We start from the raw sequence: 72,089 nt of genomic DNA on the forward strand, positions 1-72,089 counted from the left end.
TGTATGGGCTCAACTTTCATTAAATTTCTCATATGCATATACTTTTACACATAATTTATTCACATAACTTATAACAATCATATCTATGTATTTTAAATACACTTTCATAACAATTTGTCTTGTTTTTAGACTATCTCACATTAGAGCTTTACTCATCAAATCATTTGAAATATTTTCTTTATACAAATAGTACACTTGAGTTGCACAATTCTATAATTATGAACGAACACATTTATAAAATATATTCCATGTTCATATATCATAGTCTCATGTCTCCATATATCAAATATATAACCATCATTTTCTTGTGTTTCAGATAAATACATATAACCATACATAAGCATGCCACTCACTATTTCTTTCTGTCTATCACAATTTCAAATAACTGATTCATGCGAATGAGCTCAACAATAACCATGAAAATACTTACAACATTCTTTCATACATATTCCACTTATAACTTTTTTTTTATATATTTGGCTTGACATTTACTAAGCAATATCGGATATTCATTTATTAGGCAATATCAAATATTCAAATTATTCTTTAACATATATAACATTTAATTCAAACATGAATTTATAACATTTTTCATTTTAACAAAGTTTAACATTTACCAAATATAATCGAGCATGTGATATATTTATGCATAAGTCACTCACATATTTTTCTCCTCCTCCTCTCCATTCCACATTCTTAATGTATATAACACACTTGTAAGTAACACTATCTATAATTTTTACTATTTACTTATATGAATATTCAAGTTGTCCATCTGTGTCATATTCACTAAATTATTTTTATCTTCAGCTACAGAACTCCGAATTACAATCCACTAATTTTTCCTGAGACTAAACTCACGTATCTTCTTACCATAAAATTTTTAGAGTTTTTGGTTTAACCAATAAGTACAGTTTATTCTTTAAAGTCATCCCTATTCTGCTGTCTGACAGTTCTGACCCTTCTTCACTAAAAATTAATTAACTCCTCTTACGAGATTCGAATAATGATATCGTTTGTTTCTCTTGAAAATAAACTCATTTAGGATTATAAACATATAAATTTAAGCCCTTAAATTTTATTTAATTTTTTATAATTTTCCAAAGTCAGAACAGGGGAACCCAAAATCATTCTAACCTTGTCCCATAAAATTTATTATATCTCATGATTTACAATTTCATTGCTTACATCGTTTCTTCTATAAGAAACTAGACTCAATAAGCTTTAATTTCACATTTTATTCATCCTATAATTCGATTTCTACAATTTTTTGTGATTTTTCAAAGTTAGACTACTGCTGCTGTCCAAAACAATTTTAATGCAAAATGTTGATTTCCATTTTACCCCAAATTTCACAGTTCATACAATTCAGTCCTTGCTCAATTAATCCCTCGATTGAGCTAATTTTTCTCAATTAATATTTTAGTATATCATTTTAAACTACTTCATAACCCCTGAAAATCAGAACTTTAGCACTAGACCTTAATTCCAAACTCTTTCATAATTAGGTCCTAAAATTAATTTCCATCAATTTTACTTGATAAAATCATCATACATCAAAATTAAAGCTTTAATTCTATATTTATTCATCATATTCTTCCAGAACTCACCATAGAAACTTTAAAAATTAGCCATGGAATCAAAAACTAATGACATAGTAAGTTGGACCCAATTGTAAAAGTCCAAAATCTTAGAAATTTCAAGGAGAAACAAGAATTAAACTTACATGAAGTTAGAGTATGAAAACCAGCTTGAACCCTTTTCCATGGCTGTTTTTCAACTGATGAAACTGAAGAGAAATGAAGAGAATTCTAGATATTCCATTCTAGTCCCCTTTTATTTAGTAAATTTTGTTATTTTCCTATTTTGCCCTTATTTCCTCAATTTTCCTGATTTTTCTCTACTTGTGTTGCCCAAAGTATCTCCTTTAGGCTTATTTTCACTTTAGGTCCTTCCTCATTTGACAATTGAGCTATTTAATCCTTCTAGCAACTTTTACACCTTTTTCAATTTAGTCCTTTTTTATTTAATTAATCACTCAAATGTCAAAATTTTCTAACGAAATTTTAATACTACCTTATTGACACTCTATAAATATTTATAAAAATATTTATGGCTCGGTTTATGACACCGAGATCTCGATACTTTTTTTGTTAATTTTTTGACCAAATAAATCTTTATAAAACACAATTTACTATTTCAAAAATATTTTAAAAGCTACATTTGGCTCATAAATATTAAATAATATAATTTACGAGTTCATTTTTTAGATTTGGTGGTCTCGAACCACTATTTTCGACATCGCTAAAATTTGGGCTATTACATGTCTAATGCCATGTGAGGCACACGGCCCGTTCACACGAGCGTGTGACCTTTGTAACTTTGAAAAATGTTTAAGTTTCAAAAAAATTTGTATGAGCTCGATTTAGTCCCACCTCTTTCTCGTTAACCTACGTAAGGGACTCTATAATGATGTGTGACATTAATGATGTGATGATTGTAAAATGATTATGAATTGTTCTGATATGTCCGGTAGTGCCTTTAACCCTAGTCTGACGATGGATACGGGTTAGGGGTGTTTAGGGGTGTTACAACGCAAGCCACGAATAAAGAGAGGCAGTTGTAGACACCCATTTTTTATCCGAGCTCGATTTGGGGCCTATTTAAATTTTTTTCTCTCTTGGGCCGTTCGAAGCCCACCCGATTTTGGTCTATTTGAGACCTTTATTTTTCTTTATTTTTCTTCTTTCCTTTTTGGGCCTGTCAAAGGCCCAAATTATTATCACTATCATCACTACTATTACTATTATTAACTACTATTATTATAATTTTTTTACAAATAAGCAAGATTAAAAAACAATATATAAACATGAAATGAAATGAAAAAGAGGAGGCTTTTCATTATTTTTTTTCTTAAAAAAAGGTAAAAAAAAATACAACAACTACAAGCATTCTATTTCTTCTTTTTTTTTTCTTTACTTCTATCTTTATTTTTGGCCATAGGCATGTCATGAGGGATCGGATTTTGGGTTCCGATGAAGGGGACATCACCGGACCGACAGTCCTCCGCCCCTAGGAGCCCCTAAAAATCTCGTTTTTTCCCTCCCATTGCTAAAATAAAGGTTTCTTTTAAAAAAACAGCTTGATTTTGGAAAAAAATAGAGTTCTTTTTTAAATAAAATGAGAAAGCTTAGATTCCGAAAAAATAAAAATATGTTTTTTTAAGTCATTTTAAAGGAAATTTTAAAATTTTAAAACAAAGTTTAAAAATAAAAATCTGTTTTTTTAAGTTATTTTAAAGGAAAGTTTAAAATTTTAAAACAAAATTTTAAATTTTTTAACTATTTCAAAATAAGGTTTTGATTTTTAAAAAAGTAATGATTTTTTTTCTAAAGAAAATTTTGATTTTGCAAAAAAAAAAGAAAAAAGGATCACCATACGCGACGACCCACCACCGGAGGCTGAAGTGCCGTTGGATTTAATTCATTAAGTGAACTTGTTATTGGCTATGCCCCCTCTGTTCCTAGACTACATATTGTCATGCAATTTGACACACCTTAAGGGCAATTTTGGTTCCCAAAGGTTTAATTGTTGGATTGAGTTTGAAGAACTTGACCGATACTCTCATGCTTCAAAGGAACTGAACTAGGGTGAAGCATTTAGAATTGTTGCACCTCTCAAGCCTTCTTAGGACTGGAAAATGACTGCAAATTATAGAAAATTTCACTTGAGACTAAGGATCAATTTTGTATGTTCCATCTAGTTTCAAGTATTAATTCATTTCTCTCTTGAGTGATGCTGGAAACAAATACTAGATGTGGTTTTGGCAAAGTAGAACTACAGAATCAATAAAGGTTCTGGGCATATAGATTTTGAATAGGAAAAATTATTCCAAGTCATTATCTGGTAACTTCCATAGGCCTATTCTTACTCTCTCTCTTCGGTATAACTCGTACACCTACAGCAAATCATTACTCACATATCTTTGGGACTTAAAACTTACAACATGACCTGTGATATATGAGATGAACACCTATGAGCAATAGGCTAAATGTTGTGATTCCTCTTTAATTTTTTTTTAGTTGCGTTAAATCATTTTTTGAGTCTTGAACTTGGTAATTTTTTCATATTGGGGCTTGAATTTGACAATTATTTTAAATTGGAGTAAATTTTTTTTTATCCAAGTTAGCCCTTGAAATTGGTAATTGTTTTCATATTAGGGATTGAATTTATTTTTGTCCATGTTAGTTTTTGAAAGTCCTAGAGATAAACCTAAATGTGGAAACAATTGTGAAGTTGAGGCTCTAACTTGAAAAAAAATATTCAGGGCCTAGAGAAAGATGTCAAGTTCAGAACCCTTTACAATTTCATAGGGTTTTAGGGGTGTAAAGTGGTGGGTTTATGAAACCATGAATGAAATCATGCTGTGGAATGCTCTGATTTTGGGTCATTAGTGACTCATGGGTTTTTTGGAGGAGGGGTTTTCACTTTTCATACGAGGCCCCTTTGGCAGGCCTCTCTCTTTTGGGCATTCTTTTGCTACACTTCATCAAATTAAGTTAAAATTTTAATTAAACATGTATTTTCATTAACGTATGATATAGGGGCGAAACTAGGGGTATGCAGGGGTCCGGCACCTCTAAAATAAACAAATTTTTATTTATATTTTTTAAACGTTTTAAAATTTTAAATTAATAAAAGTAAAATTACACTTTGGCCCCCTAAAAATGATAAAATTTTGATTTAATTCTATAAAAATCTATTACATTTTTACTATTGTAAAAACTACAATTTAATTCAACCCTCCACCCCTAGTATGATATTAATTGGTGTAGTAATTCAATTAATAAATAAATTTAGGGTTAAATTAAATCATTATGACTATACAAATTATGATATAAAAATCGAAAATAATTAAAATATGTCATTTGAGGAATTATAAAATGAATACAACAAAATACCTAAATGTGTTAAAAATTATGTATATCGAAGTATTAAATCGTTAAAACTATATATATTTGCAATATTTGAAACTAAAATGATAACCAAAACATGATACGGAAGAATAAATTTTCACTAAATATACATTTGATATGCACAAAGTGTTATAAACTAAGATACAACATGATTATGGCATTAACAAACAAATTATACTTTAAATTAAATAACTTTCTTCAATTGAGTCTTAGTTTGATTGGTATTTGAATTGTTGTTATGCATGAGTATGTGGGTTTGAGTGCGCTGATGTGCATTATCCTCTTATTTAAGTGTTGAGGAGGGGCTATAGATAGTTCTAAACATTGTATCAAAAATAATAGATATGATAAGAACCTATAATGAGATTAATGTTAAAAATTAAATATTTTTAATATAGATTAAATGAACTTAATATACTTAAATTAAATAAATTTAAACATTTTAATATTTGATTCAAGTAGAAGTTTATTAATTAAATCATGGTTTAACAAATCAAATAAAACAACTAAGAAATTTGTGGTTTTAATTTTTTAAAAGTTAAATTAATTTAAAATCACTAAATTATTAGTAAGTTTATATTTTGATCAGTGGATTTTAAAAAATTACAAAATGATAATTGAACTGTTCGAAAATTTTTATTTAAGTCATTGGACTGTTAAGTTTTTTTTATTAAAAAAATCCGATTAACAAGCTCCAAGACGATTCGATGATCGGTACAGTAAATCGATACGATGGATCAATAATCACATATTCATCTTTTTAAACTTTTATTTTTATTATTAATAAAATAGGCTACTCAGGATCAAATAGGCTAGCAAGGGTGGAACCTTGATTGTCCCTTAACAAAATACACAAAATGCAAAAAGCTAGGTTCTTCACAATCAACATTCCTAGCCGATGATAAACTAGCAAGAACAATATCTTGAGAAGAATAATGATCATTACAAAAACAAGTACAAGTTTCTGCTCTTCCCAATCCTCCAACATTCAATATGCATCACATGATTCTCACATAACAAAGGTTTAGAAGCAAGCAAGAAAAACCTTTATTGGGCAGGCTGAGGTACCAAGCTTCTCCATGTGGCTTGAACAACACGGTAGTCTCTTAGAGCATGAAGGTTCCCACATAACTTCTAAGAACCGTTCCCTCCATAAAGATGACTGATTTCCCATCGCTCAAGACCACCTTCGTTGAATTTGCTTCATATGGTAGTGTTCTTATCCACCAATACTATATAAGGTTATGAGGTTTAACCTCACCAACGTAAAAATTGTTAAAATGTTTTCTTAGTGGACTATGCGCTCTCGTCAAATTCTATGAACCCGTTTGGGCTCTTTCAGAATAAGAAGACAAAAACCTGAGACTAAAACTAAGCATAAGCACTTCGAGTACAATACCTCCGTTTGAAGGCCTCATTGGCTGCTCACGAACGACACTTTAAAGACTTCTCCAAAAAGAGAGCCAATCCCCCTCAACAAAAATGGTGAGTAAGAACACTACCACAACCAAGTAAGGGTGAACATTCGATCGAATCGAATCGAATGAAAAATTTCAAGTTAATCGAGTTGACTAATCATATTTTATCATCCTAACTCGATTTGAAAATTTCTCAAATTGAGTCGAATGAGATGAAATTTGAATCGAATCGAATCGAATATATTTGTTCAAGTTAAATTAAAAAAAAATAACTTCGGGTCCTTGTAGTCAGTGCCATCCACCGTAATCAAACTTGTTATTAAGTTTCATCCCCTCATAATTTATTTATTAATCTTTTATATATGAGTTGGCTACTTTGTTTGTTTAGTTGCTTCAATTATCTTCTGATTCTTGTCACCATGTATTTTAAAATTAAAAAAAAATTAAATGTAAAAAATGTGACTTTTTAATAAAAGTTATTTTAAAGATAAATTGTGAAATTGAAAACAACAGAAAATTTTATGGCATCATCAATAATTCAATTTTAATAAAAATTGATAAAGATTTAGCAAGATTAAATAATTCAATAATATAAATAATATCAAATGTGAAATTTAATTCAATAATATAATAATAGACATAAATTTGAAAAAAAAATTGGGATTTAGCGGAAGTAAAAGTTTTAGGGGAAAATAAAAGAATAATTTTTATAGGGGGTTTTGGTGAAGTAAAAGTTTTTGGTAGAAAGTAAAAGGAAAAATATTTAGGAGGTTTTGGGGAAAGTAAATTTTTTGAGGGGAAGTAAAAGTTTTGAGAATAAAGTAAAAAGGAAAAAAGTTTTGGGGGGTTTGGGGAAATTAAAATTTGGAGGGGAAAGAAAAAGGTTTTGGAGTGGTCGGGAGAAAGGAAAGTAAAATGGTTTGATATTTAATTTATTTGAATTATTTGTGTTATTTGAATTCAAAATTTTAACATGATTCGAACTCGAAATTTGAAATAGAAGTTCAAGTTTATTTGATTAACTCGATTCGAATAATTTCAAATTTGAATTTTTTTTATTGTTTCGAATCGAATTGAATTTTGCTCACCCCTACAATCAAGTGGTACTGTTCTTACCCTATAATGCCATTTAAAGGCATGAATTAGAACCCCACCAAGGCCAAATGCTAAACATTTCCTTGATGGTGAGGCGGCCCTCAAACTCTATGAGTTTCTTTGGACCTCCTCAGAGTTGGGAGATAAAACCCAAGGCTAAAATCAAGTATAGACATCTCAGGAACAATGCTCTCATTTGAAGTCTTGTCAATTGCTTGACAGACAACATTTTAAAGTTTTCTCCTAAAAGAGAGTCGACTCCCCTCAATAATAACCTATTCATATTTCATGGTTCTAATCTCTCAATTGCGTCTTATAATCATAATGAAAAAGGTTCATACTTCAAAGCATGGATAGACAACTCTTGGGTTTTCTATTTTGCTAAATACACATTAACTCTCCATCCGGATAGGAAAAACAAATACCTAAAAGAAAAGGCGTAAAGCCGCACTCGTGCACTCGTTCGATAGAATTCGAGGAAAGGGAAAGAAAGTTTTGCCGCACACTAATGAGTGTAGACACCTGTTTTTTATCCGAGCTCGATTGGGGGCCTATTTAAATTTTATTCTCTCTTGGGCTGTTCAAAGCCCACCCGATTTTGGTCTATTTGAGACCATTATTTTTCTTTTCTTTTTTTTTTTCTTTTTTTTTCTTTCCTTTTTGGGCCTATTTAAATTTTTTTTCTCTTGGGCCATTCGAAGCCCATCCGATTTTGGTCTATTTGAGACCTTTACTTTTCTTTTCTTTTTTTTTCTTCTTTCCTTTTTCGGCCTGTAAAAGGCCCAAATTATTATTACTATCATCACTACTATTACTATTATTAAATATTATTATTATCATTTTTTACAAATAAGCAAAATTAAAAAAATAATATATAAACATGAAATGAAATGAAAAAGATGAGGCTTTTCATTATTTTTATTCTTAAAAAAAAGGTAAAAAAAACACAACTACAAGCATTCTATTTCTTTTTTTTTTCTTTTCTTCTATCTTTATTTTGGCCATAGGCATGTCATAAGGGATTGGATTTTAGGTTCCGGTGAAGGGGACGTCACCGAACTGTCGGTCCTTCGCCCCTGGGAGCCCCCAAAAATCTCATTTTTTTCCCTTCCCTTGCTAAAATAAAGGTTTCTTTTAATAAAAAAAGCTTGATTTTGGGAAAAATAGTTTAAAAATGAGAAAGTTTAGATTTTGGAAAAATAAAAATATGTTTTTTAATTATTTTAAAGGAAAGTTTAAAATTTTAAAACAAAGTTTTGATTTTTTAACTACTTCAAAGTAAAAGCTTTAATCTTTAAGAAAAATAGTATTTTTTTCAAATGAGAAAGTTTAAATTTTGAAAAAAAAATCTTTTTTTTTAGTTATTTAAAAGGAAAGTTTAAATTTTTAAAACAAAGTTTTGATTTTTTTAACTACTTCAAAGTAAAATATTTAATCTTTAATAAAAATAGTGTTTTTGTAACACCCCAAACCAGACCTGGATGTTATGGTCGAACCTGGTGATGTCACATGGTAGTGTGTTTGAAAACCATAGCTTGTGTTGGAAAACTGTAACTCTGCTTAAAACATTTTCCGTTTAAAATCTCTTCATTATTACTTATTAATTCTAATGTTAATTAATCATTCGAAGCTTTCAAAACGTTTATATTATGCAGAAGCTTTTAAAACAACTTGCGTGTTCGTGAGTATTTTGTTAAAAGTTTGGTTCTTTTGAAAACTAGAGTTTTCTTAAAACTAGTAATTATAATCCTTAACTAATAAAAATCCCAAATTTAAGAAAAATCCATAGAGGCCATATTTACAATAAAATTCCCAAATAAAATTTAAAATCATAATTAAGTACGAATCAGAGTCAAATAGGGTTGTGTGGCTACCGCTGAGTCCTCCGTCGCACCGATCCGCCTAGGCCTAAGAATTATCTATACAGATAAATCAAAAAAGTGAGTTTACGAAAACTCAGTGTGTAACCCGTATATAAACAAGCAGTCAGCATGCAATCATAGTCTAGCCTAAGCCCATTTCAGTAACAGTTTCAGTTTCAGTTAGGGCCTTAGCCCAATACAATACAGAAGCAGTCATGCATTTAGGCCTTGGCCCATTACAGTATTAATATTTAGTATAGTAATAGATATACAGTATCAAATCCTACCCAACTAGCCTCTACACTCCAACTCCGTCCAACCCTACACTCCATGTGGTGATATAATCAACCCACCCATCCCTACACTCCAAAAAGTATCGAATGCGGCACTAGACAATAGTTTGCAGTTGAGCTGCCAGTAATTTAGGCTCGAGGCCTTTCAGTACACTTCCTCTAAACAATATAACCCTACCTCAATGCAATGTAATGTACATATATGGCATTCTAAACATAATATCAAGCATAAAATCAAGGCATAATCGTATCAGTCACACAGTCATTTTAGTTAATTAGGGGTCTAAATAAGCTTACCAACCCTCCAGTGGGTCTATAGTCGACTGAGGCGACCCATGCAACCTTAACAAACAAGCAGTGAAAAATGGGCCCACAAGCCCATAATGTTTGCCCGTATGGGCCCACACGATCCATTACGGTCCTACCCGTGTATCGCACACGGCCAGTCTCGTCAATCACACGTCTGTGTTTGGTCACACGGCATACCACACAGGCGGCCACACACCTGTGTGGCGTCTGCAGTTCCATTATTCAACTTTTCACCGATTACCGATTATCAGTGCTGTAATTACACACCTGATCTGTTTTTAACGCAAAAGCGCACCCGAGATTATCCGCACCTATAGTCGATAAACAATTCCACAATCAATCCTAAATCGCAGTTAACTTGAAACCAAAACGTTGACAATAATTCGTTCAATCCATTCGCTACTTACCTTCAAACCGAGCAATCCCCAACTACAGGTTCAACGAGATAGATTACTACTCCTACAATTCGCTGCTGTCAAAAACTGAAAGACCCAATATTAACAACAATTCAGATCTGAACAACCACCAGAATAGAAAAGCTTCCCCTAATTCACAAGAAATAACCACCTTACCTACTAGATGAGTAACAGCAGAACCACACCGCTCCAACGCTCACTGAATCACTTCAGCCTTTAACCTTCACCAATGAAACAATCGACCAAATTACCAAAAATCCATAAACTAACTTACGACACAGTTATGAAAGCTTACCTACAACTCACGAAAGCAGAATGGAGATAACAAGTTACGGCTACGTAAAAGAGATTAAAGCAGGAATGGATTAATGAAGAAAATAAAGCAAAGAAAAAAGGAAATTTTCCGCAAGCAATCGGTAGCAAACAAAATAAAAAGAAAAGAAGAACTAAGGGAACAATTCAGCAGAGAACATGGATTCAAAAACGTCAAAAGAGTAGGAAAGCCAAAATTTGGGAAAATAAAATCAAAATGCCTAAAATCTGGTAACTCCTCCCCTTAATTCTCCTCAGATTTCTCTACTAACTCTCCACTTCTTACTTTTCTCCCCAAATCCCTCCTAAAATCGTCCAATCACTCCCATAAATCCTCTAGCAATTTAACACACCACTTATCCACCTGATGAGCAGGCCCATTCTAACATATTTTACCAACATTTATTTATAAGCCTACTGATTAGAGATAGGGGTTTATTTATTTAAAACAAAAATTTTACCCAAGCTAAGGCTTGAACTTGAGACCTCTCAAACACTCCCAGAACATTTAACTACTGAAACAGATACACCCTTGTGTCAAAACATGCGAAAATAAATACATAAGAGACTTTTGGGGCGTTACAATTTTTTTTTAAAAAAAAGAGAAAGTTTAGATTTTGAAAAATAAAAATCTGTTTTTTTAAGTCATTTTAAAGGAAAATTTAAATTTTTAAAACAAATTTTTTTATTTTTTTAACTATTTTGAAATAAGATTTTGATTTTTAAGAAAAATAATGATTTTTTAAATAAAATTTTAATTTTTTAAAAAAAATTAAAAAAATTTCGACTACTATATGCGGCGGCCCACCATCGGAGAACAGAGAGCCGTTCGGCTCTTCGGTGGTGGAGTCATGGCCAACATAAAAGTTGGAAGAGGAAGAGGAAGATTTTTTTTTTTTTGAAAAACAATGAGGTTAAAATGAAAAAATGAAAAGTTTTTTTTTTTCATTTATAGGTGCCAAAAATGTGCAGTTTATTCTCACCCCCTTACTTTTTAAATTTACAAAAAATACCCTATTTTTTGCAACACTGCTCTCGCTCTCTGACCTATTTACACCCGTAACCCTTTCATTTATTTAAACATTAGATTTAATCCAGAATTTAAATAATATAATAGTAGACATAAATTTGAAAAAAAAATTGGGAATTAGAGGAAGTAAAATTTTTGGGGAAAAACAAAAGAATTTTTTTTTAGTGGGTCTTAAGGAAGTAAAAGTTTTTGGGAGAAAGTAAAAGGAAAAAATTTTGGGGGGTTTGGGGGAAAGTAAATTTTTTGAGGGGAAGTAAAAGTTTTGAGAATAAAGTAAAAAGGAAAAAAGTTTTAGGGGGTTTGGGGAAATTAAATTTTGGAGGGGAAAGTAAAAAGGTTTGGGGTGGTTGGGGGGAAGGGTGGTAAAATGGTTTGATATATGGTTTATTCGAATTATTTGTGTTATTTGAATTCAAAAATTTAACTTTATTCGAACTCAAAATTCAAAAGAAAAATTCAAGTTGATTTGATTAACTCAATTCGTATAATTCAAAATTTGAACTTTTTTTTTATTGTTTCGAATCGAATCGAATTTTACTCACCCTTACAATCAAGTGGTACTGTTCTTACCTTATAATGTCATTTAAGGGCATAATTAAAACCCCACCAAGGCCAAATTGTAACACCCTTAACCCCGTCCTGTTACCGGAACAGAATTAGAGTATTACCAGTCATTACAGTACTTTAACACTTGAAACAGAAATATTTGAGTAATGTTACTTGATATGAATCTTATTAAATCCTTAATGGGCCCACAATGCTTACTATATACATTTAAATCCAATCAAGGTTCGATCGGAGGCTTAGAAAATTTTTCGTACAATTTCTTTATGAACAGTACCACATGCCCGTGTGACTAAATTAACATGCCCATGTGGCTTGGGACACGCCCGTGTCCTCAGGCCATACGCAACACTGACTTTTTAACACGGTCATAGAACACGTCCATGTGTCCTACCCGTGTACTAAACTGACTTTAAGACACGGCCGTGACAACCAAGGCACACGTCCGTGTGACAAACTATGTGAACTAAAAATGAACCTTGTATTTTAAAAATTTACCAATCCTATAAATCTCAATACACAACCAATAGAAATACCAATCCAAACGCATTTTATATATTATCCAATTTTAAACACTTATTACGTATCATTATCAATTATCAATTTACTTATTTCACTATTACAATCACGATTCAATATGACACACTTAAGACATCCTAGGTACATGCCACTATCGATAATTAACATGCTTTACCTTTTTGAGTTCGGGATCAGCTTAAGATGCTGATTTGACGATCTGTCTTTAACCTAACCTGCGCACGGAAATAAACCGTACGCTAAGTATGAACACAGTGGTATTTCTATAAACCGATACTTATGTCAATAATAAATCATATATCAATGAACTTTGAGAATTCAATCTATTACTCCTAATAGTTCAATCATTTTTTTTTATATATACAATGCTAAGATCTTGTTAATCACTTTGGTAACAACCAATTGATTTTTATCGTTCATGTAATAGCCTAATTTTCAGTGGTGTCGGAACAGTGATTCGAGATCACTAAATGAGACAAATGAGTAGGAAATATTATTAATTTAGTGAGTATAAGTTAAATGTGAAGTTAGGAAAAATTTTGAAATAGTGAAATGTACAAAAATATATATATATTAAAATAATTAGAATTGAAAACGAGGTATCGAGACCTCGGGAATTTTAAATCGAGCCATAAATATTTTTATAAATATTTATGGAGTGTTAATAAGTTAGTATTAAAGTTTCGTCAAGAAATTTTAAAGTACTGATAGCTAATTGAACAAAAAAGACTAAATTGTATCAAATGCAAAATTGTGGGAAATGATTAAATAGCTTAAATGATAAAAGAAAGAGGGTTTAAAAGACAAATAGACCCAAGGTCTATTTGGGCTGGACGGAAAGAGCATGAAATCACCAAAAAAATAAGGGCAAAATTGGAAAATTGCAAAATTTACTTAACAAAGCTAGTACTAAAGTGGAATTATCTAGATTTCTCTTTATTTCTCTGCATTCTCATCAGCAAAAACACCATGGAAGAGTTCCCTTAAGCTTTTTTTTCATATATTTACTTCAAGTAAGTTCAATTCTTGATTATTTCTTGAAATTTTTGTATTTTTGTGACTTTTACAACTAGGTCCATTTGTTGAATTCATTAGTTCTTGATTCTATGAAAGAAATTGAAAGTTTCTATGAATATGTGCTGGAAGTATATGATGATTTGATATAGAATTAGAGCTTTAAATTGTTTATATGCTGATTTTATTGAAAGAATTGAATAGAAAGTGAATGTTTGGGACCTAAATTGTAAAAGAGTTTGAAGTTAGAGTTTTATGTGGAAATTCTGAATTTCAATAGTTATGAAATAACTTATAATGTCTAGGAAAAGTATTAATTGAGAAAATTAGTTTAATTGAGTGGTTAATTAAGTAAGGACTGAATTGTATGAACTGTGAAATTTGGGGCAAAATGAAAATCAACATTTTGCACTAAAACAGTTTTGGACAGCAGCAATAGTCTAACTTTGAAAAATCTCCAAAAATTTTATAAAACTTCACTCACGCGATATTGCTGGATCGGGCTTTCGCCCATTGTCCAAATTTAATTAGAGGATGAATAAAATATGAAATTAAAGCTTATTGAGTCTAGTTTCTTATAGAAGAAACGGTGTATGCAATGGAATTATAAATCATGAGATATAATAAGTTTTGTGAGACAATGTCAGAATGATTTCGGGTTCCCCTGTTCTGACTTTGGAAAATCATAAAAAATTGGAGAAAAATAATTAAGGGATTAAATTTATATGTTTAAAATCCTTAAAGAGTCTATTTTCAATAGAAATAAGCGGGAACATCATCTGAATCTCGTACGATGAGATAACTAATTCTTAGTGAATAAGCAAGGGCAACTTTAAAGAATAAACTGTACTTATTGGCTAAACAAAAATTTCTAAAAATTTTATGGTAATAAGATAAGTAAGTCTAGTTTCAGGGAAAATTGGCGGATCTTAATTTCGAGTTCTGTAGCTTAAGATATAAATAATTTAGTGACTATGACGCAAATGGACAGTTTTGAATATACATAAGTAAATAGTGAAATTATTGATAATGTTACTTGTTGCATGTTATATAAATTAAGGATGTGGAATGGAGAGGAGGAGGAGGAAAATATGTATCAATATTCAGCTAGCATGGCTACTTTGTATGTTTTAGGCTCATGGACTAAATTGAATAAAAGTAAAATTTTATGGGCAATTTTGTAAAAAAAATGTTAGAAATGACCAATTTGCATGAAATGAATTATTTTATTATTTAAATTACAAAATTGAATGAAATTATTAATTTAGCTCAAGATCAGGGAAAAACATTTTTTAAGGATTAAATTGAAAAGTGTTGAAATTGTGGAAAATTCTGACATTTTATAGAATTCATAGGTTGTTATAATTTGTGTGAGAACAATGGCTGGAAATAAGGATTAAATTGCAATAATTTTATTTTATTTTAACCTAAGGATGAAATCGTCATTAATTAAAAGTTTAGGGGTAAAATGATAATTTTGTTTAGAGCATTAGTTGAATGTATTATAACATGAAATAAATGAAAACGACGATCAAATTTCTTTATAAAGATCCGGATGACTTGAATACGAGACTTGAACGTGGAAAAGAAAAGATACCGGATTAATGAAATATCTGATAAATGAATCGGTAACTCCAGTAATGCTCCGTAACTCTATTCCGGTGACGGATTTGGGTTAGGGGCGTTACAGTTCAGTACCAGTCAGTCAACAGTAATAATCGGTTAATCAGTAATATTTATTTATTCAGTATCAGTAGTTTATTCTGTAACAGTCAATTATTCAGTAGCAGACAGTCTTTAAAACTTTTCATTACCTCTATTAGCATGACTCGGACCTGGACGGATACACAGATCCAGTCTATACACCGGGGATAGTATACAGTGTTTCATCCGCCGAAGCCGGAATACACCGTAAGGGTAACAGTAACAGTAACTGTAGCGGTACACAAAGTACCTCATCAGAACAAATCCGGAACAGTAACAGTAATAGTCAGGTACAGAATACCTCTTCGGAACGAATCCGAAACAGTCACAGTGGTCGACACATATAGTGTCTCATCGACACACAGTCGGAATATCCCTGAACACTTCCAATCCTATGGCATGCCAACTATATCCGACTAGCCCGACATTGTTAATAGGGTATTCAGTCAACTTTCAATTTCTACTTTCCATTCTTAATTTGCTCACTTCATTTCAATACCTTTCTTTATCAATTCACATGTAATTCAATTTTAATACAACATACCTTTTAATTCATTTTCCAATAATCACACATTCAAATATTTCATACTTTAATTACTTGTCACATATCAGTCATGATACAACAATCAATAATCAAATTCAATAAATTATAAAACATTATAATTCTTACCTTAGTATTTCCTTTCTCAAGCAATTCAAATATTAACATAACAATTAACTATTAAGTTCAGTTTATAGAAATATAAACCGTAGTTTCCAAGCTAACTCCCGTTGTCTTTGTCTTGTCTTTGCTTAGCCAAGATTTCCCGAGACAACATTAACTATGGAAATTAAAATAATTATACCATTAACTTTCAGCACTCATTATAACAATTAATTGAATTTCTATTCAATTTACACCATATTTCCAATTAGGTCCTAACTAATTCATTCACTTTCACTAAATTAATTCATTCTCCTTTCTATTCAAATTCCATCCAAACTCAAATTTAACTATTAAAATTTCAGCTTATCTCATTAATTTCAAAATTTCCTCAAATTAACCCCTACAACATAAAACTTATGAATTACTTTACAATTCAATCCTTATTTCATTTCTAACTTGAATTTCTATCAATTTAGCTCTTAATTCATCATTTTATTTAACATAAACAATATCTAGAAATCTAATAACTTTTAAAATCTTAACTTAATTTCATCAAAACCTTGTTCCAAGGCTTTTAAAACATCAAAATTAAGTAAAAAGCGCTTAATTGACTTACCTATTAAAGTTTAAAGCTTCAAAACCTCAATTTTTTCTTTTCTCCCTTTCTTTCTTTCTTTCCTTTCTTTCTCCCCTGTTCTTCTCTGTTTCGTTTGCTCTTTTTTTTTTCTCTTTTTCATTTCTTTTATTTCATTTATTTCTTTGTTTTTATTATTAAACTATTATATATTTATTATTTATACATGTGTATATTTATTAATACACATGTATTCATTTATCACCTTAAACTTTTCATAACTTTTATTTATCTATTTATTTAATATAAAATAATATTAATATAATATACTTTAATTATTATTATTTTACTTATATAATAAGTAAATACACATGTATAATACATGTGTACCATTTATATTTGTACACATTTAACTTGTTTTAACCATACATTTGTCACTCCTTTTTGGCTTATTTCCGTATTTAGTCCCTTCACTTTTCTTTATTCTATAATTAAACTTTTATTCTTTATTCAATTTAATCCTTATACTTAATTATTCTTAATTAAGCCAAATTCTCTTAATTAAACTTTAATTAACTATTCACTTAACTTTGTAAATATTTTTAAATAAATATTTACGAATCCACTTTTCAAAAATAAAGACCCGAAAATGTACTTTTTCGATAACTGAAAAATTCGGGTCATTACACAAATGCTAAACATTTCCTTGGTGGTGAAGCGCTCCTCAAACTCAGTGAGTTTCTTTGGACCTCCTCAGAGTCGAGAGATAAAACCAAAGGCTAAAATCAAACATAGACATCCTAGGCACAATGCCCTCATTTGAAGGTCTTGTCAATTGCTTGACGGGCAACATTTTAAAGTTTTTTCCTAAAAGAGAGACGACTCCCCTCAACAATAACCTATTCATATTTCATGGTTCTAATCTTTCAATAGCGTCTTATGATCATACTAACTAAGGTTCATACTTCAAAACGTGAATAGACAACTCTTGGATTTTCTATTTTGTAAAATACTAATTAACTCGCCATCCAAATAGGATAAACAAAGACTTAAAAGAAAAAGCGCAAAGCAGCATTCGCGCATTCGTTCGATAGAATTCGAGAAAAGGGAAAGAAAGCTTTGCCACACACTAATGAGTAAACCTTGTTCCCTCCCATGCCAAATTCTCTCCCCTTGCTAAAATAAAAGTTTCTTTTTAAAACAGAAGCTTGATTTTGGGAAAAATAGTGTTTTTAAAAAAAATGAGAAAGTTTAGATTTTGCAAAAATAAAAATATGTTTTTTTTAGTTTTTAAAGGAAAGTTTAAATTTTTAAAATAAAATTTTAATTTTTTTTAAACTACTTCAAATTAAAAGTTTTAATCTTTAAGAAAAATAGTATTTTTTTAATTAAAAAGTTTAGTTTTTTGTAAAATAAAAATTTGTTTTTTTAGTTATTTTAATGAAAAGTTTAAATTTTTAAAACAAAATTTTGAACTTCTTTTTTAACTACTTCAAAGTAAAAACTTTAATCTTTAATAAAAATAGTTTTTTTTAAAAAAAGGAGAAAATTTAGATTTTGAAAAATAAAAATAAAGTTTAAATTTTGAAAAATAAAAATCTATTTTTTTAAATCATTTTAAAGAAAAGTTTAAATTTTTAAAACAAAATTTTGATTTTGTTAATTATTTCAAAATAAGGTTTTGATTTTTAAGAAAAGTAATGATTTTTTTCTAAAGAAAATTTTAATTTTAAAAAAAAATTAGCTACCGTACATGGCGGCCCACCACCGAAGGCCGGGGAGCCTTTGGACTCTCCAATGGTGGAATCATGACCAACATAAAAGTTGAAAGAGGAAGAGGAAGATTTTTTTTTTGAAAAACAATAAGGTTAAAATAAAAGAATAAATAGTTTTTTTTTCATTTATAGGTGCAAAAAATGTGCAATTTATTTTCACCCCCTTACTTTTTAAATTTATAAAAAAAAAATCCTATTTTTTGCAGCACCACCCTCGCTCTCTGACCTATTTACACCCGTAACCTTTTTATTTATTTAAACGTTTAATTTAATCACGATTTTAAAAATTAAAGATAAATTAATTGCTACATCAGTCCTCTATCTTCCATATTTTTTATCTTTTAGTCCTAAAATCAAAATATGTCAATTTGTTTCCATCTTTAATAAATAATTTACACTTACATCCTCCATTTCATTTGCATTTATATATTATATATTTAATGTTAATTATGCATTTTATTTTAATATTTTATATTTATTCACACTTGTACAATTTTTATTTTTATTTTTTTTGTTTTATTTATTTTCATGTCTATTTATATTATTTTTTACACATTCCCCTTACATACATTTTAATATTATTTATTTATGTTACCTTGATTCTTTTATTAGATTATGAATAAAGTGTATCATTGCTATTATTATCATTATGTTAATGTCTTATTTATTTCATTTATTTAAATTTTCTTTTTATTATTTCCGTTTTGCAAGAGTTTTGACTTTTCATTAGCTTTAGCTAATTTAATTATTTTATTACTATTGGTTTTAAAAGAGAGAACTTTTAAGTCATTTTTCCATCCTATAATTGTTGACATAGAGTTAGTTAAATATGTGTTATATTTTAATAAAACCATAAGATTTTTACATTTAGATTTAAATTAATCCTTAATATCTCACCTACCATTTACCTTAGAAAAATTATAAATAATATATTTTTTAAAATTTTAAATTAGTTTTAAATATCGTATAGAATTAGAATATTAAGTTAATATATAAATATTTTTTAAGATATTATGAAGATTAAAACAAAAAAATTTTGTAGGTGAATTATAAATAATGAATATGTCTTTCTAAGTATTTTATTTTAGTAACTTTTTTAAGAAAGCTAATAAGATTTATTATTTTAAGATTTTGACAAATTTAAATCTTATATAACTCTTGTATTTTCTATTTTACAAAATAGACATTAACTTTCCGTCCGAATAGGAAAAACAGAGACCTAAAGGTTATTTCCTATACCTACTTAATCTATTTAAATTTGTGATTTTGAACTATGGGGTTTTTTTTTTTGGGGGGGGGGTACAACTCACATACCACTAACAAAAGACAACATAGTAGACAAAACTCCTGCAATTCAAACCATGACAATTCCTGAAAAAATTGAACTTCTTATGTTCTCAACTACAAGTTATCTGTGAAACATGGGCTACCTATGGATTAGAATGCTATGAATAGGGTTCCAGGCTATATGCGGGGTGCAAGGCTTCTTGGAAGAAAGGGAAGGAACCTTGAAAAAAAGGAAAGAGGCTGCAAATGCCATGGAAAGGCTCAAAGCTTGCTTGCTAATGAGGGTTCAATTTATATTGAAAATAATGAACGCCTTAAAAGCAACATAAGATCGTTCAGTAATATAATCCATACATATAAACAGGCTGATATAACACAAAGAAAATTGCGCATTTAGGGGGAAAATGTCATTAAGCATACATTGAGAGGGCAAAAACTCAGGCCTCAACTACATCAACAGCTCTCCATCCCAACATTTGTACAGTCACGCTATGATATATAAATTACCTCACCGTTAAAAATTTTACACCCTTTGAAACTCGGGTATAATCATTTTAACTCCGCCGCAGGCGCATCGGTTCTATGTATTCAACAGCTAAACCTCAGCTTTGCTTGATTCTATGTATAAACCTTAAGCTACACAATGTACAGTTTTCCAGTACAGACAACTTTTTATTTCCATACAGCTCTTACCTGTCTAAAAAGATGGGGTCGTACCATGGCTGAAGATCAAAGATAAGGAAATGAACACATAGCTTCTGTTAGCTGTACAAAACATGTTCCTTCATATACCAGCTAAGCCGGATTCGGAGACTGAGCAGCAATCCTTCTCTCTGAAAAGAAGTTAAAATAATGTGATACTGTTACGGAGAACTTATGATGATAATAGGGACAAATTCAAACGATCCAAAAGAAATGTGACATTTGGTGCTTGAAACTCCTATGGTTTCATAATCATGATCACATTATTTGTTAAAAGGTTTTTAAAGCAACAATGAAAGATGAGGAAGAATCAGTACCCCCAGCAGCAACAAGCTTCTCTACACGTGCAACAATGTGCTTTCCGTAAGTGTACTTCTTCAATGCATTTAAGTGGACCTTAATTCGAGAAAGGATCAGCTCACGTTGCTGGTCATCACAAGTCTCTAGTACTTTCTGTACAACGTAATTTGCAAACTGATCTTTCATCATTGCCTGGGATGGACTAGCAGTTGTCAGTAAAAATGGCATGGATGACATGAAATTCTCAAGGAACTACTTCTAGAGACTATTAACCAAAGGCAACACTTAACATCATGCAGTGTATTTTAAAAAGACAGTTCCCAGTTACAGTCTCAAAGTTATGACATCCCGAGACATTGGTGTGATATGTAAATGTCTAGAGTTTCAATACTGTGCATGAAAGTTTTCCCTCCAGCAAATATAAACACTCAGATTACAAATATGAATGTATGCATAGTTCTCATAAACAAGCAAGGTCAATATATTCAGCCAAAACAGGCACAACTATGGTGGGAATGGTTCGTGGCTCTTCTCCAATGGCTTACAAACCAGGTGAAGCCATCTTACACTTTTTTCTTCAAACACAAGGACTGAAAATTAGAAAACATTTCATTTTGAAGAAAAGAATTGGGACCAGAAATAGGTAAACCTGAAGAGGCTCATTCTCATCGGTAGAACCAAGCATTTCATTCACCAACAACTGACGTTCATCTGGGCCACCAAAAGTTAAACACTTCTCAACAACGTTAGAGGCAAACTTCTGCTGACTCATCTGGACAATTTTTCCAGCTAATTCCTTAATTATAACTGAACGCTCGTCAGGCTTTCCATGCTCCAGCACATGCTGTTAAGTGAATGAAAGAGGTCAGTTCACGCGTCAAGCAGTATAAAAAATACCATAGAGATGTCTAATTATAAACAAACATATTTCAAAGATGGACTCCGCAAAAAAACAAATACCAGAAAAAAAGCATGCACAGGATAATGGACATAAAGGCAAAAGATTGAAAGTCCCTCGAGATTTTTTGGTATAATATGCAAACTTTAAGCTTCCAAAAAGAATGGCAAACCTGAACGACATAATTGCCATACTGGTCTTGAGCCAACATGCTGACAGATCCTAAAATCTCATCCATAACCTTACTTTGCGTTTTTGGGTCCTTGCAGTGCTCCAGTATCCTCTGCAAATACAAATACACATTACTCATTCTTAAATAGAACAGTTCAGAAGATGAAAATATATCCAAAAGTATATAAGTTACGAACCTGTATCACTCGGCACCCATATGGATGAGTAGAAAGTGTCACAACTTGATCAAAAAAAGTTGTGACTATAAATTGAATGTTTTCCTCAGGAACGCATTCAATGCACTTCTGGATGACATGGTTGCCATTCTGGTCACGTACGCAACGCATAACAGTACCATCAAGCTCTTGGACCATTTTAATCTTCTGATCCAGATCAACAACTTCTATTGCCTTGAATGTTAAACAAAACACATGCATAAGTGCTTATAGGAAATCTATTATAAAAAGCAAGATACAGCGATGTCAAAGGTAAGCACTATTAGTCTATAATTACAATTGAAACATAAGTAGCATATTTTTACAAGATAGCAAATGCTTGAGAAATTTTTATATACGAAATCAAAAGTACAATAAATATAACGAATTTTTTCACTTTAAACATTTACAAAATTTGCTGATCTCATTTAGAAAGAAACTGTAAGATGATCATGCAGAAGTGTTTGATGAATCAAAACAACAGAAGTTGTTTACCGTGCAACATAATGATTTATGAGCAAACCATACAGAGGAAAGCCAAGAAATAAACTAATAAGGGTTAGTGGATAGCAACCATATCCTAATACCTTCTGGATCACTCGACAACCATACATTTGAAGACTAAGTGCTAAAACATGACCAAAAAGCTTGCCAGCAAGTTCTCTTCTCTGAGCTGGAAGTCCATGCTCGAAAAACTGTGTGCAGAGACAGATTTTAAGAGGTAAAAAATAGAACAAACCATAAAACTACACAACTGAGCAGATATGCAACAGATTAAGAAGCGGATACCTTTTGAATGACATAGTTACCAAACACATCTGTCATCAAAGCAAGAGCTTGAGGCATGGTTTCCTCATAAACCATATTCTTCTCTTCAGTTGTAGCTGTTTCAAGTTTTTGCTGAATAAAGCGGCTGCCATACTGATCCGCGCTGCTCATAGAAAGCATATAAATGTGACATGACAGTATGACAACATAAAACAGGGTTTAAGATAATGGCATACCTGAACTCAACAATATGACCAGAGATATCTGAAAGCTCAAAACACTTCGTTTTATTGCTCTTAAACTCTTCAAGTAGAGAGGAGGCAAAGCTTTCATCCATGTTATATCCTGCATCCAAATGCCAGGGTCCCATGACTGCCCCAGCAAGATTCCTCATCCCAGAAGGAAAATGCATGTTTAGGTCTGTATGCCTGATAGGACTACCAGGTCCAACTGGAGGGTTCGGAATAAGAGGACTTGCTAAGGGGCTTCCCGGATATGACATGCCAGTTCCAAAGGTAGGACTACCATAAAAACCATGAAGATTAGAACTACCAGATTTAGCACCCAACGGAACACCACCATACTGAGACTTTTGAGGTGATAACAGAGCTCCAAGATAAGCCTTTTGCAGCTCAAGCAAGTTCATGTATGAATTACCAAGGAAGTTCCTATCCATGGAGGGATCACTAAGAGCTGCAAGCTGCGCAGCAGTATAATCAGAGGTCCTCAGATACTGTAGATACATAGGATCAACAAAAGGTGCCTGCAGAGCATTCCCGGCTATTTGGCTTCCAACTCTACCAAGATTATGCAACTCAGATGCAGCATTTGAAATGTTCTGTCCAGAGCCCAAACCTCCCCCTAGCACTCTTGAGTCCATTCCAAGGATTGGTACAGCTGATGAAGCAGTAACATTTCCAAATAATGGTGGCATATTACTAGTTCCAAATTGACTAGCCATCATAGAGGCCAATGCAGGATTTAAAGAGTTACCACTTAACCCATAGTTTGAAAATGATGAATTTGCACCATCACCATGCTGAAACTGAGCAGGAAAACTGCTTGCACCATTGAGAGTGGAAGTAGGTGATCCTTTCATGTAAGAAGTGTTTGAGGAGACAGCAGATTTCTGGAACTCAGCTTGCCTATCAGAAAGCAAGGATGGGTTTTTGAAGTCTGATCTGCCCCCATTACTCTTAGTTGAAGGCATATGCACAGATTCAGATTTCTTCAAGTAAAGCTTTTGTTTGATATGATTCTGACCATCATTCAGACCAAACAAATAATTCTGGCGATTTTCAGCATCTTGCTCAATCTGCGAAGGTAACTGATTACCCTCCTCTATCACACCATTTGAAGTCAGATGCATGCCTGATAAAGCTGCTACCAGATTTGCAGAATCATTGACACCAGGTGCGACACCGCCAAGTGGACTTGGGCTACTTATGCTTCTTTTATCAGGGTTACCAACTCTGCCTCCTACTGTTTGTGTCAGGCCAGGACTAGGAGCCCTAGCACAAAGTTGAGGATCTGGCGTTGTACTCCTAGACAAGGGAGCACCTACAGCAGCAGCATAAGTGTATGAAGAAGGTGATCCAATATTATGGACTGCAGATAATCCTTGAACACTTGCATTTGACCTCAGAGTATCTGAGGAGGTCAGTTCATGTTGCAAATGAGCCAGCTCTGATTCAGAAGAGCCTACATTGTCAAAGTTCTCATCAAAAGCATTACGACTAGCAGGACGAGATGGTATTCTTGCGATTGGTGCAGGGTGCCCCAAATCATCCTGCAAAGATGATAGATATTAAATCAGTTAAAAAAAACTCAACCTCCAGAAGTTCTTCATATACAAACAACAAAAACTTGGTGTAATAGCTATACAGAAAGTTAGGGGAAGAGGGAAAACAATAAAAAAAATTAAATGATTCTGAAACCTAGGATGTACTGTAAACAAGGTAACCATTAGTGAAACCAGAACACATTGATCACAAATATGCCTACTAACCTTAACACAGTACTTTCAGTACTTTGGAAATGACAAGAATGGCAAATAAATTTATTGTTCATGCATGTGATCATTTGTGAGTACATGCAAAGGACAAATTTTGAGGCAACTCAAAGATGAATGCACACTGTAGACTTTAAAAGAACTGACACAAACTATAAGAGCAACTGCATTGACCACTAAAACATAGACATCTCTAAAAAAGGCATGCTAAAGAAACAATTGTCATTATTGAAGAATACATAAAAATAAAAAATAAAACGGATGATGTTATTATGGTTTCTGTGTTCCTATTTACATGCCTTGAAGTTAATTACCTCCAACTCCCAAGTCACATTTCCAATGAAAGTAATAAGGCCCATGCAATAGCATGAATGAGCATACCATTTACAAATAAAAGATAAATGAGAAAATATTTAATAGCAATAAAAATTTAGTGAAATGAAGTAAGGCCACAAATTTTTCAGAGACACATGGCATACTGCAGATATAACTGTGCATCACATGCGTCACTAAGCAAATAGCATTAAACCTGAGGATATGAAGCATGCTACATGTCAAAACATAAACATGAAGAGATAAAAAAGGCACCACAAATAATCCATAAAGAGACAGTCCTGTGTAAGCAAATTGTTACCATTACAAAATCAAAAACCTTAACATATGACAAATGTTAAACTAGAATTGGTTATTACCTGAAAAAATTCAGCGAGACTTTTCTGTTTGCTCCCAAGTCCTATACCAGGCAAACCAATCAGTCCATCACCGCCCCAATCCCCTGAGCTATGCACTTTCTCTACCTCTACTTCGTTCTCTTGTTTCCTAGAATTAAACCCTGGTGGCATCGAAAACAACGACCTATTGCTACCATTATCAGCTCTATTCAATTTCCTCCTATCTCCAATCCCACCTACCACTGAGCTCCCTCCCTTCAACCTCTGCGCAAACTTCCAATCCTCCTTGGAAAGCAAAGGAGGTGGAAGCCTTGGATTGAGATTCACATTCGAGTAATAGTATGAATGATAAGCCGGATCAGACCTAAGCTCTTCTTCAGGTATAAAACTATTCCCACTTTTAGCTTGAGCAAAAGCAGAAAAGGCAGGGTTACCGGCAGCTGCAGTAGCAGCTCCACCCCCAAACAACCCACCAGCCGCACTCAGTGAACCCTCCACGGTAGGAGGGGCAGAGCCACTTCTATACAAGTTTAGCTCGCGTTCGAGATCATCGGCATCTTGCCTACTGCGCTGTTCACGGAGCAGTAGCCCTATTTCCTTCTCCAAATCATCCCCAAATGATCCCTCACCACTTCCTATCATTGGTCTCCTACCCAATTCAGATAACATTCTCAAAAACCCTAATTGATCATTACCCTTTTATCAGAAATATAAAAAGAAACGATCACTACCCTAAACAAAAAATCAGACCCTAAACCCTAGGAAGCCAAAACTTTTCAAAACTAATACACCAAAAACACATATTTACAAGCTTCAAGATGCTAATTTTAAGTTACCAAAACGGTCAAAAGATAAAAATTTAATCACCCTAACATCATAAGTCAAAAGCATCAAAGACCCATCTGCTAAATATTATAAAAACTAAGATGACAAAAATTCAGAAATACCCAAATTTATATACTGTTCAAGTTTTGATAGAACAAAGTTAATCAAAGGAACAGCTAAGAGCACCATGTTTTCCAAGTAAAACCATCAACATCATAAATAAATTATAAATAAAAAAAGGGGGGTTAGATACAGCTAAAACTAAAGTAGAAGAGCTAGGAAAGGAGAAAGCTTTATATTAGAAGCTGAGAGATCAATAAAGCTTTAGTGAGGCGGCGATTGGTTCTTACAAGAATCCTTCTAGGGTTTTGTTACACAAATTCAGGAAGGTTAGAATTAAATACAGTGACCGAGTAGGGGGAAAAACTGAATTCCATTTAATTTTGGTTTGGGGTTGGGGTTATTTTAATAGTGAGGGAAATAAATGAGATCATTGATTAATTTTTATTTTTGTCCTAAAAACCTGGGGCGATTGACCAAGTGATAACCGACTGATGTAGGGAAAAAAAGAACATATTTTAGCAAAAGATAATGATGTTTGGTTACATCGTGTTCCAGAAATGGGAATCTGTAACTGACACGTTAGCACTTCAGATTCGATGCTGTGCTTTAAGGCAATTCCCATTAGCACCCCTCAGTAAAACAAGGAAACTACAGCTTCCCTTTAATCTACTTAAATATCTCAACTACCCCTTTTCCTTTTATTTTCACTTAGGTTTTGTGTGTGTAAATATGGATTTCATTTTTTATTTTTAATATTCTTTAATAATTTATTCAATTCAATCTTGATCACCAAAATGATTTTAAAAAATTTTAATTTAACTATTGTGCTCTAATTTAATTTTTTTATACTTTTTTGAATTTTAATATCATAACACAGATAGTATCATTTAATTTTATTAGATTAGATTCTACTATTAATTTCACGTATAAATTATGGGTTTACTCTCTATTTCTCAATTTAATTAATTTTAGACTATATATTTTCAAGACTTTGAAATTTTAATACTAACTCAAACAATAACTATAAATTCATTAATTAACGGCTACTATTTGTGTTAGAACTAAAATTATAAATTTTAAAAATTAAAGTACATAAATTATATTCACGTATAGTACAGGGACTAATTTTAGAATTTGTCTTTTTTGACAGATTTGCTCTTCTTCCCCTTGGGTTTAGGAGATTTTTGCAGTTCAATACACTTCCAGACTTCAGCACACTACACTTCTATTAGATAGCAAAGTGATAAAAAGTTTAAAAGTTTTAAATTTTCAATTTATATAAATTTTTATTCGATTTTTGAACAATCACTTACCTGTTACACTTTAAACAAATGAATTTATGATTAATTTATTTATGGTTTTTATAAGAATAATTAATCTATTTTTAATAGGTTAATCGTAACCTTTACCAATTATTTATTTATTTTTATTTTCAAACTGTGATTTCTTGTAGTTAGAAAAAGAAAATCTAAACTCTAATCAATGTATAATCTATAATCTATATTTATAATATATATACATAAAAGTATAAATTTAGAAAAACTTTTAAATAGATGAGAATATCCTTTACTTTTCATCATATTACTAAATTCACATTTAAAAATAATTATAATATTTAATTTAAAATTATTAGTTAAAATTTTAAAATTAAATAAATTTTTTTATAATTAAAAATTTAAAAATAATTATAATTAAAATTAAAATTAAAATTACTAATTAAAAAATTTGTGCTAATTTTAAAATAGAATTAGGGGAAAAAAGGTTGTCATAATTATATTTTACTATTTTTAGTATTTATTATCACTTAATTAATATTAGAATTAATTATGTTAGTTATTACTTTGAAATTTGAATAATGTTATTTTGCATTAATTATATAAAGTAAAACTATATCATATGCTGAATACGTTAACAATGATTTAATTATTATTGAAAATTTTCAATTATATTATTTGAATTGATAAGTTAATATATTTTAATTATATGGAATGATTCCAATAAGAAATATTATTTTGCATTAATTGTTGCAATTAAAAGTACAATATTTTAAAATTAATTAAATATTAAACGTATAAAATTACATGCAACACATATGACATTAAAAGCTAGTCTATATAAAAGCACGAGTTAGGAAAAAAACTTTTGAACTAACAAGAATACCCTTTATTTTTCATCATATTATTAAATTCACATTTAAAAATAATTATAATATTTATTTTAGATTTATTAGTTAAAAAATTGAAATAAAATAGAAGTTGTGATAATTATACATTTAAAAATAACTATAATCTAATCGAAGTCATGATAATTACACATTTAAAAATAATTAGAATTTAAATTACAATTATTAATTAAATTTTTGTGTTAAGATAGAATTATTATTTGAATAGAACTATAAGCATAAAATAGAGAGGAAAAAAATTGTGATAATTATAATTTATAATTATTAGTTAAAATATTTTATCGTAAATAAAAGTTGTGCTAAATTTATTGATGTTGTTAACCAGTGAGGTGAATAAGGAAATAAGGTAAAGGTAGAATAAAGGAGAGGAAGATGAAGGTTGGGAAGATATTTTTGGTTTTGGGAAAAGAGTTTAAAGATCAAGAAGAAGGAATGTCCTACGTGAGTTGTTTGCATGACCATTTTATAGTGGGGAACAAACTTAGCTACATGCCCTAAGATCGCTGATGTGGAAGTTTAATTTGATACCCTTGGCAGTGACGGTCACGTGACGTCCTAGGATGAGACATGTTAGGGCAATTAGCAATTAATTACTTTAGTTCTCCACGTGGTCCTCACATAGTCTTAGTAGAGCTATCCCTTTCCAAAGTTCGTCGAGTTAGGGTTTGTGAACCAGCCTAGGTTCGAAATGTAGTTGGTTCCATTGGGGGCCATGTGTTTAGCTTTCTATAGATAGATGGTCAGGTTCACAAGGTACACTGTAAGGTCCGCAAAGCCCGTTACACAAGGTATAACAAATGCTCCCCAAACGAGTGGAGGTTATAAAGTGACATTCGTGAGCTTGTTAGGAAGTTCGTAAAAAGAGTGTAGGTAATGAAGGTTTGGATTGTTATTCTGAAGTCTATGTTAAAGTGTCATATATTATATAAGTGTCTTTCTCATGCATATGAGTAATTTAGTTTCAAATTTTGAATAATCAAAACGATTAAGTTCATTAAATTTATGACGGGTAATTGATTGTTATGTGCACATTCATATATATGTTTACTGATGAAATTTGTGAAATGTGCAGGTTTTCATGACATGTTTATTGTATTCCCCGTGAAATTGTTATTATTTTAATATCTGGATACACATGTTGTGTTTCAATCAGAGCAATTTTCTGCTGGTGGAATTTGCAGATTTGATCCATATCAATTCCCATTACAGACTTAGATGGCTTAGCATGAATTAGATTTAACTTACTCAAGATGTCGAAGAGTCGTTCGAGTGGAGTTGTGATTTATTCCACTCTTCTCCTTTGAAGGCTCTTTTCTTTAGTTATAGCATTAACTGTTCAATTGTGGTTTGGTACCAAATTAGTGTTAACATATTCTCGCTGAAAATTTATCTTCCTTGTCCTTATGAGATCTTGCACTTTATATTTCAATGCTAAGCAATTCTCGATGGTATGACCTAGATTGCCAAAGTGATACTCACATTGAGCATTGGCATCATACCAATTTGGAAATGGCAGTTGCATTGGTTCATTGTGTGTAGGTACAAGGAGGTGTTTCTCTACTAGAATCAAAAAAAGTTCTACATAGGGGATAAAAATTGGATTAAATAGATGCCTCTTCCGTGGAGGCCTTGGGGCTCAGGTCTGTGGGGACCGTGTTGGCATAGTTAACATAAGGGGATTTGTAACAGGCACAGGTGGATGATACATAAACGGTGAAGTATTGGAAGTATTTACAGCCAGATATTGGGGGCGTGGAGGTATTGGGGTCAGGTATGGAAAGTATTTTTTCTTCCCAATGACACCTTTCTTCGCGCTCAAAGTGTCATCTATTTTACCCAACTTCAAAGCATTCTTTATCATTTGTCTGGATAATACCATATTCATGAAAGTTTTAGAGGCATTTCCTACCATCCTGTCGTAGTATATGCCTTTTAGCATACCAACGATTAGAACAGTAGTCTCTTTTTCCGTAAGCGAGGGCTGTACTTGCGATACCAGGTCCTTCCACCATTGTGCATATTCCTTAAAACTCACGTTGGACTTTTTTTCCATGTTCTGTGGAGTTAGGTGGTCTGGGGTCATGTCTACAATATGTTTGTATTGAGCAATAAATACCCGTTCGAGCTTTCCCCAAGTTCGAATCCAGATCCTGTCCAACTTTACATACCAGCGAGCCGCAAATTCTGTCAAACTGTCTTGAAATATGTGTATTTTCAGTTTCTCATCTTTGGAGTAAACAACCATTTTCTTACAGTACATGGCGATATGAGTAATGGGGCAATTACTACCATTGAATTTTTCAAAGTCAGGAACTTTGAATTTTGGTGGAACGACCACATCGAGTACCAGACACAGGCCTTCTACTTTTGCATATCCGAAGGTGTCTAATCATTCGATGGCTTTTAGGCATTCCTCAATTAGGTTGAATTTATGAGCTTCTTCATCCATAATTGACTTTCCCTTGTCCAATTCTGTTGGCTCCTCGCTTACAAGCAACTCGTTTACTTTTAAGATCTGAATGGTCACATCTAGCACTTGAAGCGATAAATCTTCGCGATATACCCCTGTATCACTATAAAAAAGGGATTAGATTGTCCAAAGTGTTGTTTCCTTCTCCTACCTTGGCCTTGCCTTTGACCATTATAATCATCATTTCCATCATCTTTTCCCTTTTTTTCCTTTAGTTTGGCCATGCGTGCTAATTCTACTACCATCATCTTTTTGGCTTTTGAGTGGGTTTTATGCCGGTGAGCTATCCTTGGTCCTTTTTCAAATGACATTTTTTTTTCCAAAGTTAGAAAATCATTTAGATTCGTCATAAAAAATGTTCTTTTATTTTTATTTTTTTAAAATGATGTTTCTAAATAAACAAATGAATGAATGAATGAATGGATGAATGAATGAATGAAATATGGGCACATTGTCTTAAATTTACTCTAATATAAACATTTTCTCATAGAAGGTTCAAAAACTGTTTGGCTTACAAAGTTTTTTTTTTATTTTTCATTCATACTTAAAGAAAATCCTAATCGATCATATTGCCATAGGGCAAATCTCTACTCGTCGTTCTTCTTCTTCCTCCTCATGAGCTTGATGAACTTTCGGTAATGTGGTTTAGTCACCTCCAAAAGTCTCATTACAGGCTAGTCCTTAGTCACAAAAGGGGTAGATACTTTTTTGAGTTCTTCAATCTGTTCACATATGTCTTCAGCTTGCTGAGCGAAAACCTGACCCTCACTGTGCATTGTTACAAACACCTCTTGTCGGCTTACTGCCATTTGTTCCATTACGATAAAACGCTCCACAAACTCTGTATATTTTTCCATGACCTCTTTGTTTTGCTCTTCTTTTGTCTTTAATTCTTTAGTCAGACAACAAATTTCCTCCTTCAACACCTCAACTTTAGCAGTTTTCTCATTAGACACCCTCCTCTAAGTTCGCTCTTGTTCTTGCGCTTTTTGGAGTTCATTAGCCCGCAAACTTGGATCCACTTCCAACCTCTAAATCTGAGTGAACAAGTCATATTTTTCTCGTTGACGTCATTCTAATTATATTATTAGTTTCTCCTCTCTTACCTTCATGTCTAACCAGTGTTGCTACTGCTGTCTCATGATTTCTTCCTCCTTTTTCTTTACATATGCTTGATACTGCTCTCGTTGCCATCTGACCTTTTCATCTTTACCCCTTAGACGCATCTTTAAATCGCGTATCTTTTCTATTAGCTCAGCTATGTCATCTGAGACCTTCCTCTTTCCCTTGAATTGTGCTCACACAGAGATTTTGCTTCTTTTTAGGTGCAACTGGATATACATTTCCGAGGGGGAATGGTTGAAAAAGGTTCTTGATTGCAAACTCAAGGTTTGACGCCACGTAATTCGTATCTCTTCCAAAATCCCTGGTCCTGAACCTAAACTTCCACCCTATTTAAGCCAGCTGTAGCAGGTACACAATGATCATACCCGTATTAGCTCAGAACCATCAACGAAGAATAACTGATGACTCCCTATATGCCAATTATGGAAACCTACAAATGACCATTGGACCCAATGATTACTGTGCTCCGAATCATCCATGAAGCCCCCCATTCTATTTATTGGTATGTCAATGTACTAAGGTTTTGAACCCACTTCTCAATCGATTGATTTGGAGGCCACTCACTTTTCAGAAATTCCTCTATAGGCCTAGTCGAAGGAACAAACACCTGACAAAAGCGCTTATAGAGGCACCTAAAATGACTTTTCATCCATACAAACAACAACTGTGTGCATCCTACGAAACGCTCATCTTCTTTTCTTTTGATGAAATTGAGTGAAATGATGGTTTCAGCTAAGACTAATGGAGCAGGATTCACCTTTTTTTTCAATCTGAAACAGAAAATCAGCTAGTTCCTCACTTTCATATCCTAAAGCTTTTGGGCACACAATCTTTTAACAATGAAATACAATGATCGTTTTAATCTTTTAACTTTACTTTCATTAGATCTACAGGTAATCCCATCAGATTGGCTAAGGGTCTCTGAAAATCGACGTTCTGCTTCTAATATATCCTGAGCAGATCTCTAAACTCATAGTAGAGAAAGGTAAAATATTCCTCGATAGTCGGTACCATATCCACTTCATTGAATGTAAGACACCTATAAGTGGGATCCAAAAAACATACCATGGCCTTCAATAAGGCATCATCCGGATTAACGAATAGAAGCTGTGCTACATCGCCATACTTGTCCCGGAAGTGTGTTTTCTTAGCATCATTCCATGATTGCCATATTCCCTTTAACTCGTCTTCGCGATTCCTCCTACAGTCCATGCGAACTATCTGAGGCAGGCTCGAATCAAAACAAGCTATTTGGTAATCGTCTTCTCTACTCTGAGTATCCTCTAACATTCTCGCTATTATCCCTACATTTTCTACCCCATGCCGAACAACTAAATCTTCTCGAATATAGATGTAACACTGTGCCCCAAGTATCTAAATAATGCTTGAATTATGCCATGGAGAGACATAGACACAAGAAAAACAAGTCAGTAAAAAAAATAAAGTCAAATGAAAAAAATGTGAAATTAAATTATAAAGCATTGCGAAGAAAAAAATTCAAACACAAAACATACGAATAAATGCTCATGAATTCCTATAGGGTATTATTTCGAGGGGTAAGGTACGGCTCTTATGTTTAGGTTTCACATTTAAAATGGTCATTACATGTTGGCTTATGGCTAACTCTAATGCACGGGGAACCCAAGCCTTAAATATGACATCTATAGGGATGCATTCTGATAAACCGTAATTTATACATATTTTTATCCTATGCTTAGCACATTTATGGATGGTTTCTCCTTAGATTTGGTGAATTCAATACTCCTAATCCTTTAATTTCATGTTTTATACTTAGATGAGCATAAGAGAGTAAAAAGAACGAGAAACAATCCGAAAACAGAGAAAATGAACCCACATAGAAAAACAACACAGCCTGGACTTCCTCACACGGGCGTGTCCATTTGGCAAGATCGAAGCACGACTTACAAGGGTAGACTACACGCCCGTGCCTATTCAACAGCCTTGACCACGGGCTGGAGTAATCGCACATGGGCGTGTCATATTGGCGTGTCCCTGCCGAGCCCAAGTATAGTCCTATTCGGAAAAAGGCCAATTTTGAGGGCTCTTAGGCATTCTAAAGCCTATTTAAACACCTGAGGAGGCACTTAGGAAGGGGGACACAGAGTAAGAGGCAAGGAATTACTCAAGAGAAGCCAATTGGTCCATCTCAAAAGTCAGATTCATCATCAAGACTGAAGATCTCTCTTCAATTTCCATTCAGGGGTTTGGGGTGTTCTTTATATTCTGTATTCATTATTTTTCTAAGATGTTTTCTTTTATAATTATGAACTAAACCCCTTAAATACCTAAGGAGAATAAAACCTGAGACGAATCTTGTTATTATTATCTGAATTATATGATAAATATTTGACTTGTTCTTAATTATGTGTTCTTAATTTTGTTTTAATATTCCAGGATATTGATTCAAGTTAATGCTCTTATTCAAAGGAGGAAGAGACCCAGTCTAAGAGTAAATTTGTCATAATTAAGTGGATTTGATTGCACGCCTAGAGATAGGGTGATAAGATTTTATCGGATTAGGGTGAAACCTAATATGGGGATTCATAGATCGAGTTAATGCAACACTAGGGCGTTAATTAGAAAGAGATTTCAATTAATCAACCTAGGGTTAGACGTTATTAGTCTCAAGAGAGATAATAATATAACTTAGGGATTTCTACAGATCAAGTCAAATGAATAAATCGTCTGGTTCAGAGTCAAATAACAAGTGAAGTCTAGGTGGATTTTTCCTTGGGTATTGTCTTAATCAATTGAGTTTTCCCAAAAGCTTTTTCCCAATTTTCTCTCTGTGCACCCTTAGTTTAGTTAAGTAGTTTAGATAAACAAATCCCTAAATTTTTAGGCTAGATAATAAAAAGAAAGTAATTACTAGTACTTTTGGTTCCTTTGGGTTCAACAATCCGGTCTTGCTAAAGCTATACTACTGTTCGATAGGTACACTTGCCTTCATCGTGATAATAGTTAGTTTCAAGAACGATTAATTAAAAATTTTTAAAACCTGTTGCGTATATCACGTACCAAGTTTTTAGCGCTGTTCTCGGGCAACTAGGATATTGGAACATTCAATTTTATTACTTTAGCCATTTTACTTTATTTGCAATTTAAAATTTTCTTTTCTTTTCTAATTTTTCATTTATTTGTTCCTGATAGGTTTTTATAGTGTATGACTAGAAGAAACCTATCGGGACCATTATTGTTTGATAGTGAGATCGACCGCACAGTTCACAAAAACCAAAGAGAAATAAGGCGAAGCCTAAGATACACAAAGGAAGAGCAAGAAGACGATATTCACGCCACAACCGAGGAGATGACCGACAACCATGAAAATCTGCTACCTCCTGCGATTACTGCTAATCAGAATCCTGCTTCGTGCACTATGTATGATTACGCTAAACCTTCTTTAACAGAAACTGAATCGAGCATAATTAGGCCTGCTGTTGCTGCAAATACTTTTGAATTGAAACCTAACACAATTCAAATGATACAGCAATTTGTTCAGTTTGATGGTTTGCAGGACGAAGATCTCAACGCTCATTTGGCAAACTTTTTGGAACTATGTGATATATTTAAAATTAATGGCATTTCTGATGACGTCATTCGCCTTTGGTTATTCCCTTTTTCATTGAAGAATAAGGCTAAACAATGGTTGAATTCGTTACCACGAGGGTCAATCACTACTTGGGAACAAATGACCGAAAAGTTTTTACTTAAATATTTTTTACCAGCTTAAACAACTAAGTTGAGGAATGACATTTCTTCCTTTGTGCAGATGGATCTAGAAACACTCTATGATGCATGGGAGAGATACAAGGATCTTTTGAGAAGATGCCCTCATCATGGGTTACCACTTTGGCTACAGGTTCAAACGTTTTACAACGGTTTGAACCCCTCAACTAGGCAACTCATCGACACAGCCGCCGGTGGAACTTTGAATAACAAAACATCTGAGGTGGCTTACGAATTTATTGAGGCGATTTCACTGAATAACTATTAGTGGCAAGTTATGAGGACAAAGCTGATGAAAACAGCTGGTCTTTTCAACCTCGATGCGGTTATTATACTATCTAACCAAGTAGAACTCTTAAATAAAAAGATTGACAGTTTGTGTGGTTCTACTCAGGTACATCCAGTGATGAGGTGTGATTCAAATGGAGGAGGAGCATGCACAGAATATCAATCCTTCTACCCTAGCATCGAGGAGGAATAAGTCCAATATATGGGTAACAATAACTCTAGACCCTAAAATAACCCGTATAGTAACACTTATAATGCAGGTTGGAGGAACCATCCCAATTTCTCGTGGGGCGGTCAAGGAAATCAAAGGTCACAACATCCTTCGGGTTTTCAACAACCACCTTACCAGCAGGAAAAGAAGCCGAACCTTGAAGAGATGCTAACAAAATTCATCTCAGTGTTAGAAACTCGTTTCTAAAATACCGAGATAGCCTTTAAGAATCAACAAGCGTCAATCCAAGGGCTTGAAACTCAGATAGGCCAACTCGCCAAACTAATTTCTGAACGACCACAAGGTAGTCTACCGAGTAACACAGAATCTAACCCAAGGGAACAACTCAATGCGATTACTACTCAAGACAAAGAAGGGTTAGTTGAGCCTGCATCAGAACCGAGGCAAGGTATTGTGGTAAGTCAAGATAAAGGTGAGGCAGTCCATAATGATAAAAAAAACTGTAAGTAAAGAGTACAAACCACGGGTGTCATACCCCAATGCGACAAGGAAAGACCGTCCAGATGAATAATTCGGTAAATTCCTTAAACTATTAAAGAAATCACATATTAACTTACTGTTTATCGAAGCTCTCTCGTAGATGCCAAACGCAGTCAAATTTTTAAGAGAGTTTCTATAAAACAAACAAAAGTTGGATGAGGCATAGCATGTGGAGTTGAATGTAGTGCTCAGCCATTTTATAGAATAAGCTACCCAACAAATTGAAAGATCTAGGGAGTTTTACGATTCCTTGTTTAATTGGTAGTTTAGATGTTAATAATGATTTTGCTGATTTAGGGACTAGTATCAATGTCATGCCTTACAAAATGTTTAAGCAACTAGGTCTTGGGAAACCCAAACAAACTAGGATGAGTATTCAATTAGTCGATAAAACAATCAGATTTCCTAGGGGGATTACTGAAGATGTACTCGTTAAAATTAACAAATTTATTTTCCCAGTTGATTTCGTTGTTTTAGACATAGAGGAGGATAGTAACGTTCCTTTAATTTTAGGGAGCCCCTTTTTAGCAACAGCTAGAACAATAATTGATGTTGGCACAGGTGAATTCACACTTCGTGTGGGAGACGAAACAATCACCCTTCAAGCTATTAATTCGAGTAACACATCAAAATTTGAAGGTAGTTGTATAAATCATTCTATTAAAACTGACCATGTGGTGCAACTTACTTTGCAGGAAATAAGTTTAAAGAACCTACACGAGCCATGTTCAAGCAACAACAAATGACCCATTTATGAAAAACGTAGGCTACAAATCGAGGAACTAGATAAATGGCAGACACAGAAACTGAAAACACCCGATAAACCGAAACCGAGCCAGGACGAGCTCAATGTCGCACCAAATTAACTTAAGGTTGGAGACAAAGTACTACTAGATGCAGCAGATCCTCGCATTGCCACTTCTGAACCTAATAAAAAAATTCCTCTCACGGTACTCAGTATTTTCCCATATGGTACAATTGAGGTAATTTATCCCAAATTCGGTACTTTTAAGGTAAACAATACTCGTCTTAAACCTTATGTTGATAAAGTTGATAGCAAGGATGGGGAGTGTAAACTTCTCGCACCACATTGACCATGCAGAAGAGAGGTAAGTCCAGCTTAAAATTATAAATAAGAGTTTCTCGGGAGGCAACCCGAGCACTAACAGTAATGATTTATTTAAATTCTAGTTTTTCACATCTAACCTACAAACTGAGTCTTGAAACACAGGGTTTTCCCATCTACACGACCAGACATATGGGCGTTTCTTAGGCCATGCTCACACCACAGGAGGAGACACGACGGTGCGATACGGCCGTGTGAAAACAAGGTAAAAAAGTTTTCCCCAACACTAGATGCGATAAGTTATCACGGTCGTGCAACATGGCCGTGGGCAAAATTGCCAAAATAACACGGGCGTGAGACATGCCCGTGCCTTAAAACCGTGGTTGAAACTGAGAATTTAACATGAACGTGCGACACGCCCGTGCCATTCACTCGTGGTCGACACTGTCAAACTAACACGGGCATGGACCTATTTACATGGGCGTGGGAAAAACGAACGAAGTATGGCCGTGTGCACCCACGACGCCTATTTCTTATGGAGCATGGCGAACGGGCACGTCTTTAACCTTGCCTACTTCATCGCCCTCCCCATCCGCCATCAGACGGAACGACATAGGAGATGGGTCATCTCTATCGGGCCCTATGTGACTCGACTGGCTCAATACTTTAGGCTCCTCAACACAGCAGCACAATCATTCTCCCCCACTCTCATCGGCCAGATGTTCCCACCGGGCATATCGAGCATGCTAAATATGAGGATGATCGAGAAACGACGTGGCACCTACCCTCCTCAGTAACGCCTCATTCAGTCCACCAAGGAGGAGGACCTAGAGGACATTACTGATAATGTCCCTCCATGTCATGAGGACCGACCGTCTCAGCCACCACCAATCCATCGTCCAGTTCATGCGGCGGCTTCACTGTCTGATATCTCTGAGCGTCTTACATGATTTGAGCAGCAATGTTTTCAGCGCTTTGATTACATTGATGCGACTTTATATTAGATTTGTCAGCACTTTCACATCTCATCGCCACCCCCACCTCGCGAACCATCCGGCGATGACGATGTTTAAAAACTTTTTATTTATTATTTTTATTTTCACTTTTATCTTTATTTGTCTTATTTAAGTACTTTTTATTTCATTTTTCTTTAATATTATTTTAATTTTAGTTATTATAATTTTTATTGAATAATTTATAGTTTTGGCTATTTCACTACGAGTAATTATGCTTCCTTATATTCCCTAAAAAGTTCCTGATTCTATCACAGTTATAAAGAGCTCTAAAGCTCATCATCGCATAGGAACTACAAACTTCACTGGGAAAGGTTCTCCACGACTGTCATGTCTTGCTCGACTACGACCATAGCTACTACCAGATATAATATTCTTTTGGCGCAGGACTTATGGACTAATGAACTTCTACCACCACCGGAGTATCTTCCTCCACTCTCATCATTACCTTGGCCGATTAGTCTCCATAACTCCAATTCAAGGAGTTCATTCATCATTCTGGAAGTTTCACTTCTCTCCCTATCTTATGATTATATATCTATATTTTTCAATATATCTATCTTTGTACATTGAGGGCAATGTACATCTTAAGTGTGGGAGGCCTTTTATATCATTATTACAAATCCCTAAATTTTGTCTTATTTTCATGTGAATCACTTTTATCACTATTAGAATAGATTTTAATTAATTTATGATTTTTATTGATATGTCTTGAATTAAAACATTGGTATTTATGCATTGATTGTTTAAACTTTAAGACGTTAGGGAATCAAGCATGATAAGTTGATTTTCGAAGAATTAAAAACTTTTAGGTTGTTTCCCTAAGTTTAGGTATTATCTTAAGTTGAAATGCACAAGTTTAAACATCAAAAAGCCATAATTTTTGTGAGATCTTGAGCATTTAGATCATATTTTATTTCTTTCATGCTCACTTTCATTAAGAGTGCGTCAGTTTTGATTTGTTATTTTAGAACTTGCTTGATTATGCATGTCGAGACCACACCATTTGAGTTGATATGTCAAGATGATAAAGGCACTTAGGTTTAACCCCCTCACTCTACAGAAGCCTACCTTCATAATTAACCCTTAATGAACCCCTTTGAACCTAACAAGCCATTAATTGATTTACCCTCAATATTAACCCATAACCCATTATTGTTGAAATCCCCTAATTTGACCCCTATTTTTGTCGAGATTTAATTTGAAATAATTGCTTAGCTATGTTTTATTCTTCGTTGTGATAATTAAGTTCTATGTTATTTGACTTATTCTTAAATATATATAAATATATATATAATTCAATACATATTAGTAGTAATTCGTCGTTCTTGAGCTTGAGTGTTAATTCCATATTCTGAGAAGAAGCTCACTTGTATTCATTTAATGACTAGTTATTTTTCTAGCTAGGTAATTTTTCAATTCAATCTCAATTCTAACCTTTTTTCTTCAGCTTGTGACCATACCCCCTAACCAAAGCCACGTTACAACCCTCTAAAAGACCTTTTTGATTGACGTATCAGCTCAATATATAGTGGTGGAGATTTGATTTTCAAGCAAGCCTATGGTAATAACTCTTCATATTGACTAATGAGTGCTTTAATTGATGTCCTTAAACACCTCGAGTGATTTGAGTGAATCTTTAATGAAGATGTTAAACTCTTTGATATTTTGATCAAATGTAATCACTTAGATAAGGGGAGACACCTATGTTTTCGTGATAAAATGCTCAACTTGGAATGTTTGAAACTTTGATGTACTTTTAGTTAAATTTTCAATGTATGAATACTTATGGATTATTTTGAGATATTATTGATAGGGATTATAAATTGAGAAGAATTTATTTTGATTGTGAGTTGAGGATTTTGCTTGAGGACAAGCAAACGCTTAAGTGTGGGGGTATTTGATAAACCGTAATTTATACATATTTTTATCCCATACTTAGCACATTTATGGATGGTTTCTCCTTAGATTTGGTGAATTCGATGCTCTTAATCCTTTAATTTCATGTTTTATACTTAAGTGAGCATAGGAGAGTAAAAAGAGCGAGAAACGGGCCGAAAACGAAGAAAATGGACTCACATGGGAAACTAACACGGCCTGGACTTCCTCACACGGGTGTGTCACACGACCGTGTCCATTTGGCAGGATCGAAGCACGACTTACACAGGTAGACTACACACCCGTGCCTATTCAACAGCCTTGACCACGAGCTGGAGTAATCGCACACGAGCATGTCACATGGGCGTGTCCTTGCCGAGCCCAAGTATAGTCCTATTCAGAAAAGGCCATTTTTGAGGGCTCTTAGGCATTCTAAAGCCTATTTAAACACCTGAGGAGGCACTTAGGAAGGGGGACATAGAGTAGGAGGCAAGAAATTACTCAAGGGAAGCTAATTGGTCTATCTTAGAAGTCGGATTCATCATCAAGACTGAAGATCTCCCTTCAATTTCCATTCAGAAGTTTTAGGTTTTCTTTATGTTTTGTATTCATTATTCTTCTGAGATGTTTTCTTTTATAATTATGAATTAAACCCCCTAAATACCTAAAGGGAATGAACGTAAGACGGATCTTGTTATTATTATTTGAATTGTATGATAAATATTTGACTTGTTTTTAATTATGTGTTTTTAATTCTTGTTTTAATATTCCAGGATATTGATTCAAGTTAATACTCTTATTCAGAGGAGGAAGAGACCCTGTCTAAGAGTAAATTTGTCATAATTAAGCGGAGTTGATTGCACGCCTAGAGATAGGGTGATAAGATTTTGCTGGATTAGGGTGAAACCTAATAGGGGATCCATAGATCGAGTTAATGCAACACTAGGGCATTAATTAGAAAGAGATTTCAATTAATCAACCTAGGGTTAAACGTTATTAGTCTTGAGAGAGATAATAATATAACTTAGGGATTTCTACGGATCGAGTCAAATGAATAATTCGTCTGGTTCAGAGTCAAATAACAAGTGAAGTCTAGGTGGATTTTTCCTTGGGTATTGTCTTAATCAATTGAGTTTTCCCAAAAGCTTTTTCCCAATTTTCTCTCTGTGCACTCTTAGTTTAGTTAAGTAGTTTAGATAAACAAATCCCTTAATTTTTAGGCTACATAATAAAAAGAAAGTAATTACTAGTACTTTTGGTTCCTTTGGGTTTGACAATCCAGTCTTGCTAAAGCTATACTACTGTTCGATAGGTACACTTGCCTTCATCGTGATAATAGTTAGTTTCAAGAACGAATAATTATAAATTTTTAAAACCTACTGTGAATATCACGTACCACGTTCCCCTTTTAAAAAAGGTTGGCTCTTGGGTGGTAAGACTTCCATAACGTATATGGTAGCATTTACTACACGAACATCTATGTCCATCTTAACCATGGAGTAGTCCTTAAACTTATGCAGTGAAATATTGTCACACGAAAGCCTAAGGCTACTCCTCCTAAACTGGATGGGAACAAACGTAGGACCAAAAGCAAGATGCAACATGAATGACAATTATAGCCGCCCCACGACGGTAGAGTCGACATACAAATTAATCAATTTTATCAATAAAAGAATAAACAAACGCATTGGCATTCATATCAAAATAGGATAAGTAAATGAAATGAACAAATAAATCAATATTTAACATATATTCAACAAATTAAAATGACATTAGACAATTAAACAAATTAATGTACGAATAAATAAATCTAATATGCACAAATATTAAAAAACGTAGCTCTTAATCCTAAGTCGACTCACTAACGTCCCCAGTGGAGTCGCCAAGCTGTCACAACATCGCCTACATAAGAGTACGAGGGCCTAGTAAGCAAAGCTAGACACGGAGGGACTAAATTGCGTAGAGTCGCCACTAACCAATTAAGGCTATGTTGGTTAGCCACCTATTGTCTAAAAATCTAGAATTAATACTACGGAAAAATCCTAAAAATCTAGACTTGATCTCATCACCAAATTTTAGGTTCGAGAGTACAGTTACATGTGGGGAAGGTTATAGCACCCCCACAACGCCTATCTGGGGATAGTCCTACGGGGTCTTAAGAGCTAGATTTTTTCTTTAAGCATATTAATGTCTTAATTTAAGCTAAAATCTTATGGAAATCTTAAATAAAAACTCTAAAGGAAACGTCTCTGGTTTACTTGTAGCTCGATTAAGATGTATTCACCAAACTTATCTAATTTGAAACTTAAATTAGAGATTTTTACTTTTAACGGGCACCCTAAAGGATAACTAAAATAATTGTAGTAAAATACCTTCAATTCCTAAAATTAATTCTATTTTAGAATTCTAAAAAAAAACCTAGAAATTACCAATGAATTAAGAGAAATATTAAAATACATCTACAACTTATTTGATCTATTATTATTATTATTATTATTATTTTAAAATATTTAATTAATAACGTTGAACCTATTGATATCTTACGAAATTATCCTATGTTGGGTTTATGGTTTATCTTACTTTAAAATTCTTGATCTAAAATTTAAATTCGTCAAAATCCTAAAACAATAAATCTTAAATAACATTTATTAGCTTTCTTAAAAAAATTTCTAAAATAAAATACTTAGAAAGACCTACTCATGATTTACAATTCACCTACAAAAATCTTTAGTTTTAATCTTAAATAAAGTCCTAAAAAATATTTACATATTAACTTAAGATTCTAATCCTACACTATATTTAAAACTAACTTAAAACCCTAAAAAAATATCTTACAGATTATTTATAATTTTCTAAGGTAAATGGTAGGGGAGATATTAAGGACTAACCTAAATCCAAATGTAAAAACCTTATTGTTTCATTAAAATATAAAACATACTTAACTAACTTCATGTCAACAATTATAGGATGGAAAAATGACCTGAAATTTCCTCTTTTAAAACCAATAGTAACAAAATAATTAAATTGGCTAAAGCTAATGAAAAGTTCAAACTCTTTCAAAATGGCAATAATAAAAAGAAAAATTAAATAAATGAAATAAATAAGACATTTACATGATGATAATAATAATAACAATAATACAACTTTTTCATAATACAACAAAAGAATCAAGGTAACATAAATAAATAATATTAAAATGTATGTAAGGGGGATGTGTAAAAAAATGTGGAAGATATAAGTGTATATTATTTATTAAATAAATAAAGTGCATAATTAACAGGCATAGCCAATAACAAATTCCCTTAATAAATTAAATCCAACTGCAACCAGGTACTTTTCTTAGGCCCCCCTCCTTCATTTTATTCCTCACATGAGAAACATTCACCCATTGCTCTGCAGCAGCGTATATGTTAGATAACAGCACATAATTAGCAGCATTCAGCGGCTCTAGCTCATGCAGCCTATCAGCAGTCAACTCCCCTAACTCAACATCACAATGCAATTTACAGGCCCCAAGAAGAGCACCCCAAGCACCAGCATGAGGTTCCACAGGCATAGATTTTATAAGATCGTAGGCTGCTTTTAGCTGTCCTGTTCGACTTAAAAGATCAACCATGCAAGCATAATGATCCGGCGTAGGAACCATGGAGTATTCGTTTTTCATGATTTCAAAATAATGCCAACCTTCCTCAACAAGGCCAGCACCGCTACAAGCATTCAGAATAATAGTGAAGGCTACTTCATCTGGAACCAGCCCTTCGCTTATCATCCTATTGAAAAGCTCAATAGCTTGAGCCTCTTGACCATGGATAGCCAATCCTTGTATCATTGAGCAATATGAAATCAAATCCCGTTTTGGCATCTCCTCAAACAACTTAGCTGCTCTAGCCATGTTTCCACACTTTGCATTCATATCAATAAGAGCTGCCAAAACGTGTGCTTGTCTAACATCAATATCACTTCGGCTTAGATAACCATCAACCCGTTTAGCCAATTTCAAACTACCCACCTGAGAACAGGCAGACATCAAGCTAACCAGAATATATTTATCCGGTTTAACATCCATTTCTGACATTCTAATAAACATTTTGACAGCCTCATTTGGTTGACCATTTTGTTCATATCCCGAAATCATTGCTGACCACGCAAAGATATCTCTCTCCGGAGCCTGCTCAAACAAAAACATTGCTGATGCCATATCGCCAGCCTTTGCATATCCATCAATCATCATCGTATAAGAAATCACATTTCTTTCAGGCATCTCATCGAACACTTTCCGAGCAGTCACTAAATCCCCTGTTTTGACCCACCACCCCATCAAAGCATTCCATGTAGCCACATTCCTCTCCGGCATCAAATCAAACACTCTCTTAGCTTCCACAATATCACCAACATTAATATGCCCAACAACCAAAGCCGTCCAAGACACAACATTTCGCTCAGACATTTCATCAAACACTTTCTTCGCATTCAATATTTCCTTAATTTTCGCATAAAAATCAACCAAACTTGTCCCAACAAAAACATCTCTTTCGCATCCACTTCTTAAAGCTAACCCATGAAGCACTTTCCCTTCCCATGCCTTAACCTCACTCGAACAAGCTTTGATCACCAAAGGGTAGGTGTACTTATCAGGAAGCCCACCTTCACTCTTCATACGGATAAAAAGCGACATGGTTTGAAAAAAAAGAGGAATTTTTAGAGTACCCATTGAGGAGACAGTTCCAAAGGAAAGTGCTGGGCTGGAGAAAGCTATTGAAAATGGAAGCGGAGAGAGAGAGGGAAGTGGAAAGGGAAATACAAAGGCTGATGAGATATTGATCTTGGTGCAGGCCCTTCTTAATTATGTGGGCGTGGATTTGGTGAAGCTGGTTTTGGGATTTGCAAGACCTGAGAAGGGTTGAGAGAGAAGGGAGAGTATGGGGGAAGTGATGGAGAGAAATTGGCATGGGAGGGAAAATGGTTTAGTGTGGCAAAGTTTTCTTTCCCTTTCCTCGAATTCTATCGAAATAAGTGCGCGAGTGCGGCATTGCGCCTAAGGTGAAATTATCCCAATAGTAAGAGAATTGTTGGAGCCAAAGTTTAAAAAAAAAAATAGATTGTTGGTTTAACCGGTTTTTAACTTAATTGGTCCGATTTATACAATCATTGATCTAATTTATGAAAAATAGAAAATGAGTGAAAATATAGAGAACTATTTTCAGAACAAATTTTTTTTTAGCCTAGGAAATACCGACAACAGTTGTACAAAGTCGTAAACGCCATCCAAATTTATAATGGAGAACAAAAATAAAGGTCAAGAGAAGAATTAAATAATGAAATGTTGTAATGATACTTTAAATCCACTAAAAACCCAGGGGCCAAAATTAGCTAGATTCACCTGTGAACACTTGGAAATCAAAAGCCTCTATCTTAGATTGAACTCCCCATGTCGAAAGCAGGCTGAGAAGCCAAAAAGCTTGGGCTTTCTTCTATCCAAAATTTATCCTTTTGAGATTTTCTTTCTTTGATTGGTCAGTCCGTTTTGGTTTTCAACATCCTTGGTTGGGGTTGCCCAAAGTTTGTTAACCTTCTCCGACGTTACCTATAGAAGGTGTTAGATCTATCACCAATCGCTCGATCGAGAAGGGATTGGATTGCTTTAAGAGCCCTCATTCAACAAAAGATATTCATGTGATTATTGTAGAGGTCACCACCAAATTATATTAAGGTTCATTAGGATGTTGTCGCATTTAATAAATTTCAACATGATTAGTATTGAAGTAATAGGAGGCTTGTGAAATAATTCCACTTAATTTATTAATACAAACCTTTATTTATAGAATAGTTAAAATAGAACTAGGACAGAATAATAATTTAAAACAATTTAAAACTAGGAGAAAAGTTCTTTGAATATGTCAAGTCTTAAGATTACGTTATTACGCTTTTGCAAGATTGATGGTTGGTAGAGCAGCAATCTGGGGTTGACGATGACAAGAAAAGCTTGAACAATTTATGGTAAAGAACAGTGGGGTTTTCAACTAAGAACATATAATAATGAATTCTTGTTGTGAGTTGCGGCAGCGTAGAATTGAATTCAAGATGTGGTTTGACATCCATTAGGCAATACTCTTCAACCGACTACTAAGATAATTGAGTACAAACTTTGTCACTTTGATCTAGTAGATAGAAGTAGATGATTGGCTAGCAATAGAGAAAACTGATTAGGTGGTTTTGGTTTCAGTCAAAAAAGATTAATGGTGCGTTTGGTTTACTGTAATGGAATAGACTGTAATTGAATAGAGTTGCAATAAGTAATTCAACTGTTTGGTTAAATGGAATGAAATAGAACTGTAATAGTATTCTTGTGTTCGGTCGAATAGAATGATGTTGTAATAACATAAGGAAAAAAATTAAAATGACCAGAATACCCTCAACATAATTTTTTTAAGGTAGATGATTATTGTTATTGTTATTAAATTTTAATAAGATTATTATTGAAAATAATTTAATAAAAATAATAAATAGTTTAACCATATTTTAACATAATTATTATATATAATTTAATAACATTCTTAATATAATTATTATTATATGAATTAAAAAATCAAAATATATAATACTATAAAAATATATATAATCTACTTTATTATTTTTAAACTACAATACATATTTAATGTGCTAAAATATCATTACTAAAACAAATAATTTAATTATTCTACAATAAAAAATAATTAAATATTAGAAGTAATAAACAACTCGTTACTAAAAAAATAATAAATAACTTGAGAATTATGTTTCACATCCAAGCATAATATTCATATATTAACAAAAAGTTACATGATTTCATTAGTTTATATGTCATAATCCATAGGTTTTAAAATTTTACAACATCAAAAAGTTACAACATTGTAATGATATTCTATCAACTCATTATACCATCCAAAGATTACAAACACAAAAAAATACAAAATAAAAAATACAAAATAAATTCACTACTTTATCTTATGGTCGGGAGTTTGATCCCCATTCATGAGAATGGAGCACATTTCATGACTATTCATCTTGTTTACCTCTTTAGAGAGCACCCACAATAGCATTATACTTTATTTTAATTTACATTTGTCATTATACTATGAGAATATACGTAAATTTGTCAATTAACTTAATGTGATTGAATTTTGCCACTAAAATTTGAATTTTATTGAATATTTCCACCAACTTTGATTTTTTTAATTAAAGTTTACCACCCAGTATTGATTTTGATGATTTGAAAACAAATTTTAACAAGAAAAATATTCTTTCAAATATTTTATTTTAATTGTTAACCATAACTTAATTTATAAAATATAATACATTAAATTAGAATTTTTATTTATTAAATTAAAAGACTTGAAAATTAAATATAACTTAACTTTAATTTTTAAAATTATATTAATTAATTTATTATTTTAACTATTAAAATAAAACATTAAAAATATGTTTTAATTAAAAATTATCTTTAAATAAATTTGAATAGAAAAATTTAGGTAAAGATAAAACTAGGCAAAATTTAATAGAAAGTTAAAAAAAATAATAATAGGCAAAAGTTGCTGTTGAAGGCTCCGCACAAGTTCCTAAAGTCTCTGAATGTTCTTCTCTTTTGATAAGATGATCTGCAACAAGTGAAAGATTACAAGTTAATCACGGGTAGAATAGCCGACAAAAGATATGTATCATGCCGAAAACATAACTTCATTATAATTTGCCTTTTCCCTGTAGCATATTGTAAATGAAATAGTAAGAATTTTGTCAAGACTATCCAACAGATGCAACAATAGATAAAAGCAAGAATTTTATCAACAGAATAGAATGTGCTATGTCACATTTATGGCTTTTCCTCAATGAAAAGCTTCCCACGACAATTATGCCGAGCTTTGAAGGTGAAACCTATGTATAATGCCAGGTTAATCACTAAACATAACAGGTTCTCTTGAGGAAAATATGTAAACCTCATCAGAAAAACAAGAAGCATTAGCAACTAATTTGGTGACAAGAATAGAGAGCATCATAAAAAAGATTTTGTCTTCTTATATTAAATAAATAAACGAACCATGGATTTTAAGTTTTAACATTTTAATTAAAATCATGTTTGATTTTTATATATAATTTTTTATAGTTGTAGCAATACTAAAAAAAAAAAGATCAAAAATTGACTATTAAAATAATATCATTTACAATCTATAAGAACTATATATAAAAAATGCAAAATAAGGTATATCTCTATTTGATTTAAAATCATTTCATGAACTAGTTTCTATGTTCTTAGGAGAAGATCACTTAATCTTGATTGTGCTTAAATATGGTACAAGGCATTCCAACAATTTGATTTAGATAGTAGACAACAATGGGGCTTAAACTTGCAGCTGTTCTAGTACAAAGGCAGCTTAGCTTATGCTATGTAGATTACATGGGCTATACAGGCAGGGTTGAGTGGCAGGAGCAAGGACTTGAGAGGTATACATGCTTGTATAGATAGTAGAGAAGTGACACATTTGGTCTATCTATTTTTTAGCGTTAATGATGAAAGTAATAAGAAGGCCTTTGGCGGGGAAGAGCTACCTTCATCAAAGCTCTAATAGTTATTAGGAGTAACTAATATTTGAATTTTGTTTCTACTGTTTGAATAAAAAAATAAACTGACTTCCTTCATGAATCAAGCCCCCTTGCTACATGTTTGTCATCATTTTGTACTGAATAAAGAAAATATTTTAGCTACAAATCATAAGTTACATAGAGCAACTTAACACTGCCATCATAATAATCTAGCACAATATAGTGTTAAAGGTCTTCAAGAATTCAAGTCCTCATAATTTACAGATCTTACAACTATTCAGAGGGCCATTTTTTCAGGCAGGATGGGGCAACAAGGAGCGTATTTCAGACTATCAGATTTATCAATCATGATTTTTCATCACTCCATACCAAATAATGATTCAATTGAATTTAGTATAAAGTAATAAAGAAACTGCTTGAATATATTATGAAGTTGCCTATATGTTCAAAAGGTTCAATGTACCAAATTAATAAAGCAACAAAACGGGAAATTATTAAATTTACTTTGACATACCTTACAGACTCACTTGGAAGATCCAATACAATGACCCCTGTGCTTATCTATAATATATCTCTATGTCTACGAAGCATTAACAACTTCCTTTTCTATGAAAGGAGGAACTAAAATCTTAAACACAAACTACTTTGGCATTTATTTAATACTATACATATACAAATAACACAAAGCAGAAACAGGACATCCTTCGTGAAAGAAGAGAGGACAAAGTGTCTCTTATTATTGGTTTTTTTTTAATTTTAGGAAAATATGGATTAGAGGTGGTCCAATACTAGTATAAATAACTATTCTGGTCTTGTTCAGATATAGCACTAAACCATAAGTCAACTTAAATCACACAAGTATTAATTTTTGTACATTTTCTTAACCCAATCGATAGAAAATGACTAATTGAGAAACATACCAGGTGCACAAAGAAATCTTCAACAACAGCTGTATTACTCTTTAATAGAAATGCTTCGTTCCTGTTTTAAAAACAAAATCCACATAAATCTGCATGTGCGGTTGAAGATGATAAGGATCCTGATGAAGTTTTTATCCACTTTCCACAATCGGAGCTTGAGGATGAATTTATGGAAATGGGAAATCAATGGAAATCGATGGAATTCAACCGGAGCTTAAGGGGTGAGAATCGATGGGATTCGTCGGTAGGTAAGAATTTGGTGGCTTTAGTTTGAAATTGGATCTGGGTTCTGGCTTGGATAGGGTTGGTGAGGATGGTTCAGAGGTGAAAAAGATGGAGAAGGTTGGAAGGAAATAGGAATCAGAAGTGAAAAAAAGAAGAAGAAGAAGAAGAAAAATGGTCAGATGTGAGAAATAAGAGAAGGGCAAAGTCGATAAAATTTCACGTTGAATAGGTTTTAGTGAGGAGGTTGCTGAATGATAAACAGTAGTTTTGCCTTGAATAAGGCTGTAAGGAATAGGGCTGTAATAGCCCATTCAGCCAACCAAATAATGGAATAGGGTTGAGCCCACTGAATAAAGCTGTAATGGTTTAGCATTACAGCCAACCAAACAAGCTGTAAGTTAGAGCTATATGAAGATCCACGAATATGCTTGTTTGGAAAAAAAAGGTAAAAAAAAAGTCCTATAAGTTCAGATCGAAAAGTATATTGTTAAACAAAAGGCTTGATATCATATTGAAGTAATGAGAGGCTTATGAAATGGTTACATTTGATTTATTAATAAAAACCTCTATTTATAAAGGTAAAAATAAACAATTATATTTAAAATAGAAATAAGATAAAACAAAAAATTAAAGTAATTAAAAATTAGAATAAAAAGGTAATAACAAATTTATTTGAATATTTCAAATTTTAAGACTACGTTATTAGGTCACATTCAACCACATTTTAGTAAAGTATTTCTTAACTTCACCAACAACACATTATGAGTTCACAAGTAAATTATTTGTCCAAAAAAGTACACGTCAAACTTTTCTATATAAATAATTTATTATAGATGTTGGAACATTTTTAAATATTTATAGTGTTCCAATAACTACAAATGAAAGGGTGTAATGTCTTTTGGTTATTGATTAATGATTATATTACTTGATTTTTGACAAAGAATTATAGCTATACAAGTAATATTACTTGAATAGTTATGGGATATTAGTTGAATAATTAGGTCTCTTTTAAAGATGTGATTATTCAGAAAAGACAGCTAGTAAAGTTATGCCTTTATGAAGAGACATGAAAGTTTTTATAAATAGGAGTGAGATTTCATTTAGAAGACATACCAAAAATTCTTAAAAGTTTTTTCTATCATTTCTCCATCTTCTACTATTATTAGGTTGTTCTATAAAGAATTACTACAGAAATTCTTTATAGAAATTGATTTTCTTGTTATACTCTGCTTAGTGCTTACTGGATTATTTTCGTCAGTTCAAAATACAAATAGTCACTAGGCTTCATTGTATCATCGAGGTTCATTTGCTTGAAACTCATTTATACACTGAGTACAGATGGGAGCAAATAGAACCTTAAAGATAGTGGCTTGATATGTAACACCCCTTACCCGTATTCGTCGCCGGAATAGGGTAGGAGGCATTACCGGAGTTTACCGAATTAATTTTCCATTAATACGAGTTAAATACTATTCATTTACTAAAACATGTCATGGCGTCCTTTAGATGGGCCTCCAAAGCCCAAAACATACTTCGAGACCAAACCAGAATTAAATCGAAACCATAGGGAATTTTTCGCAAAATCCCAAAGTTTTTTTTTTGCTCAATATAACCCCTTTATAAATATCTAACATTTCCTGCAAATATTAAAACCGAGACCAATCCAACCAACCAATTCATTTCAATCAATTTGATACCAAATTATACTACTATTATAATTATACTATTTAATATATTCATCATTCTTTACTTTAATGTATATTTCTTAAACAAGTCTTAATATTTATATAATCATCAAACCTTATACATGCCATATAAATCAAAAAGAAATTTACAAAAGCTACCGGAGATAATCTAGATAGTGTGATCCTCTGTGTTGATCTGATCCTCCATATACTTCCACGTCAATCTACAAGAGACATTGATTACACTCATGTAAGCTTATAGAAGCTTAGTAAGTTCATAGGCATAAAACATAAATCTTACCAAATATTTATACACTTATACAATATACACAATTATTAAGTTCACCTGTCAACCACAGCCATCGGTGAGTTCCCTTGTATAAACTTACTACCACTTATCCATTTCCTTTAATTCTTTTGGGCCCATTTGTCACATATCATTCTTTAACCAAATTAGGGAATGGTTACGGAAAATTGAGTACTTCACTTTCACTTTGCCATAGTATAACTATGGTTTTGCGTATGATCACTTATCACCTTTTGAAGTCATAGTCCTGCCACGGTCTTACACTGATCACATTTATCACTTGTCACTGATCAGATAAGTGTAGCTAAAACTGCCACTTATCACTTATCACTTGTCACTGATCAGATAAGTGTAGCTAAAGCTACCACTTATCACTTGTCGCTTGTCGCTTGTCACTTATCACTGATCAGATAAGTGTAGCTGAGGCTACCACTTATCACTTGTCACTGATCAGAAGTACTCAAATCCAACATTCCGCTCAATTTAATCATTTATTCGATTTTCGTGTTGTTATTTTATTCTCTATTTATCAATAAATATATTTCATCATACATATTACATTATATAATTCATAAAATTAACATATAATCATTAAACTTCAACCATATGAACTTACCTGGTCGATCTGCAAAATTTGTGAAAGTTCAGGGACTAATCAGCTACTTTTTCTTTTCCTCGACATGCTTCGGGTTCTCGATCTATCATTGTAAAATCATTCACTTATCAGTATTGATTTCATCTTCAACCCGCTTATAAGTAATATTATTTATAATTTCATTATTTACTTATGTATATTCCAATACTGTCCATCAGTGCCATAGTCACTAAATCATTTTCATCTTTAGCTACAGAACTCCAAATTAGGATCCGATAATTTTCCCTGAAATTAGACTCATATATCTTCTTATCATAAAATTTTTAGAATTTTTGGTTTAGCCATTAAGTACAGTTTATTCTTTAAAGTCACCCCCGTTCTGCTGTCTGACAATTCTGACCCTTCTTCACTAAAAATTAATTATCTCTTCGTACAGAATTTGGATGATGTCCATGTTTGTTTCTATTGAAAATAGACTTATTAAGGATTTTAAAAATATAAATTTAAGCCCCTAATTAATTTTATCCAATATTTTATGATTTTCCAAATTCAGAACAGGGGAACCCGAAATCATTCTGACATTGTCTCACAAAATCTATTATATCTCATGATCTACAATTCCGTTGCTTACACCGTTTCTTCTATAAGAAACTAGACTCAATAAGCTTTAATTTAATATTTTGTTCATCTTCTAATTCGATTTATAAAATTTATGGTGATTTTTCAAAGTTAGACTACTGCTGCTGTCCAAAACTGTTTAAGTGCAAATGTTGATTTCGATTTTTGCCCCAAATTTCACAGTTCATACAATTCAGTCCTTGCTCAATTAATCCCTCAATGAAGCTAATTTTTCCCAATTAATTCTTTACCTAGACATTATAAGTTATTTCACAGTTTTTTAAATTCATAATTTCCACATAAAACCCTAACTTCAAACTCTTTCACCATTAGGTCTCAAACATTCACTTTCTATTCAATTCTTTCAATAAAATCAGCATATAAACAATTTAAAACTCTAATTCCATGCTAAATCATCATATACTTCCAACACATATTCATAACAACTTCCAATTTCTTTCATAGAATAAAAAACTAATGAATTCAACAAGTGGACCTAGTTGTAAAAGTCATAAAAACACAAAAATTTCAAGAAATAATCAAGAATTGAACTTAATTGCAGTAAAAATATGAAAAACCAGCTTAATAAAACCCTTATATGGTGTTTTTGCTGATGAGAATGCAGAAAAATAATGAGAATTCTAGATAATTCCACTTTAGTCCTAGTTTATTAAGTAAATTTTGCAATATTCCAATTTTTCCCTTAATTCATCAATTTTCCTGCTGATTTCATGCACCTTGCCGTCCAGCCCAAATAGACCTTGGGTCTATTTCCCTTTTAAACCCTCTTTCTTTTATCATTTAAGCTATTTAATCATTTCCCATAATTTTACATTTGTTACAATTTAATCCTTTTTATTCAATTAACTATCGAAACTTTAAAATTTCTTAACGAAACTTTAATAACTTATTAACACTCCATAAATATTTATAAAAATATATATGGCTCGTTTTAAAATTTTCAAACTCTCGATATCTCATTTCCGATACTAATTTTTAAAATTTTTATTTCTAGCACACTACTCGCTATTTCAAAAATTTTCCTAACTTCACGCTTAACTTATATTTACTAAATTATTAATATTTTCTACTCATTTTTCGGATTTAGTGATCTCGAATCACTGTTCCGACACCACTGAAAATTTAGGCTATTACAATTCTCCCCCTCTTAAGAAATTTCGTCCTCGAAATTTGTTACTTGAAAATAGGTTCGGATATTGTGATCTTATTGATTCCTCTGTTTCCCAGGTTGCCTCGTCCACACCATGTCGATGCCACAACACTTTTACTAACAGTACCCGTTTGTTCCTTAACACTTTAATTTCCCAAGCTAGAATTTTCACCGGTTCTTCTGAATAAGTCATGTCGGGTTGGAGCTCTATTTCTGTATGAGGGATTACATGTGATGGATCTGATCTGTACCGTCTCAACATAGACACATGAAACACGTTATGAATCTTTTCAAGCTCCGGGGGCAAAGCCAATCTATAAGCTACCAGACCGATTCTTTCAATGATTTCATACGGCCCGATAAATCGTGGGCTGAGTTTTCCCTTTCTACCGAACCGCAAAACTTTCTTCCACGGTGACACTTTCAAGAATACACGATCACCCACATTAAACTCTATATCTCTTCTCTTTAAATTTGCATATGATTTTTGCTGATCAGAGGCAGCTTTTAAACAATCTCGAATAATACAAACTTTTTCTTCGGTTTCTCGAATCAGGTCCACTCCCATTAGTTTCCGTTCACTTAATTCAGACCAATATAATAGAGTTTTACACTTTCTTCCATACAGAGCTTCAAATGGTGCCATTTTAATACTAGTTTGATAACTATTATTATAAGCAAATTCGACTAAAGGTAAATACCTTTCCCAGCTGCCGCCAAACTCAAGTACACAACACCTTAACATATCTTCTAAAATTTGAATCACTCGCTCTGACTGCCCGTCTGTTTGGGGATGAAAAGCTGTGCTGAAATTTAATTTAGTGCCCAAAGCCTCCTGTAATTTACTCCAAAATCTCGAAGTAAATCTCGGATCTCGATCCAAAATAATAGACATTGGAACTCCATGTAATCTCATAATCTCAAAAATATACAATTCCGCTAACTTCTCTAATGAAAAATTTGATCTGACTGGAATAAAATGTGCCGACTTTGCCAATCTATCAACGATAACCCAGATTGAATCTTTCTTTTTCGGAGTCACAGGTAATCCTGATACAAAATCCATCGTAATGTGTTCCCACTTCCATTCAGGAATCATAATAGGTTGTAATAAACCCGTTGGTACTTGATGCTCTGCTTTCACCTGCCGACAAATTAAACATTTTGCAACAAATTCACAAATCTCTCGCTTCATACCAGGCCACTAGTACATTCTTTTTAAATCGCAATACATTTTTGTACTACCCGGATGAATAGAATACTTACTATTATGAGCTTCAGCAAGAATATCATTTTTCAATTCTGGATTATTCAGAACACAAATTCTATTACGATAACGCAACATACCACCATCATCAACGCTATATTCTGAACTCAAATTATCCTGAACTGTTTGTCGTTTCAGCACTAGTTTCGGATCATCACTCTGTAATTCACGGATCCGTTGAAGGAATATAGATTTTGCTTTCAATTCTGCTAATACTGAGCCATCTTCATTAACAGACAAATGAACATTCATTGCTCGAAGTGCAAACAATGATGATTTTCGGCTAAGTGCATCAGCGACCACATTAGCTTTCCTCGGGTGATAATCAATAACAAGATCATAATCTTTCAATAGTTCGAGCCACCGTCTCTGTCTCAAGTTCAGCTCTTTCTGTGTCATCAAATATTTCAAACTTTTGTGATCGGTATACACATAACATTTTTCCCCATATAAATAATGTCTCCAGATTTTTAAAGCAAACACAATTGCGGCCAACTCCAAATCATGGGTAGGGTAATTTTTCTCGTGCGGTTTTAATTGTCGAGAAGTAAATGTCACTACTTTCCCTGATTGCATTAAAACACAACCCAAACCATTTAAAGATGCATCACTATACACAACATATGGTATACCTGATTCTGGCTGAGTTAACACTGGAGCTTTTGTCAACATCTTCTTCAACTGGTCAAAACTTTGTTGGCACTCTTCAGACCATACAAATTCAACATTCTTCTAAAGTAGTCGAGTCATCGGTAAGGCAATCATTGAAAATTTTTTAACAAATCAGCGGTAGTATCCCGCTAATCCCAGGAAACTTCGCACTTCTGTTACGTTCTTTGGAGTTTTTCAATTTACCATTGCTGACACTTTACTTGGATCTACTCGAATTCCTTCAGCTGAAACAATATGACCTAGAAATCCAACTTCATGTAGCCAAAATTCACACTTGCTGAACTTTGTATACAACTGCTTCTCTCTCAAAGTCTGTAACACACTTCTCAAGTGTTGTGCATGATCAGGCTCGGTCTTCGAATAGATCAGTATATCATCAATAAATACAACCACGAATCTATCCAAATAAGGTTGAAAAATCCGATTCATCAAGTCCATAAATGCAGCAGGGGCATTAGTTAAACCAAATGGCATTACTAAAAACTCATAATGACCATACCGAGTTCTGAAGGCAGTTTTTGGCACGTCACATTCTTTAACTTTTAGCTGATAATACTCAGATCGAAGATCTATTTTTGAAAACACAACAACACCTTTCAATTGATCGAACAAATCATCAATACGAGGAAAATGATATTTGTTCTTGATTGTAACCTTATTTAATTGTCTGTAATCTATACACAATCTCAACGAACCATCTTTCTTTTTCACAATCAAAACAGGTGCACCCCAAGGAGATGTACTCAGTCTAATAAACCCCTTATTTAACAATTCTTGCAACTGAGTCTTTAACTCTTTTAATTCAGTCGGTGCCATTCTGTATGGTGTTACGGATATTGGAGCTATTCCCGGGATCACATCAATCACAAACTCAACTTCGCGATCTGGTGGTAAACCCGGTAATTCTTCAGGAAACACATCAGCAAATTCATTAACAATTGGCAACTGTTTCAACTTTGATTCAGAATCCCGAGTATCAAGAATATAAGCTAAATATGCTTCATTACCTTTCCGTATTAGCTTCTGAGTTGAAAAGGCTGAAATAATTCGGACATTATCTTTCATATTTCCAAACTCAGCCGAAATCATTTCTCCTGTCTGATTTTTCAAATCAATCCGTTTCTCTCGACAGTTCACTACAGCGTCATGTTTTGTTAACCAATCCATCCCCAGAATAATATCAAATTCCTGAAAGGGTAACAACATCAAATCAGCAAGGAATTTACAGCCTTTCACTTTCAGTGGATAATTACGACATATTAAATTAACCATCACACTTTGACCTAATAGATTAGTGACTTGTATATTATAATTAGTGGACTCAACAGATAATTTCTTTTCAGATGCTAGCATATTGCAAATATATGAATGAGTAGACCCAGGGTCTATTAATGCATAAACAGTAACATCATAAAGATAGAAAGTACTAGTAATTACATTAGGAGCCGTAGCCTCTTCCCTTGCTCGAATGGCATAGGTACGTGCTGGTGCTCTATTCTCTGATTGACTAACTGGTTCTCTCATACCCGAATGGGTAGCCCCTGTAGCACTGCTCTGGCCCGAACGTCTACTTATTTGGGGAGTGGTTCTCTGTATCTTTTTCTGATCCACTTCATCTTTTTGCAGCTGGGGACAATCTCGAATAAGATGATCAGTAGCCCCACATTTATAACAAGCCCCCATCTTAGTCCTGCATTCACCGAAATGATGTCTTCCACAATATTGACACTTAGGCCGGGGAGTATTCTGAACACTGCTCACACTTGCTGCAGGTCTATCAAATACCCTAAAATCAGATTGTCTTGATCTACCTTTACCCAATCTCCCGGCACAGATGTAGTTCGACTAATTTCTTCTCTAGATTTCTTCACCGGTAAATCTGAAAATGACTTAGAAGCACCTCTTTTAAATGACTCTTTATTTTTCCGATCTCGTTGCATTTTTCTATTATATACTTCTTCGAGCTTTTGAGCATAGTTTGACAGAACAACGAACTCCCGTATTTCATTACCCCCAATCATCATTCTAATCTCATCATTTAACCCTTCTTCAAATCTGATACACATTTCTTCTTCAGTAGGTACAATGTCTCGATCATATTTGCTGAGGTAGACAAATTCTCTTTCGTATTCAGCCACTGACTTATTTCCCTGCCGTAGATCAAGAAATTCTCTCTTTTTCTTGTCTAGATATCTTTTCCCCACACATTTCTTTTTAAACTCGTTCTGGAAAAATTCCCAAGTAAGTTTCTCTACAGGTACTACAGCTTCCACAGTTTCCCACCAGTTATATGCTTCTTCTTTTAACAATGAGACAGCACATCGTAGATAATCCTCCAGAGAACAAGCCATCTGTTTAAAAATTCTTACCAAACTCTGTAGCCAATACTCAGCTTTTACAGGGTCATCATCTAATCTCCCTCGAAATTCCTCAGCTCCAAACTTCCTAAGCTTTTCAATCGAAGAACGTTTACTAGTTTCAATTATTGAAGGAGGTGGAGGAGCAACCGGAGGTACCACAGGTGGTGCAGTAGGGGGAGGAGGTGGTTGAGCTTGACTTCATTCTTGTATCATCTCCTTATACCACTGATTCATAACTCCATAAATCATATTTTTAAGTTCTCGCTCTCGCATCATATAAATTGGAATATCACTACTTGTTCCTTGTTCAGAAGTCTACACTCTACTGTTAGCTTCCTCCTGTTCAGTGCGTTCAGGTCTATCTGACATCTTTATAATCGAAGAATATCTATAAAAATGACAAAGATTAGATCGGATCATACACATCACACTATCACAGATTTATATGGCATGTACTTCTAAACACTTTACACGTAACACATGTTCCGAGAACCGGCTAAACCGGGCTCTGATACCACTAAATGTAATACCCCTTACCCGTATTCGTCGCCGGAATAGGGTAGGAGACATTACCGGAGTTTACCGAATTAATTTTCCATTAATACGAGTTAAATACTATTCATTTACTAAAACATGTCATGGCGTCCTTTAGATGGGCCTCCAAAGCCCAAAACATACTTCGAGACCAAACCAGAATTAAATCGAAACCATAGGGAATTTTTCGCAAAATCCCAAAGTTTTTTTTTTGCTCAATATAACCCCTTTATAAATATCTAACATTTCCTGCAAATTTTAAAACCGAGACCAATCCAACCAACCAATTCATTTCAATCAATTTGATACCAAATTATACTACTATTATAATTATACTATTTAACATATTCATCATTCTTTACTTTAATGTATATTTCTTAAACAAGTCTTAATATTTATATAATCATCAAACCTTATACATGCCACGTCAATCTACAAGAGACATTGATTACACTCATGTAAGCTTATAGAAGCTTAGTAAGTTCATAGGCATAAAACATAAATCTTACCAAATATTTATACACTTATACAATATACACAATTATTAAGTTCACCTGTCAACCACAGCCATTGGTGAGTTCCCTTGTATAAACTTACTACCACTTATCCATTTCCTTTAATTCTTTTGGGCCCATTTGTCACATATCATTCTTTAACCAAATTAGGGAATGGTTACGGAAAATTGAGTACTTCACTTTCACTTTGCCATAGTATAACTATGGTCTTGCGTATGATCACTTATCACCTTTTGAAGTCATAGTCCTGCCACGGTCTTACACTGATCACATTTATCACTTGTCACTGATCAGATAAGTGTAGCTAAAACTACCACTTATCACTTATCACTTGTCACTGATCAGATAAGTGTAGCTAAAGCTACCACTTATCACTTGTCGCTTGTCACTTATCACTGATCAGATAAGTGTAGCTGAGGCTACCACTTATCACTTGTCACTGATCAGAAGTACTCAAATCCAACATTCCGCTCAATTTAATCATTTATTCGATTTTCATGTTGTTATTTTATTTTCTATTTATCAATAAATATATTTCATCATACATATTACATTATATAATTCATAAAATTAACATATAATCATTAAACTTCAACCATATGAACTTACCTGGTCGATCTGCAAAATTTGTGAAAGTTCAGGGACTAATCAGCTACTTTTTCTTTTCCTTGACTTGCTTCGGGTTCTCGATCTATCATTGTAAAATCATTCACTTATCAGTATTGATTTCATCTTCAACCCACTTATAAGTAATATTATTTATAATTTCATTATTTACTTATGTATATTCCAATACTGTCCATCAGTGCCATAGTCACTAAATTATTTTTATCTTTAGCTACAGAACTCCAAATTAGGATCTGATAATTTTCCCTGAAATTAGACTCATATATCTTCTTATCATAAAATTTTTAGAATTTTTGGTTTAGCCATTAAGTACAGTTTATTCTTTAAAGTCACCCCCGTTCTGCTGTCTGACAATTCCGACCCTTCTTCACTAAAAATTAATTATCTCTACGTACAGAATTCGGATGATGTCCATGTTTGTTTCTATTGAAAATAGACTCATTAAGGATTTTAAAAATATAAATTTAATCCCATAATTATTTTTATCCAATATTTTATGATTTTCCAAATTCAGAACAGGGGAACCCGAAATCATTCTGACATTGTCTCACAAAATCTATTATATCTCATGATCTACAATTCCGTTGCTTACACCGTTTCTTCTATAAGAAACTAGACTCAATAAGCTTTAATTTAATATTTTGTTCATCTTCTAATTCGATTTATAAAATTTATGGTGATTTTTCAAAGTTAGACTACTGCTGCTGTCCAAAACTGTTTAAGTGCAAATGTTGATTTCGATTTTTACCCCAAATTTCACAGTTCATACAATTCAGTCCTTACTCAATTAATCCCTCAATGAAGCTAATTTTTCCCAATTAATGCTTTACCTAGACATTATAAGTTATTTCACAGTTATTTAAATTCATAATTTCCACATAAAACCCTAACTTCAAACTCTTTCACCATTAGGTCCCAAACATTCACTTTCTATTCAATTCTTTCAATAAAATTAGCATATGAACAATTTAAAACTCTAATTTCATGCTAAATCATCATATACTTCGAACACATATTCATAAAAACTTCCAATTTCTTTCATAGAATAAAAAACTAATGAATTCAACAAGTGGACCTAGTTGTAAAAGTCATAAAAACACAAAAATTTCAAGAAATAATCAAGAATTGAACTTAATTGCAGTAAAAATATGAAAAACCAGCTTAATAAAACCCTTATATGGTGTTTTTGCTGATGAGAATGCAGAAAAATAATGAGAATTCTAGATAATTCCACTTTAGTCCTAGTTTATTAAGTAAATTTTGCAATATTCCAATTTTTCCCTTAATTCATCAATTTTCCTGCTGATTTCATGCACCTTGCCGTCCAGCCCAAATAGACCTTGGGTCTATTTCCCTTTTAAACCCTCTTTCTTTTATCATTTAAGCTATTTAATCATTTCCCATAATTTTACATTTGTTACAATTTAATCCTTTTTATTCAATTAACTATCGAAACTTTAAAATTTCTTAACGAAACTTTAATAATAACTTATTAATACTCCATAAATATTTATAAAAATATATATGGCTCGTTTTAGAATTTTCAAACTCTCGATATCTCATTTCCGATACTAATTTTTAAAATTTTTATTTCTAGTACAGTATTCGCTATTTCAAAAAATTTTCTAACTTCACACTTAACTTATATTCACTAAATTATTAATATTTTCTACTCATTTGTCGGATTTAGTGATCTCGAATCACTGTTCCGACACCACTGAAAATTTAGGCTATTACATGATACATGCCTTGGAGCCTTATCTTATTATTTTATTTTTCTGTTCGAGTTGTCGTTCGTGTTCTATTAGTGTTTTCGAGATTTTCCTCACCGAAGTTTCGTTTTAAAAAATTTAAGGTTCTATTCATTTTCATGATGACTACTTTACTATCAACTTTAAAGGTTGCTTATGTTTGGGATACTCCAGGACTAGACGAGAATGAAAATGAATATGTTGTAGTGACTCAAGAAAGGCAAAAATGGGACAATGTTGATTACATATGCATAGGTCGCATATTGAATGGTTTATCCGATGGTTTGTTCGAACCTACCAAAACGAGGCCATTGCTAAGGAACTTTGGGACAAATTGGAGACAAGATACATGACTGAAGATGCTACAAGTAAGAAATTTCTTGTTAGTCGTTTCACTAGTTATCAAATGATTGATGGTCATTCTATAATGTAACGATTTTGTGATATTGAAAAAAATGTTGAATCAGTCTAAGTACACGATATGAAAATGGATGAAATGATTATCCTCCATTATAGACAAATTTCCTCCATCTTGGAAAGACTATAAAATAAGTCTAAAACAAAGGAAAGAGGAAATATCTCTTGAGGCTTTGGCAAATCATTTTCGTATTGAAGAAGAATACCGAAAGCAAGAATAGAACTTAGATTCTGAAAATGCCAAAGTGCATGTTACAAAGAAAGTACAAACTACCAAAACCATCCAAGAGAAAGTTCAAGCAGATTGTTAGAGCACTTAAGTTCAAAAAGAATCAAAAGGGCTCATGCTACAATTGTGGTAAGCAGGGACATTTCAAGAATGAATGTCGCTTTTTAAAGAAGAATCTTCTCCAAAGGTTGATAGTAACGAAAACTTTGTTGTCATGATCTCTAAAATTAATATGGCACAAGATGATAATGCATGATGGATTGATATTGGAGCAACCAAACATGTGTGCAAAGATAAAAACATGTTCATAAACTTCACACAATGTGAATATGACAATGACTTGTACATGAGAAATTCTTCTATCGCAGCAATCAAAGACAAATGCATGTTGAACTACAATTCACTTATGGAAAAGTTTTTGTAACACCCCTTACCCGAGACCATGGTCGGAGTCGAGCATGAGGCGTTACTTGACTTAACTTAAAAGTTCGGGGCATAAAAATTTACTTTCAAATTTAATTTCATCATTCATAATAAAGCTGTCCTCCTGTACAGCAGTCACTAAAATAATTATAATTCAAGCTACAAAACTCGAAATTTAGATCCGTAAATTTTCCATAAAACTAGACTCATATATCTATTCATCATAAATTTTTCAGAATTTTTTCTTTAGCCAATTAGTACAGTTTATTAGTTGAAGTCTCCCCTGTTTCACTAATCGACCATCCTAACCACTCATCACTAAAATTTAATTATCTCTTATTAAAGGCTTCATATGGTGATTAAACTTATTTCTACTGAAAATAGACTCATTAAGGAGTCTATACATATAAATTATAACTCAAAATTCCTTCTGTACAATTTTTAATGAATTTCTAAAGTCAGAACAGGGGACTTCAAAAACATTCTTGCCCTGTTTCACTAAAATTCAAATATCTAAAAGTATATAATTCTTTTGCTTACTCCACTTCTTTTATATGAAAGTAGACTCTTTCAGCTTTAATTTCATATCTCACTCAACTTCTAATTCTATTTCCACTATTTTTGGTGATTTTTAAAAGTTACATCAATGCTGCTGTCCAAGAACTGCTCCATTGCAATTTTTTAAAAAAATTCAATATAACCCCTTTATAATTGTCTAATCTTCCCTGCAAATTTCAAATCACAACCAATTCCAGTATTTCATCTACTTCATTTAAATACTAATGAAGTTCAACCAATCAACCATTTCAAACTAAAAACATGTATATATTTCGATATCTAACGCAACCATAACATTCAAATTTACTTTTCACTTCAATTCCCTATACATGCCATATAAATCCAAAAAGTTGCTTAACATAAACTACCGGAGTATATCTGGATAGTGTGATTCTTGATGTAGATCCGATCCTCCGAATGTATAAATACGTTAATCTACAAAAACAATAAACACACACATGTAAGCTTATAGAAAAGCTTAGTAAGTTCATAGGCATAAAACATAAATCTTACCAAACACTTGTACACTTATACAATATACACCATTACTAAATTTACCTGTCAACCACAATCTTTGGTGAGTTCCTTGGTATAAACTCACTACTACTTATTCTTTTACCATAATTCCTTTGGGCCCATTTGTCACTTACCATCCTTGATCAAAATTAAGGAACGGTTACGGAAAATTGAGTACTTCACTTTCACTTTGACATATGACCTCTTATCACTTGTCCTTGATCAGATAAGTGTAGCTAGGCTACCACTTATCACTTTGCCACTTGATCAGATAAGTGTAGCTGAAGCTACCACTTATCACTTTATCACTTGATCAGATAAGTGTAGCCACTTATCACTTTGTCTCTTGATCAGATAAGTGTAACCACTTATCCCTTTGTTTCTTGATCAGATAAGTGTAACCACTTATCACTTTGTTTCTTGATCAGATAAGTGTAGCCACTTATCACTTTGTTTCTTGATCAGATAAGTGTAGCCACTTATCACTTTGTTTCTTGATCAGAAGTACTCAAATCCGGTGTTCCACTTAATTTGATCATTTATTCGATTTTCACATTTTTATTTTATTCTCATTTCAACAATAAATACATTTCATCATACATTGTATAATTCATGAAATTAACATTTAATCATTAAATTTCAGCCATATGAACTTACCTGGATCGATTTGCAGAATTTGTAAAAGTTCAGGGACTAATCGGCTACTTTTTCTTTTCCTCGACTTGTTTCAGGTTCTCGATCTAAAATGCAAATTTATTCATTCATCAGCATTTAATTCAATTCTAATTCATTTCACAATTTATGCCCTTTAATTTTCAAAGTTACACTTTTACCCCAAACTTTACAGTTTTTACAATTTGATCCCTACTCAATTAACCCCTCAATTGATCTAATTTTTCTCAATTAACACCTTTTTCCAACTATTTTAGACTACTACATAGCCTTTCATACTCAAAACCGCAACACCAAACCTTAATTCCCAACTTTTTCACAATTAGGTCCCTAAAATCAATTTCTATCAAAATTACTTAATAAAATCATCATATAACAAAATTAAAGCTTCAATTTCATGTTTATTCATCATAAAAATCCAACACTAATCAATGGTAACTTTCAAAATCAGCCATGGAATCAAAAACTAATGAAATAATTAGTTGGACCTAATTGTAAAAGTATCAAAATCACAAAAATTAGAAGAAATAATCAAGAATTAAACTTACATGATTCAAAAATATGAAAAACCAGCTTATTCCAGACCTCCTATGGCGTTTTTGCTGATAAATTGTGAAGAGATCTCTAGATTTTTCACTTTTGTCTTTGTTTTAAATGTTTAATTTGTTAAGTTTCCAATTTTGCCCCTGTTTCTCCTTACATTCTGCTGATTTTCTTACCCAACCGTCCAGCCCATATAATTTGGGTCTAATAGCCTTTTAAATCCCTCCACTTTAGTCACTTAAGCTATTTAATCACAATTTAACAAATTTTACACTATTCCCAATTTAGTCCTTTTTAGTTAATTAACTATCCAAACGTTAAAATTTTCTAACGAAACTTTAATACCAACTCAATGACACTCTATAAATATTTCTAAAAATATTTATGGCTCGGTTTAAAATCTTCGAGGTCTCGATACCTCGTTTTTTTTATTTTAATTATTTTAATATTTATTCCTAGTACACTATTCACTATTTCAAAAATTTTCCTAACTTCACATTTAACTTATACTTACTAAATTTATAATATTTTCTACTCGTTTGTCAGATTTAGTGATCTCGAATCACCATTCCGACACCACTAAAAATTCAGGCTATTATAACTCTCCCCCCATTTTAGGAAATTTCGTCCCCGAAATTTCGTACCTGGAAATAAATTCGGATACTGAAATCTCATCAATTCCTCCATTTCCCAGGTTGCCTCCTCAGATCCATGTCGATTCCATAACACCTTAACTAGTGGTACACGTTTATTCCTCAACTCTTTAACCTCCCGAGCTAAAATTTTCACCGGTTCCTCTGAATAAGTCATGTCAGGTTGGAGCTCTATTTCCGTATGAGAAATTACATGTGATGGATCTGATCTATACCGTCTCAACATAGACACATGAAACACATTATGAATATTTTCAAGTTCCCGGGGCAAAGCCAATCTATAAGCTACCGGACCGATTCTTTCAATGATTTCATACGGCCCGATAAATCGTGGGCTGAGTTTTCCCTTTCTGCCGAACCGCAAAACTTTCTTCCACGGTGACACTTTCAAAAATACACGATCACCCACACTAAACTCTATATCCCTTCTCTTCAAATCTGCATATGATTTTTGCCGATCGGAGGCAGCTTTTAAACAATCTCGAATAATACGAACTTTTTCTTCAGTTTCCCGAATCAAGTCCACTCCCACCAGTTTCGATTCACTTAATTCAGTCCAATATAATGGAGTTCTACACTTTCTTCCATACAGAGCTTCAAACGGTGCCATTTTAATACTAGTTTGATAACTATTATTATAAGCAAATTCGGCTAAAGGTAAATACCTTTCCCAGCTGCCGCCGAACTCAAGTATACAACACCTTAACATATCTTCTAAAATCTGAATCACTCGCTCTGACTGCCCATCTGTCTGGGGATGAAAAGCTGTGCTGAAATTTAATTTGGTGCCCAGAGCCTCCTGTAATTTACTCCAAAATCTCGAGGTAAATCTCGGATCTCGATCCGAAATAATAGATATCGGTACCCCATGTAACCTCACTATCTCAGACACATATAACTCCGCTAACTTTTCAAGCTGATAATCTGTTCTGACTGGAATAAAATGTGCCGACTTAGTTAACCGATCAACAATCACCCATATCGAATCTTTCTTCTTCGGAGTTACTGGTAATCCAGATACAAAATCCATCGTGACATGTTCCCATTTCCACTCTGGAATCATAATGGGCTGTAACAACCCTGTCGGCACTTGATGCTCAGCTTTCACCTGTTGACAAATCAAACATCTTGCTACATATTCACAGATTTCTCGTTTCATTCCAGGCCACCAATACATTTTCTTCAAATCACAATACATTTTTGTACTCCCCGGGTGAATAGAACACATACTACTGTGAGCCTCTGATAAAATATCATTTTTCAAGTCTAAATTATTTGGAACACATATTCTATTACGATAATATAACATACCATTTTCATCAATGGAGTATTCTAAGCTTAACTCATTTTGAACCATCTGTCGTTTTAGCATCAATTTTGGGTCTTCATCTTGTAATTCCCGAATCCGTTGAAAGAACACAGGTTTAGCTTTTAATTCCGCTAGTACAGAACCATCCTCATTAATAGATAAATGAGCACTCAATGCCCGTAATGCAAATAATGATGATTTCCGACTAAGTGCATCTGCTACGACATTTGCTTTCCCTGGGTGATAGTCAATGACAAGATCATAATCTTTCAGCAACTCTAACCATCGTCTCTGTCTCAAATTTAACTCTTTCTGAGTCATTAAATACTTCAAGCTTTTATGATCAGTATACACATAACATTTCTCACCATATAAGTAGTGTCTCCATATCTTCAAAGCAAACACGATCGCTGCCAATTCCAAATCATGTGTAGGATAATTCTTCTCGTGCGGTTTCAGTTGTCGGGAAGCATATGCCACCACTTTTCCTGACTGCATAAGTACACAACCCAAACCACTCAGAGACGCATCACTATATACTACAAACGGTACGCCCGATTCTGGTTGAGTCAACACTGGAGCCTCTGTCAACATCTTTTTCAACTGATCAAAACTCTGCTGACATTCGTCTGACCATATAAATTCAACATTCTTTTGTAGTAATCGAGTCAACGGTAAGGTAATCATTGAGAAATCTTTGACAAATCGGCGATAATAACCTGCCAATCCTAGAAAGCTCCGTACTTCAGTAACATTCTTTGGAACTTTCCAATTTACCACTGCCGCTATCTTACTTGGATCCACTCTTATTCCATCAGCTGATACAATATGACCCAAAAACGCAACTTCCTGAAGCCAAAATTCACATTTGCTGAATTTCGCATATAACTGTTTCTCCCGCAAAGTCTGTAATACAATCCTTAGATGTTGTGCATGTTCGGACTCTGTCTTTGAATAAATCAATATATCGTCAATGAACACAACCACAAATCTATCCAAATATGACTGAAAAATTCTATTCATCAAATCCATAAAAGCAGCAGGAGCATTGGTTAAACCAAATGGCATCACCAAAAATTCATAATGACCATATCGAGTTCGGAAGGCAGTTTTCGGCACATCACACTCTTTAACTTTCAACTGATAATACCCAGATCGAAGGTCTATCTTGGAAAATACTGCAGCACCTTTCAACTGATCAAACAGATCATCAATACGAGGCAAAGGATATTTATTCTTTACCGTTACCTTATTCAACTGCCTGTAATCTATACACAGTCTTAAAGAACCGTCCTTCTTTTTCACAAACAAGACAGGTGCACCCCAGGGCGACATACTCGGTCTGATGAACCCTTTATCTAATAACTCCTGCAACTGCGCCTTCAACTCTTTTAATTCCGCTGGAGCCATTCTGTACGGTATCATTGATATAGGAGTTGTTCCGGGGATCACATCAATTACAAATTCAAATTCTCTATCAGGTGGTAGACCGGGTAACTCTTCAGGGAACACATCAGGAAATTCATTCACCACTAGCACTTGTTCGAGCTTTAAATCAGAACCCCGAGTATCAAGGATATAAGCCAAGAATGCTTCATTGCCTTTGCGTAATAATCTCTGAGCAGAGAGAGCTGAAATAATTCTGACTGTATCGCCCATGTTTCTGACCCAACTGAGATTACATCTCCTGTTTGACATTTCAAACTGATTTGCTTATCACGACAATTCACCACCGCATCATGTCTCATTAACCAGTCCATCCCCAGAATAATGTCAAATTCCCGAAAGGGTAACAACATCAAATCAGCGGGGAATTCATAGCCTTTCACTTTCAGTGGACAATTACGACATATCAAATTAACCATCACACTATGACCTAATGGATTTGTAACTTGTATATCAAATTCAGTGGACTCAACAAATAAATTCTTTTCAGATGCTAACATAGTGCAAATATATGAATGAGTAGATCCAGGGTCTATCAATGCATAAACAATAACATCATAAAGATAGAAAGTACCAGCAATTACATCAGGAGCCGTAGCTTCTTCCCTTGCTCGAATGGCGTAGGTACGTGCTGGTGCTCTATTCTCTGATCGACCAACTGATTCCCTCGTACCCGAACGGGTAGTCCCTGTAGCACTGCTCTGGCCCGAACGTCTACTTCTTTGAGGAATGGTTCTCTGTATCTCTTTCTGTTCCACTTCATCTTTTTGCAGCCGGGGACAATCTCGAATAAGATGATCAGTAGCCCCACATTTATAACAAGCCCCCATCTTAGTCCTGCATTCTCCGAAATGATATCTTCCACAATATTGACACTTAGGTCGTGAAGCATTCTGAACACTGCTCACACTTGCTACAGGTCTATCGAATACCCTGAAATCAGATTGTCTTGGTCTATCTCTGCCCGATCTCCCCGACACTGATGTAGTTCGATTAATTTCTTCTCTAGATTTCTTCACTGGAAAATCTGAAAATGACTTAGAAGCACCTCTTTTGAATGGCTCTTTACTTTTTCGATCCCGCTGCATTTTTCTATTGTATACTTCTTCAAGCTTTTGAGCACGGTCTGACAGAACAACGAACTCTCGTATTTCATTACCCCAATCATCATTCTAATTTCATCATTTAACCCTCTTCAAACCGGATACACATTTCTTCTTCAGTAGATACAATGTCTCGGCATATTTGCTGAGGTAGACAAATTCTCTTCATATTCAACTACTGATTTATTTCCCTGTCGTAGGTTGAGGAATTCCCTTTTCTTTATCCAAATATCGTCTGCCCACATATTTCTTCTTAAATTCATTTTGGAAAAATTCCCAAGAAATTTTCTCTGCCGGAACCACAGCCTCGATCGTCTCCCACCAACTATAAGCTTCTTCTTTCAACAGAGACACAGCACATCTCAAATAGTCATCTGGTGAGCAAGCCATTTCTTTAAAAATTCTTATCAACTCTGTAACCAATATTCAGCTTTGACGGGATCATCATCAGTCCTCCCCGAAATTCTTCGGCTCCAAGTTTTCTAAGCCTTTCCAATGGAGAACGCTTACTAGATTCAGTCGTTGTAGAAGGTGGAGGAGCAACCGGGGGTACCATCGATGGAGCAGTAGGGGGAGGAGGTGGTTCAGCCTGATTTCTTTCTTGCCTCATTTCAGTATACCACTGATTCATAATCTCATAAATCATATTCTTTAATTCATGCTCTCGCATTTGGAAATCGGAACATCACTGCTTGCTCTTTGTTCAGAATTCTGTGCTCTACTGTTAACTTCTTCTTGATCAGTACGTTCAGGTAAATTTGACATCTTTATAATCGGAGAGTATCTATAAAAATAACAAAGATTAGATCGGATCATACACATCACACTATCACAGATTTATATGGCATGTATTCTAAACACTTTACACTTCACACATATTCCGAGGACGGCTAAACCGGGCTCTGATACCACTAAATGTAACACCCCTTACCCGAGACCATGGTCGGAGTCGAGCATGAGGCGTTACTTGACTTAACTTAAAAGTTCGGGGCATAAAAATTTACTTTCAAATTTAATTTCATCATTCATAATAAAGCTGTCCTCCTGTACAGCAGTCACTAAATAATTATAATTCAAGCTACAAAACTAGAAATTTAGATCCGTAAATTTTCCATAAAACTAGACTCATATATCTATTCATCATAAATTTTTCAGAATTTTTCTTTAGCCAATTAGTACAGTTTATTAGTTGAAGTCTCCCCTGTTTCACTAATCGACCATCCTAACCACTCATCACTAAAATTTAATTATCTCTTATTAAAGGCTTCATATGGTGATTAAACTTATTTCTACTGAAAATAGACTCATTAAGGAGTCTATACATATAAATTATAACTCAAAATTCCTTCTGTACAATTTTTAATGAATTTCTAAAGTCAGAACAGGGGACTTCAAAAACATTCTTGCCCTGTTTCACTAAAATTCAAATATCTAAAAGTATATAATTCTTTTGCTTACTCCACTTCTTTTATATGAAAGTAG

At 33.2% G+C, this 72,089-nt stretch overlaps 2 protein-coding genes, 1 long non-coding RNA gene and 1 other non-coding gene across 4 annotated transcripts; all 4 read right to left on the minus strand.

The window, feature by feature from the left end:
- Positions 1–20,183: 20,183 nt before the first annotated feature.
- On the minus strand, positions 20,184–27,012 carry LOC107885972 (pumilio homolog 2). Its single transcript, XM_016809745.2, has 9 exons — positions 25,570–27,012; positions 23,103–24,655; positions 22,888–23,029; positions 22,686–22,793; positions 22,081–22,293; positions 21,885–21,995; positions 21,464–21,658; positions 20,832–21,006; positions 20,184–20,645 (listed from the first exon to the last, which is right to left on the minus strand). The coding sequence occupies exons 1-9, from the start codon at positions 26,215–26,217 to the stop codon at positions 20,608–20,610; spliced, it is 3,183 nt and encodes a 1,060-aa protein (XP_016665234.1). The 5' UTR covers positions 26,218–27,012; the 3' UTR covers positions 20,184–20,607.
- Positions 27,013–35,970: 8,958 nt separating this feature from the next.
- Positions 35,971–36,077, minus strand: LOC121227580 (small nucleolar RNA R71). The gene has a single exon (XR_005925147.1). It is a non-coding gene; the product is annotated as a small nucleolar RNA R71 (small nucleolar RNA).
- Positions 36,078–44,145: 8,068 nt separating this feature from the next.
- LOC107885971 (putative pentatricopeptide repeat-containing protein At5g37570) lies at positions 44,146–46,081 on the minus strand. The gene is given in 2 exon segments (XM_016809744.2): positions 44,146–45,607; positions 45,609–46,081. Coding segments are annotated over 2 exon segments (1,638 nt in total). The 5' UTR covers positions 45,867–46,081; the 3' UTR covers positions 44,146–44,227.
- Positions 46,082–47,796: 1,715 nt separating this feature from the next.
- Positions 47,797–51,071, minus strand: LOC107885970 (uncharacterized). Its single transcript, XR_001680594.2, has 2 exons — positions 50,412–51,071; positions 47,797–48,551 (listed from the first exon to the last, which is right to left on the minus strand). It is a non-coding gene; the product is annotated as an uncharacterized lncRNA (long non-coding RNA).
- Between the last annotated feature and the right edge of the window lie 21,018 nt (positions 51,072–72,089).

The sequence above is a fragment of the Gossypium hirsutum genome, chromosome A03 (genome assembly GCF_007990345.1).
Source record: "Gossypium hirsutum isolate 1008001.06 chromosome A03, Gossypium_hirsutum_v2.1, whole genome shotgun sequence".
Lineage (NCBI taxonomy): Eukaryota > Viridiplantae > Streptophyta > Magnoliopsida > Malvales > Malvaceae > Gossypium > Gossypium hirsutum.

Coding starts and splice junctions, on each gene's coding strand:
- LOC107885972 (XM_016809745.2), bottom strand. CDS start 26,217: ATGTTATCTGAATTGGGTAGGAGACCAATGATAGGAAGTGGTGAGGGA. Junction 22,294..22,685: donor GTTGTCGAGTGATCCAGAAG/GTATTAGGATAT, acceptor TTAACATTCAAG/GCAATAGAAGTTGTTGATCT. Junction 21,659..21,884: donor ATGGCAATTATGTCGTTCAG/GTTTGCCATTCT, acceptor TTCACTTAACAG/CATGTGCTGGAGCATGGAAA.